This window comes from Lycium barbarum, chromosome 9 (assembly GCF_019175385.1).
Source record: "Lycium barbarum isolate Lr01 chromosome 9, ASM1917538v2, whole genome shotgun sequence".
Classification (NCBI taxonomy): domain Eukaryota; kingdom Viridiplantae; phylum Streptophyta; class Magnoliopsida; order Solanales; family Solanaceae; genus Lycium; species Lycium barbarum.
In genome coordinates this window covers 50,694,478-50,766,566 of record NC_083345.1, presented here as the reverse complement: position 1 = coordinate 50,766,566, position 72,089 = coordinate 50,694,478, and the positions used below count along the sequence as shown (strand labels likewise).

General features: G+C 39.3%; 1 protein-coding gene across 1 annotated transcript; it reads right to left on the bottom strand.

The window, feature by feature from the left end:
- Window positions 1-39,782: 39,782 nt before the first annotated feature.
- LOC132608698 (uncharacterized) lies at window positions 39,783-48,467 on the bottom strand. The gene is made up of 2 exons (XM_060322440.1): window positions 48,075-48,467; window positions 39,783-40,272 (listed from the first exon to the last, which is right to left on the bottom strand). Exons 1-2 carry the CDS (start codon window positions 48,377-48,379, stop codon window positions 40,068-40,070), a joined length of 510 nt encoding a protein of 169 aa, XP_060178423.1. The 5' UTR covers window positions 48,380-48,467; the 3' UTR covers window positions 39,783-40,067.
- Window positions 48,468-72,089: the final 23,622 nt, after the last annotated feature.

Sequence of the window (72,089 nt, the reverse complement as noted above, 5' to 3'; positions counted from 1 at the left end):
CCAAACCTTCTTGGAAGGACTTCCAGAATTTAGCTGTAAATTGTGCTCCTCTATCTGTGATAATAGATATCGGGACACCATGAAGTTGCACGATCTCTTTAAGATATAACCTTGCATAATCTTCTGCCGCATATATGGTTGTGACTGGAAGAAAATGAGCTGATTTCGTCAGTCTGTCCACGATCACCCATATAGAGTCATACTTGTGCTGAGAACAAGGAAACCCTACAATGAAACTCATGTGCAATCCTCCTGGCTTTTGATGCTTAATTTTCACTTGTTGACAATTTGGACATTGAGCTACAAATTCGGCTATGTCTTTCTTCATTCCATCCCACCAATACATTAGCTTAAGATCATGATACATCTTTGTCGCTCCTGGGTGAATGGAATACCGAGAGTAGTGAGATTTTTCTAGAATACGATGACGTAGCCCTGCAACATTTGGAACACATAGCCTGTCTCGGTATCTAAGAACTCCATCTGTAGAAACTTCAAATGGCGACTTCTCTTTCTCAGGAAATGTACCTCTATAGTGACTTAACTGAGGGTCTTCATATTGGCGCTCTCTCAACTCCATATCTAAGGACGAAATAGCTGGGTTATGAATACCAATTCTTGCATTGCCCGAATCAATTAGATGAACTCCTAGGCGGGCTAGCTGGTGAAGCTCACGAATTAATTCTTTCTTCCCCGGAGAGACCTCACATAGACTTCCCATTGATTTGCGGCTAAGTGCATCAGCTACTACATTCGCCTTCCCGGGGTGGTATAAAATACACACATCATAATCTTTTAATAGTTCTAACCACTGCTTCTGTCGAAGATTTAACTCCTTCTGTTTGAAAATATATTGGAGACTCTTGTGGTCTGTATAAATATAAACATGAACGTCATACAAATAGTGTCTCCACATCTTCAAAGCATGAATAACCGCTGCTAGTTCAAGATCATGGGTCGGGTAATTCTTTTCATGTTTTCGCAACTGTCTTGAAGCATAGGCAACGACTTTACCGTGTTGCATCAACACACAGCCTAACCCGAAGCCGGAGGCATCACAATATACCATATAACAATCTGGTCCTTCTGGAAGTGTCAGGACAGGGGCTAAAGTTAATCTATCTTTTAACTCCTGGAAACTGCGTTCACAAGCATCGGTCCACTGGAATTTTGTCGATTTCTGAGTTAGCTTCGTTAATGGTGCTGAAATAGAAGAGAATCCTTCCAGAAATCTCCTATAATAGCCTTCTAATCCCAAGAAGCCACGGACCTCTGTAGGTGTTTTGAGCCTTGCCCATGTCTTTACAGCCTCTATTTTCTGAGTATCAATTTGAATGTCGTCAGCTGAAATGATATGGCCCAAAAAAGTTACAGAATTCAGCCAGAACTCACATATCGAAATTTAGCATACAACTCATGAGTCCGAAGAATCCCAAGGGCAATACGCAAATGGTCTGCATGCTCGTCTTCGGTCAGAGAGTATACTAGAATATCATTAATGAACAGGATCACAAACAGATCTAAGAGAGGCCTGAATACGTTCACCAGATTCATAAACACCGTCGGGGCATTAGTTAACCCACACGACATCACCCGAAATTCATAATGGCCATATCTTGTTCTGAAAGCTTTTTTGGGAATATCCTCTTCTCTAACTCTCACTTGGTGATGCCCCGATCTTAGATAAATTTTGGAAAACCATTTGGCACCCTGTAATAGGTCAAATAAATCATCGATTCTTTGGAACAGATATTTATTCTTTATCGTCACTTTGTTCAGCTGCCTATAATCAATGCACATCCGTAGGGAACCATCTTTCTTACTCACAAATAGGACAGGTGCTCCCCCCGGTGATGAACTGGGCCTGATAAATCCTTTCTCAAGTAAATCTTTCAATTGCGCCTTCAGCTCTTTCAACTCTACAGGGGTCATTCGGTAAGGAGGAATAGATAGGCTTGGTGTCTGGAAGTTTATCTAGAAATACATCCGAAAATTCATTTACTATCGAGACGGATTGAAAAGTCGGCGGCTTTGCTTCTGTATCATGAACTCGAACTAGGTGATAAATATAGCCTTTAGCTATCATCTTTCTTGACTTAAGGTAGGAAATAAACCTACCTCTTGGAGACATCGTATTACCTTCCCATTCAAGCACGGATTCTTCCGAGAATTAGAATCAAACTATTTTGGTTCTGCAATCATCATTAGCATAGCAAGAAGACAACCAATCCATGCCCATAATCACATCGAAATCTAACGTTTCCAGCTCAATCAGATCGACTTTAGTCTGACGATCACATACCACAATCACACAATTTTTATACACATACCTAGCTATTACTGGATCGCCAATCGGAGTAGACACCTCAAAAGGTTTAATTGGCTTGGGTTTCACCCCAATACGGTCAGCAATATAAGGAGTAATATAAGACAACGTAGAACCCGGGTCAATCAATGCATAAATGTATTGAGAGAATATGGATAGTATACCTGTAACCACATCCGGGGAGGACTCAAAATCCTGTCGTCCGGCTAAAGCATAAATACGGGGCTGGATACCACCTGAACTGGATGCTCCCCCTATGCCTCTACTACAGCCAGCTAGAATCTGGGGAGTCTGCCCTATTAGGTGCACAAACGAGCAAGAACCAGCTACTCATCCTGTGGGCTGAGCCCCAACTCTGCCACCCATCGATGGACAATCGCGCATCATATGCCCAGCCTGACCACAGGCATAGCAAGCATCTGAACCTCGCTGACACTGACCGGAGTGTAATTTACCACACTGGCTATATCGCGGCACCAGTGGTCTCCGCTGGCTAGTGAGACAAAAAGGGGAGTTTCCCTCGACTAAGCAGTTTCCACTTCAAAACTGAGAACCTGAGACTCTCGAACTCTAACCCAGACCAGAATAAATAGGGAGGTCAAATCTCCTACCCGCGAATCAAGGAGGTGCACTCGTCACGGACTGGCCTGAATATCTAGAATACTGCTGCCACTGACCCCCTCTATACTCACTACTAACACCGGCAGATCTAGCCCTCTTGCTCTGTCCTCTATCAATATCACGCTCACCCCTTTGCTGCTATTGCTGCTCTTCTAAATTCTGGGCGTGAGCCTGAATACGGGAAATGTCCATCCTCTCCTGTAGTGAAGCTGTCAAACTGTCACGACCCAGCTAGGGGCCGTGACGGGTACCCGGGGCTAGCCGCCGAGCACCACTCGTTCTACTATTCACCTTACTCATTTAATGCTCTTTTATTACATTTATACACAAATTGTAGGAAATCATATTTCATAGGAAAACATAAGTGCTTTTATATACATATGCCTCTCGGCCATCAAAATAATATATACATATAATAGCATCTCGTGAGACCATCTAACCCACACTGCACATTTACGAGCCTCTACTGGAGTGCTACACATAAGGATGGGACAAGACCCTGTCATGCCCAAAAATACATATACATGACTATACACAAAAGAAACATCATAAGCACCTCCGAACAAAGGAGTGCTTTCAATCGGATGACAACTACTACGGGTCTGGGTCGAGCTCTCCTCGCTGTCTACCTGTGGGCATGAACACAGAGTCCAAAGAAAATGGACGTCAGTACGAACATTGTACTGAGTATGAGAGGCATAAACAAAGAAGTAAGACAATGACATAAAGGAAACATCGATATGGAACATCTGTATCTGACTGTCAAGTATAAAGAAAATAATGCATGCTGGCTTACTCATAATCATCATCATGTCATGTATGCATAAATATATAAGCTGCCCGTCCATATAGGATCGGTGTGATAATCATAACATTAGCCTGCGTCCAGGCCTCCCACGTCCGGGGTACCATCTCCTGCCGCCCACTAGTGGTGTCTGCCCATGCCATTTGGCCATGGTGTGTAGTATAGCTGCCCGCCTTAGCGGTGACTTCCCGGCAAAATAGGCGCGGTGTTATATCATCATCATCATACATGCTCATCATAATATGCTTATCGTAACATACTTATCATAATTCATACATAAGGCTTATGAACAACTTTACTTTATCGGGGTGACGTAAGGTCGTGATCCCCCGATTTCATTATGGAGCATTCTTTGACATTCTACCACACCTTGAAGGAACTAACATATAAGGTTAGTGTGAGCAATAAATAAAATCATATCATTTTAGGGCTCATAACATGTCTCTTATCTTATATAATCATCGACATAGGCTTTTAGCTTTCTGGAATATAGGAACTCATGAAGAGGAAGGAAAATCATGCAGAAGATTCATGCCATTAGAAATAAAGGACTAGCCTCACATACCTTTGACGTTTAACTAAGCTATCACTTTCTTGTTCTCCTTCGATATCACGTTTCTACCTTCAAGAGAGAATTCGCACTAACGTTAGTTAATTCAACTATAAGAACGCGCTACTATTTCTAGGGGAAATTGGGCAATACTACCTTGGTTTATACTACCTTTCCCATATTCTATATCAAATCCCACACGCTCACAACAACATTCACAATATCGCAATCAACAATCATCATTTATATACATTAACCGCAATCCACCATTTCTCTTCAATTTCTCCACATTTATGGTTATAGCTTACTATCGCGTTTCCTTATATATAATACTTATTTCATGGTCTAAATGTCATTTATAACATATTCATAATCACAACACTCCAACATTCATAATTCAACCCAATTACCATCCAACTATGACATTATTCACTCATGAATGACCCATTTCCTATGTCTTGTTACAATTTAAGTATCTTAACCTTCCAATACCTTAAACAACATGGTTTAGTTATGAAACTTACCTTATATGATGGTTGAACAAGCCTTGAATGGAATTACTCCTCTAGCATCAAAACCCTACTTCACTTCCTTTGGGTTTTCTTGAGAGAGATGAACTTTAGCTAGGTTTCATACACTTTGTCTCATGGATTTGGTGTTATTGAGCATAGATTTCCTTTGATTTTCTTGTAAAGGAAGAGTGGGGAATATTCTAGAGGTTTCTAGAGAGAAGTATCGTGGAAATGAAATGAATTTAATGAGCTTGGGTCTCCTTTTAATGACTTAAAATATGATCCGGAATGAATAGTAGTTGAAGTGCACAGTGGTCGTAAACCCAGTTTACGGGCCGTATACTAGTTTACGGGCCATATTTCGTGGTTGTATTTAAGCATAACAAAACCAGAAAGGTTGCTGGGGATCATGGTGATTTACGATCGTGGTTTACGGGCCGTATTTCAATTTACGGTCCGTATTCCAAGTCGTATTTAACCATTTGAACATTTAGTAGAAAGTTGAAGTTTTGTAAGTTGGAATACGACATGGTAGTTTACGGGCTGTATAACACTTTACGGTCCGTATTTCATTTTACGATTGACTGGGCCGAAGTGCAAATCTGTGACTTTTCACCTTTTCAGGACCCGTAGGTAGTCGTTGTGGAGCATAACCTATCTCTTATTTCAATTACCTTTGAAATCTTACTCAGGGTCGTCAAACGTCGTTCCCTTCTTATTAAAACACCATATACTCGTATTCTTCGTTAGTCTATTCGTTGTATGTTCACGAGGAAATTTTCGAGGGGTAACACTCTTCGCCCCTTTTGGAACATTCGTCCTCGAATGTTAAACACTCGGGATTCTACGAAACATTTTGCTAAAGCTTCCCTTGTAATACGACACTACCATCCTGTCACAACAACACATAATATTATTGCCTCACAGGGCCATAACATAATAAAACTCTAAGAAAAACTTACGAAAGCTCCCGAAAGTAAGGGATTTAATATCTGAGTAATGATGGAAATAGGGGTGTTTAGATACTCTAATTATTACACTTCATTTATTGCATACTTACCTTATATTGTTGGCGTGCCATCTTGAATCTCTTTTGGGGGTTGGAATAAATGCGGGTACTTGGACTTCATACTCTCTTCCGCTTCCCAAGTCATTTCTTCCCGATTATTGTTTCGCCATAAGACCTTGATTGATACTACCTCTTTGTTTCGAAGTCTTCGCACTTATCTGTCTAGAATAGCAATAGGCACTTCTTCATAGGTTAGCTTTTCTGTTACTTACACATCATTTATTGGGACAATCTTCGTGGGATCTCCAACACACTTGCGGAGCATCGAAACGTGGAAGACTGGATGGACTGATTCAAGCTCCAAAGGCAAGTCCAATTCATAGGCGACATGACCCACCTTGCGGATAATTTTATAGGGTCCAATGTATCTAGGACTTAGCTTCCCTTTCTTGCCAAATCTCATCACCCCTTTCATTGGCGATACTTTCAAAAATACCCAATCATCAGCCTGGAATTCCAAGTCTCGTCGGCGATTGTCTGCATAAGACTTTTGGTGACTTTGGGCTGTCAACAATCGATCCCAGATCACCTTAACTTTTTCCACCACTTGCTGAATCAATTCGGGGCCTACTAGTTGTACTTCTCCTATTTCGAACCATCCAATTGGAGATCTACATTTCCTTCCATATAGAGCTTCATACGGAGCCATTTGAATACTAGAATGGTAACTATTGCTATATGCAAACTCAATTAAGGGTAAATGATCATCCCAACTTCCACCAAAATCCAGCACACACGCTCGTAGCATATCTTCCAAGGTCTGAATAGTACGCTCGGCTTGTCCATCGGTCTGCGGATGAAATGTCGTGGTAAGCTTCACTTGAGTGCCTAGACCTTCTTGGAAGGACTTCCAAAACTTGGCTATAAACTGTGCTCCTCTATCTGTAATAATAGATAATGGAATACCATGAAGTCGCACAATTTCCTTGAGATATAACCTCTCATAATCTTCAGCTGAGTACGTAGTCCTAACTGGGAGAAAATGGGCTGCTTTCGTCAATCTATCCACAATCACCCATATAGAATCATACTTGCCGCGGGAACGAGGTAATCCCACGATGAAATCCATGTTAATTGTTTCCCATTTCCAAGTAGGGACTTCCATTGCTTGCAATAAGCCTCCTGGCTTTTGATGCTCAATCTTTACCTGTTAGCAATTTGGACACTGTGCTACAAATTCCGCTATATCTCTCTTCGTGCCATCCCACCAATACATCATCTTGAGATCATGATACATTTTGGTTGCACCTGGGTGAATAGAATACCGAGAACAATGTGCTTCTTCTAGAATTCGTCGGTGCAATTCTGCTTCATTCGGCACACATAATCTGCCTCGGTATCTAAGAATTCCATCCATAGAAACTTCAAATGAAGACTTCTCTTTTCCATGAGACGTGTCTCTGTAATGACACAATTGAGGATCTTTATATTGATGCTCTTTCACTTCTACGTTCAGGGATGAAGTTGTGGGATCATTGACACTAATCCCCCACATTACCCAAATCAATTACACGTACCCCAAGATTAGCTAGTTGGCGGAGCTCATGAACTATCTCTTTCTTTTCCGAAAGGACTTCGCATAAACTGCCCATTGATCGGCGGCTAAGCGCATCGGCTACTACATTCGCTTTTCTGGGGTGGTATAAAATGTTCACATCGTAATCTTTTAACAATTCTAACCACCGCCTCTGCCGCAGGTTCAACTCCTTCTGCTTGAAAATGTACTGAAGACTTTTGTGATATGTATAGATATCAACATGCACCCCATACAAATAATGCCTCCATATTTTTAAGGCGTGAATAACCGCGGCCAATTCGAGATCACGAGTTGGATAATTCTTTTCATGTTTCTGGAATTGTCTCGAAACATATGCAATAACTTTTCCATGCTGCATCAATACGCATCCTAATCCAACACCGGAAGCGTCACAATATACCACATAGCCATCTGACCCTTCTGGAAGTGTTAGGATCGGAGCTGAGGTCAATCTGCCTTTCAACTCTTGAAAACTATGCTCACAAGCATCATTCCACTGGAATTTGGCTGACTTCTGGGTTAGCTTCGTCAATGGGGCTGAAATAGATGAGAAGCCCTCTACAAATCTTCTATAATAACCTGCCAAACCCAGAAAACTACGGACTTCTGTAAGCGTCGTAGGCCTTGGCCAAGTCTTCACAGCTTCAATTTTTTGAGTGTCAACTCGAATGCCATCATCTGAAATAACATGGCCCAGAAATGACACAGAATTCAGCCAAAACTCGCACTTTAAAATTTTTGCATACAATTCTCGGGCTCGAAGGATGCCGAGAACAATTCGCAAATGATCTGCATGTTCTGATTCTGCGCGAGAGTATACCAACCTTTCATCAATAAATACTATCATAAATAAGTCTAAGAGAGGTCTGAATACATTGTTCATCAAATTCATAAACACGGCCGGAGCATTAGTCAACCTAAACGACATCACTCGGAATTCATAGTGGTCGTATCTCGTTCTGAAGGCCGTTTTGGGAATATCCGCTTCTCTAACTCTCACTTGATGGTAACCTGACCTCAAATCTACTTTAGAAAACCACTTGGCACCTTGCAATTGATCGAATAAGTCATCAATCCTTGGGAGAGGATATTTGTTCTTTATCGTCACTTTGTTCAATTTCCTATAGTTCATGCACATTCATAGAGATCCGTCTTTCTTTCTCACAAAAAAGACCGGTGCTCCCCACGGCGACGAACTGGGTCTAATAAACCCCTTTTCAAGCAAATCTTTCAACTACCTTTAGCTCCTTCAATTCCGCCGGAGCCATTCGATAAGGAGAAATATAAATAGGCTTGGTGTCCGGCAACACATCAATGGCGAAGTCAATCTCTCTTTCCGGAGGAAGACCTGGAAGTTCGTCTGGAAAACACATATGGGAATTCATTCACGACCGGAACTGATTGGAAAGTTGGCGGCTTTGACTCGGTGTTATGAACCCGAACTAAATGATATATATAACCCTTGGCTATCATCTTCCTTGCCTTAAGGTAGGAAATAAACCTACCTTTTGGAGACGCTGTATTACCCTTCCATACAAGCACGGGCTCTCCCGGAAATTGGAATCGAACTACTTTCAATCGGCAATCAACATTAGCATAGCACGAGGCCAACCAATTCATGCCCATAATTACATCGAAATCTAACATTTCCAACTCAATCAAATAAGCTTTGGTCTGGCGATCACATATCACAACTACACAATTTTTATACACTTGTCTTGCTATTACGGGATCACCAACCGGAGTAGACACCTCAAAAGGTTTGATTGGCTCAGGTTTCACCCCAATACAACCAGCAACATATGGAGTAATATAAGAAAGAGTAGAACCCGGATCTATCAGTGCATATACATCACGGGAGAATATAGACAATGTACCTATAACCACATCCGGCGAGGACTCAAGATCCTGCGGTCTGGCTAAAGCATATACACGGGGAATCTGCCCTACCGGGAGCACTGAGTGGCACCTGAAGTAGATGTTGCCCCTCTACCTCTGCCTCGGCCTGGTGACATCTGGGGAATCTGCCCTACCGGGAGCACTGAGGAAGAACTAGCCGTTGAACCTGTAGACTGAACTCCAACTCTGCCACTCGTCGACGGGCAATCTCTCATCATGCGCCCCACCTGGCCACAAGCATAGCAAGCATCCGAACCCTGGCGACATTGTCCGGAATGTAATCTACCGCACTGGCTGCATCGCGGTACGGGGGGTCTCCTCTGACTATAATCTTCCCCGAACTGGGAATCTGAGGCCCTTGAACTCTGTCCCTATCCTGGATGGAAGGAGCGATCAAATCTCCTACCTGTAAATCGAGGGGGTGCACTGGTCACCGACTGGCCTGAGTACCTAGAATATGTCTGCCTTGATCCCCCTCTGTAATCACTGCCTGCTCCCATCGATCTGGCTCTCTTCTTTTGTCTTCTATCACTATCACGGTAACTTCTCTGTGGCTGTTGTCGGCCCTCTAAATTCTGAGCATGAGCCTGTATTCAGGAAATATCCATCCCATCTTGCAAGGACGCCGTCAAACAATCTCTGAATAAATGTGGCCCTAGGCCACTTACAAATCTATGCACCTGATCTCCCATGTCGGCCACCATAGCCGGGGCATATCTAGCCAAAGAATTAAGTTGCATACTATACTCCCGGGCACTTATATTTCCTTGCCTCAAATTTAGAAATCTATCCGCTCTAGCTCGGCAGACCTCGGGTGGCAAATAGTGACTAATGAAAGCATCCATGAATTTTTTCCAAACCGGAGGAGGCAAATTCTCTCCTCTTGATAATACCCAGTTATTATACCATAAAACAGCCACATCCCGGAGTCTATAAGATGCCAACTCCACGGATTCAGTTTCAGAGGCATGGACAATCTTCAATGTCCTCAACACCTCATCTATGAAACCTTGCGGGTCTTCATCCGGTTTTGACCCGAAGAACTCCAGAGGATTTAGACTCATAAAATCACGGGCTTTGGTACTTGCTGCCCGATTACTTGAACTTTCATTTTGTTGTTGTACCTACGCGGCGACCAATTGTGTCAATAAATGGATGGCCTCAGTCATTTGTTGACCCGAAGCAACCGGTGGAGGAATTGGACCTGGAGCTCCTCTTTGTTCTTCCACATTAGGCGGGGTAGAAGAAGTATTAGACAAGGCCTCATTATGTGATTCGCCTTCTTCTATATTCATCGGAGGCTCTCTTTCTACCCGCCTCTTTGCCATAGTCTTGCCCTTCTCGGCAGCTATAGCTTTTTCCTTTGGTGGCATTCTGAAATCACAACACACTATTAGGGGGGGGGGGGGGGGGCTATAATCTTATGCATGGCTCTATCGCACGATCTTATAGAAGAAAGATGGTCATTTTTTCTAAATACCCTGTAGCCTCTTGTTTATTGATGTGGCGCGCAAAACACCATAAACAAGACTCTACTAGACAAGGCTCGTAGACACTTCCTAGGACTGAACCGCTCTGATACCACTTTTGTCACGACCCAGCTAGGGGCCGTGACGGGTACCCGGGGCTAGCCGCCGAGCACCACTCGTTCTACTACTCATCTTACTCATTTAATGCTCTTTTATTACATTTATACACAAATTGTAGGAAATCATATTTCATAGGAAAACATAAGTGCTTTTATATACATATGCCTCTCGGCCATCAAAATAATATATACATATAATAGCATCTCGTGAGACCATCTAACCCACACTGCGCATCTACGAGCCTCTACTGGAGTGCTACACATAAAGATGGGACAAGACCCCGTCATGCCCAAAAATACATATACATGACTATACACAAAAGAAACATCATAAGCACCTCCGAACAAAGGAGTGCTCTCAATCGGCTGACAGCTACTATGGGTCTGGGTCGAGCTCTCCTCGCTGTCTACCTGTGGGAATGAACACAGCGTCCAAAGAAAACGGACGTCAGTACGAACATTGTACTGAGTATGAGAGGCATAAACAAAGAAGTAAGACAATGACATAAAGGAAACATCGATATGGAACATCTGTATCTGACTATCAAGTATAAAGAAAATAATGCATGCTGGCTTACTCATAATCATCATCATGTCATGTATGCATAAATATATAAGCTGCCCGTCCATATAGGATCGGTGTGATAATCATAACATTAGCCTGCGTCAAGGCCTCCCGCGTCCGGGGTACCATCTCATGCCGCCCACTAGTGGTGTCTGCCCATGCCATTTGGCCATGGTGTGTAGTATAGCTGCCCGCCTTAGCGGTGACTGCCCGGCCAAATAGGCGTGGTGTTATATCATCATCATCATACATGCTCATCATAATATGCTTATCGTAACATACTTATCATAATACATGCATAAGGCTTATGAACAACTTTACTTTATCGGGCCGTATTTCAATTTACGGTCCGTATTCCAAGTCATATTTAACCATTTGATCATTTAGCAGAAAGTTAAAGTTTTGTAAGTTCGAATACGACATGGCAGTTTACAGGCCGTATATCACTTTACGGTCCGTATTTCATTTTACGATCGACTGGGCCGAAGTGCAAATCTATGACTTTTCACATTCTCAGGACCCGTAGGTAGTCGTTGTGGAGCATAACCTATCTCTTATTGCAATTACCTTTGAAATCTTACTCAGGGTTGTCAAACATCGTTCCCTTCTTATTAAAACACCATATACTCGTATTCTTCGTTAGTTTATTCGTTGTACGTTCACGAGGAAATTTCCGTGGTGTAACACAAACAATCCTTGAACAAATGTGACCCCAGGCCACTCACAAATCTATGTACTCTATCTCCCATGTCAGCCACCATAGTCGGAGCATATCTAGCCAATGAATTAAAGTGAAGGTTGTACTCCCGGGCACTCATATTCCCTTGCTTTAGATTCAAAAATCTGTCAGCTCGGGCCCTTCGAACCTCGGGTGGCAAATAGTGGTGGATGAAAGCATCTACGAATTGTTGCCAAACTGGGAGGTGCATTTTCCTTTCTCGATGATATCCAGTTATTATACCAAAGAACCGCCACATCACGGAGCCTATAAGATGCCAACTCTACGGATTTAGTATCAGAGGCATGGCTAATTCTCAACGTTCTCAGCATCTCATCATTAAAACCTTATAGGTCTTCATCCGTCTTTGACCCGAAATATTCTGGAGGATTTAAACTCATGAAATAACGGGCCCTTGCACTAGTCGCCCTATCACTAGACCCGTACTCTGCCGCTGAGCCTGGGCGGCAACTAACTTAGTCAATAGCTGAATAGCTTCGGTCATCTGTTGACCCGAAGCACCCGGTGGAGGAACTGGAGGCATAGGAGCCGGAGCTGAAGCCCCTCCTTGTTCTTCTAGAATAGGCGGAGTGTGAGAGGTATTGGATGGAGCCTCATTATGAGATTCACCCTCTTCTACATTCATTGGTGGCTCCCTTTCCATCCGTCTTTCTATCATAGCCTTTCCTTTTTGGGCGGCTGTGGCTTTTCTCTTTACCGGTATCGCTGAAATCATAACACACAATTAGGGAAAAGGAAAATCTTATAACTTGACTTCATCGCACGATCTAGTAAAAAGAAAGATGGTCATTTTTCCTAAATGCCACGTAGCCTCTTGTTTATAAGTGTGGCGCGTTTCACACCCATAAACAACACTCTACTGGACACGGTTCGCAGACACACCCTAGGACAAAACTGCTCTGATACCACTTTTGACTCGACTCGACTAGGGGGCCATGACGGGCACTCGGAGCTGACTACCGAGCACCACTCATAATGCTAACCATCATACCCAACCTGAACACATATACTCTCCAAGGCGATACATAAATATACATAAGCCCTCACAGCTGCAAAAATGATATACATGATTATACACTGATGTATCCATGAGACAACTAGTACCCCGCACATACGTATCTACGAGCCTCTACTAGAGTACTGAGACATAAGGACGGGACAGGACCCCATCTTGCCTAAATATATACACAAATTAATATATAAAAAATAGCACCTCCCGAATAGTGGAGTGCTCCTGTAAATCTGCTAAGTAGCTCCTAGAAATCTATGCCACCTCCCTGTCTACCTGTGGGCATGAACACAGCGTCCAAAAAGAAAGGACGTCAGTACGAACAATGTACTGAGTATGTAAGGCATGAACAATAATAACATATCAAAGATATAAGGAAGCATCAAGTGGGGAAGCAACCTGTAATAGAATGTCACTCAAGACGGAATAATGCATGCTAACTTACATCATAAATAACATCATATCAAGTATGCATATATAAGCTACCCGACCATATAGGTACGGTGTGATCATCATTAACCCGCGTCCAGGCCTCCCGCGTCCGGAGTAACCATCTCCTGCCGCTCATTAGTGTTGTCTGTCCATGCCATCTAGACATGGTGTATATGCCGCCCACCTTAGCAGTGTCTGCCCGGCCATATAGGCACGGTGTAATATCATTATTATACACTTATCATAAAGCATGCATAAAAACTCAAAGACAAGCTATAGCACTATCGAGGTGACGTAAGGTCGAGAACCTCCCGATTCCGTTATGGAGTAGTCACCTTAAAGGAACTAGCATTATAAGGTGAGTTTAGCAACAATGAATAACATCATGGAATCATTAGCTTCATAGAAATATCATATCATAAGCCTTGGAATCTTTAGAGTTAGACTCATCATCATTTCCATATTCGCAACGCATCTCTTATCTTTATTTCACGGGAAGCTCTTAATAATCATAGACTCATAGTTTCCGGAATATAAGAGAGTCATGGAAAAATGAAGGAAGTCATGCCTTAGAGAAGAAGGGACTAGCCTTACATACCTTTTTGCCTTTCTAACTTTCCCACTAAACGCTCCCTTCCAAGTTCGTAATTCTACATTCAAGGGAATTCGTACTAAGATTAGATAATCGAAAATACACTTGAAGCTAAGCTAAAGTGAATGAAAATTGGGAAGCACTTCCTCGGTTTCTATAACATCCTCCACTCCCTAACATCAACAACACACCCACAATATCATAGTCAATAAATTCCGTTAAGTTAGTCATTATTCAATTCCCAAAGTTCCCTCTCAAAGTCATTCATAACGATAGCCGTAATACAACACCACATTCATCCTCATATAATTCTTCTCCAATATTCTTAATACCATTTATAACAAGATTATACTCATGACATATCAAGAACTATAATTCAAGTCAAGTTACTATTCAAGAGTTTCACTATTTTCATATTTGAGATTCATATTCCACTTTCCTCCCCAATCCAAGTCTTTCAACCACTCAATACTCTTAATAGCATGAAAAGAACATAAAACTCACCTTTGATTGTGAAGGAATGGTTTTTGGATGGAAATGCTTCACTTGGAGAAAACCCTAGCTTCAATTCCAAAGAGATTTATAGCTTCCATCAACTCTAGTTAGCATTCATGCACTTGATTCTATTAGTTTTGGGATTTGATCTTTGGTTTCCCTTGAATTTATGTTAGTGAAATGTATGGAACCTTCTAGAGCTATTGAGAGAAGTGTAGAACTTGGAAAATAAAAAATTAGAAGTGGGAACATATTTTTGTACTTGGAAAATACTAAGGGACCCTTATACGGTCCGTATAATATTATACGGTCTGCATAAGTGACTGTATAACTCCATCAGTGATGGAACTTCACTATAACGGTTATACGGACCATTATAGAAACCGTATAATATTTTACGGACCGTATAAATGGTCGTATAATCCACCTTCTCTCCGAACTTGTTTTCGTCGTTTCGTTTGATCTCCAATCCTTATGGAACCTTCTTAGCACTTGTTTAGCACTTCATTAACAATCTAAGGAGCTTTATAACTCTTCCTCAACACATCATTAAGTCCACATTAGTTCGGTATTTTACAAAACCTTCCAAAACACGACTTATACGATACATTCTTCAACGAACTTTCTTCTCTTGCCACGAATGCCTTTGGAGTCTTAATTAGAATCGTTAATTACCACTTCTTACTTGTAGGGACATTATATCCATCTTACCCTACCTTAGTCTATCTACCATGTGATGACATGAAATTTTCCGAGGTGTAACAATACGTATGGCTTAATTACGCTATGTCTCTCTTTTAAAAACATTATTTTGGATGTATGTCTTCTTTTCAAAAGTTCTTAATTGAATAGATCTGTGAACTTCTCATACTTTAAAAAAACACTAATTCATGTTTTGATTATGGTTGGTGTGCATGAGGGGACAAGCCCACATTAAACCTTGATTGTATGATCCTTTATATACGTATATGAAATGACGATCGTGTTCTTCTATAAGAGATCATCAATAAGGATGGCTAAGGGTTGGTAATAATGTTTTCATATTGAACTATGACATTGAAATCTTGGTTAAAGAAGTGCAAAGACTTTCAAGACGTTCTTTGAAATGATTTATCTTTCCAATACGGCATAATGAACTTTAATGCTAATTGATGGCGTGAAAATTTTGAGACAAATTGTGAATCAGCTTCCATGCTATGAACTTTATTGTTGTGTTTGGCCTAGCTACTCGGGAGTAAGGGTAGTCACTATGGATCCTAGTGTGATAATTACCTAGCCATTCGGGAGGAAGAGTGGCCACTACCGGGTTCACTACCCGGAGTGCGATTTATGCCTAGCTATTCGGGAGGAAGGATAGCCACCAAGAATTACATATTCCGATGTGGTGCGCTGGGATTTTGGAACCTCTACGGTCATCCCTTCGATGTGATTGATTCTTAGCCTGAATTGGCATGTGTGATATTCTTATTCATTCATGGAACTATTGTTGACAATCATGATCAATTTGAAAGGCATACTTGAAAGTTGTAACTTGACAAGAGGCTTCTTAATCGGTTTTGATAATGCTTACTGAGACACACAAGTTGAATAACTGTCTTTACATTGATTTTATATGGTTTTTAGAATTGATTTCTTTACGTAATATTGTACTCTATTTTCGTATTACTTGTTGTCCCTGAGGCACTTACTGAGTACGAAGTACTCATGCATACCATTGTTATTTTTTTTTTGTATGTTAGGTAACGAAGAAGAGCAGATTCTTGATACTTCAGGCACTTAGGAAGGACTTGCTGTTGTTGCTTACTTGGAGAGCCCACATGTTCATTCGTGGGATACCCTCATTATATCTGTTCATTATTTGAGCATTTTAGCAGACTGCGTCCCGATGTGTTAGACAATTATTCTTTATCTTAGAAGCTCCATAGTATACATTCTTGTGGGTAGTTGTCGAGTTGTTTAACTCTTGGGAATGTGATACGTTTGACTGAGTTTTATAATATTAAAGACTTCCGCTAATTTAATTCATACCTCATGATTCGTTTGAACTTATTCTTATAAACTGTTGGAGGTGAATATTGAACCTGGCAGGTTCAAGTGTTATCGTTGCATCTTTTAGGTTCTTCCGATGTTGTTCATGATGTCGGATGTCGGTCACATCTAGGGTGGGTTTTGGGGTGTGACAAGCTTGGTATCAGATCCTAGGCTTAAATACATCCTAGTATTATTGTTGGTGTCTGTGGAGCTGTGTCAAGTGGAGTTTTCCTTGTGCAACCTGATCATCCGTATGACCGAGAAACATCCAGGACATTTATAGGCATTCCTATTCTTCTTGATTCTAGATTATGTTGTAGAGCTTGAAGTCCTTTTAGGATCATTTTAATTCACTCATTAATTTGTGCCTTACAGAAATGGCTCTAACGCGATCCAAAAATAGCAACCGAGGACAGCCCGTGAGAGCTAACTGAAATCTCGAGGGCGTGAATGATGGCAACGGGAATAACGTTGCAAATAAAGCACCACCTTAAGCCCCGCCTGCTCCTGCTGTTCCTGTTGCGGGTGTGCCTGAGATTGGTACAATGCAAACTGTTATTAAAATATTGACTGTGTTGGTTACGGCTCAGCAACAGCGTGGAGGTGTGGAACCTCATGGTGGAGGCAGACTTAAGCAATTCCTCGACCTAAAGTCACAAGAGTTCTTCGGGTCATGAGAAGTGGATGACCCCCAGCACTTTTTAGATGAGACTTTCAAGGCATTGAGGGCAATGGATGCCCATGATTTAGAAGCTGTGAAGCTTGATTTTTATCAGTTGAAGGATATTGCTTACGCGTGGTTTGAGATATGGGAGTCTGAGAGGGGTGATGCTGCTTTAGCTCCGACATGGGCTGAATTCGAAGAGGCGTTCATGGAAAGGTTTTGTCTGATGAGGAGAGATTTGCTATGGCTATAAAATTTAAAAAGCTGAAACAGGGTAAAAAGTCGGTTTGTGAGTATAGTTTGGAGTTCACCCGTCTGTCAAAGTATGCTTTATACATGAATCCGACTAAAAAGCATAGGTTGACTCATTTTGTGAAAGGCTTGGTACCACGTATCAAGTCTGCATGTGCTACTGCTGCTATGTCTCCTACTTGCACTTTCTCATCTCTGGTTGGGTTTGCTGAACAACAAGAGAGTTTAAAAAATGAGGAGAGGGTGGATCGAGATCAGAACAAAAAGGCCCGATCGGCGGGTAGTTTTAGTGGTAATAGCTATAAGGAAGGGAAGAGTAAAGGGTATTCTGCACCTGCTCAATCTGGCGCATATTCAAATGTCAGTGTGCCTTTTAGTAGGCAAGGTCAAAAGAATAATAACGCAAGCAAGTTCTCCCAAGGTAGTAGTCGGTTTGCTGTATGGGAAGATCGTAGCTGTCATCACTGTGGTATTAGGGGGCATCTTAAGAGGGAATGCAGAAAGTGGCTACGTGAGATGGCTGCTACGTCTAACTAAAAGAATGATTCGCCTGCTTCTGCTTCTGCTAAAACTCCGGCTGCTAGTAATGCTAACAATATCAATCAGAATGCTCGTAATAATGGCAAAGGAAAGGAAGTTGCTAACACTTCTGGTGGAGAGACAGCTTGACTTTTTGGGCTGACGCGTAGGGAGGCAGCTGAAGCTTCTGACGCTGTGGTTACAGGTATCCTTACTATCTGTTCTCATGATGCTTATTCATTGATTGATCCGAGTTCAAATTTATCCTTTGTGACCCCTTATTTTTCTCTTGATATGGGTATGAAACCCGAACCTTTGTTGGAACCTTTTGTTGTTGATACACCTTTTGATGTTCCTGCTATTACTTCTAGAGTGTATAGAAATTTTCTTGTTGTGATTAAGGGACATAAGACCGTGGCTGGTTTGTATGAACTTGATATGGTGGATTTTGATGTGATTATGGGGATGGGGTACGTATGTTATGCTAATGTGGATTGTCGCCATAAGTTAGTTCGTTTCGCTTTTCCAGATGAGCCTTTTATTGTATGGAAGGGTGAAATTGCTAAGCCAAAGGGTAGATTTATTTCCTATCTTAAGGCTCATAAAATGATTACTAAGGGGTGTATTTACCATTTGGTTGTTGTTAATGATACAAAAGTTGTAGTACCCGAATTCGCTTCTGTTCCCATAGTTAGCGATTATCCCAAAGTGTTTTCCGAAGATCTTCCTGGTGTTCCTCCTGATAGAGTTATTGATTTTGGGATTGATGTTATTCCCGACACCTAACCTATTTCTATTCCACCTTATCGTATGGCTCCAGCGGAGCTAAGGGAATTAAAGGATCAATTGAAGGACTTGTTGGATAAGGGTTTCATCCGACCAAGTTCCTCACCTTGGCGTGCTCCGGTATTTTTTGTTAGGAAGAAAGATGGTTCCCTTATAATGTGTGTTGATTACCGTTAACTTAATAAGGTGACCATCAAGAATAAGTATCCCTTGCCTAGGATAGATGATCTGTTCGACCAACTTCAGGGTGCTAAGTTCTTTTCAAAGATTGACCTGAGGTCTGGTATCACCAATTGAAGATAAAGGAGAAGGATATCCCGAAAACCGCGTTCCGTACTCATTATGGGCACTTTGAGTTTCTAGTCATGTCTTTTGGGTTGACTAATACGCCTGTTGCATTCATGGATTTGATGAATCGTGTGTTTAAGCCTTATGTGGACCATTTCATTACTGTGTTTATTGATGATATTTTGGTGTATTCTAAAAGTCGTGAGGATCATGCTAATCATTTGAGAATAACTTTGACAACACTTAAGGAGAACGAGCTTTATGCAAAATTCTCTAAGTGTGAATTCTGGCTTGAGTCTGTGGCTTTCTTGGGTCATGTGGTGACTGGTGACGACATTAAAGTAGACCCTCAGAAAATTTCAGCGGTTAAGGATTGGCTTAGACTAACTAGTACGACTGAAATTCGTAGTTTCTTGGGTTTGGCAAATTATTACAGAAAGTTTGTGGAAGGTATTTCTAGCCTCTCCATTGACTAAATTGACACAGAAGACTGCTAAGTTTCAGTGGTCCAAAGCTTGTGAAAAGAGTTTCCAAGAGCTTAAGACAACGTTGACTTCGGCTCCTATTTTGACTTTACCTTCTGGGTCTGGTGGATATGTGGTGTACTGTGATGCTTCCAGAATTTTCTTGGGTTGTGTACTAATGGAGAACAGTAAGGTGATTGCTTATGCTTCGCGACAGTTGAAGAAGCATGAGAAGAACTATCTGACTCATGACTTGGAGTTAGCTGCCGTGGTATTTGCCTTGAAAATTTGGCGCCATTAGTTGTATGGTGAGCATTGCGATGTTTTTACTGACCATAAAAGCTTACAATACATCTTTAAGCAGTGAGAGTTGAATCTTAAACAGAAGAGGTGGTTGGAGTTGTTAAAATATTATGACTTGAATATTTTGTATCATCCAGGTAAGGCTAATGTGGTTGCTGACGCATCTATGGGCACGTTGGCTTATTTGCGCGTTCATGACATGCCCATCGAGAAGGAAATTCTAAGACTTGCTAGTCTTGGGGTCAAACTTGATAAAAGTAAAGAGGGGGAGTTGGTGGGAATCACACCATCACGGTCTGACATTGTGGAAAGGATTTAATCCAAGCAATATGATGATGAACTTTTTGCAAAGCTGAGAGATGGAGTGGAAAGGGGTGAGTACACTTCATTTACTATTGGGACTGGCGATAGTGTTCTGCGGTTGCAAGGACGATTGTGCGTTCCTGATGTTGATGGTCTTCGACAATAATTAATGATGGAAGCTCATAGTTCCAAGTATTCGGTTCATCCGGGATCCACCAAGATGTATAAGGATTTGAAGCAACACTATTGGTGGAAGAGCATAAAGGTAGATATTTCTAACTTTGTGGCTAAGTGTTTGAACTGCCAACAGGTGAAGGCTGAACATCAAAGGCCAAGAAGCCTGGCTCAGAATATCGAGATTCCACAGTGGAAGTGGGAGGAGATCAATATGGGTTTCGTTGTGGGTCTACCCCGCACAAAGGCCAAGTTTGATTCGATTTGAGTGATAGTGGATAGACTCACAAAGTCTGCCCATTTTCACCCTGTGAAGAAGTCATATACCGCGGTGAAGTACGCCAAGATATATCTAAAGGAGATATTTAGATTGCATGGGATTCCGACATCCAACATATCTGACAGAGGTACGCAATTCACTACTCATTTTTGGACATCCTTTCAGGAAGGTTTGGGAACTAGAGTGAAATTACGCACTGCCTTTCATCCTCAAACTGACGGGCAGGCAGAGAGAACTATTCAGATATTGAAAGATATGCTGCGAGCCTATACTATAGATTTCGGAGGAAATTGGAATGAACATCTACCTCTTGTGGAATTCGCGTATAACAACAGCTACCAAGCGAGTATTTAAATGGCTCCTTATGAGGCTCTTTATGAGAGACGTTGTCGATCTCCAATTGGTTGGTTTGAACCAACTAAGGTAGAATTGTTGGGTCCTGAATCAGTTCATGAAGCAATTGAGAAAGTTGATCTTATTGTACATCGACTCAAGACAGCTCAAAATAGACAGAAGTCTTATACGGATATGACACGACGTGAGCTAGTTTTTTCTGTCGGTGACAAGGTATTCTTGAAAGTGTCGCCGATGAAGGGAGTAATGCGGTTTGGTAAAAAGGAAAAACTTAGTCCTCGCTTCATTAGCCCTTATGAGATTGTTAGGAAAATTAGGGCGGTGGCTTATGAATTGGAGTTGCCATCCGATATGGCCATGGTGCATCCGGTGTTTCACATTTCGATATTAAGGCTGTACAAACCCCATACTTCCCATGTGTTGAACACTGAAGAGATTTAAATTAATGAAGGGTTATCCTACAAAGAAAACCCGGTTCTGATTCTAGATCGTCAAGTTAGAAGGTTGAGGACGAAGGATGTGGTGTCGGTCAAAGTGGTGTGGAGGAACCATAATACTAAGGAAGCTACTTGGGAAGAGGAGAAGGACATGAAGAAAAGATATCCTCACTTGTTCCCTAATGCAGGTATGAGATGAAGCTTCTAGCTACTCTTACACGAATCGTTTGCGTTGTTTGAAACAACTTATGTTTTTAGTGAATCCTTGGTGGGCTGCGATTCTTATTCGAGGATGAATGAACTTGGGGGGGGGGATAATGTAACACTCCGTAAATCTGAGTTAAGTGTGAAAGTGTCTTGGAGAATCGGACTCCACTGTTTTTGGTTAATGTAAAATACGGCCAAAGAATACGGCCCTTATTCCCTGGGCGTATTTCACCACCTTCCTAGGTGGCTCACGGTTTTGCTATCATAAAATACAGCTAGAGAATACGGCCCGTATTTTGAAATACGGTCCGTATTTTTGGGCGTATTTCACCCGGTCCCTAGACTGCTCACTGTTTTGTTAACATTAAATACGGCCATAGAATACGGCCCGTATTTTGAAATACGGCCCGTATTTCTAGGCGTATTTCGCCCGCCACTAGCTGTGTCTATATATAGCAGGTTCAGTTAATTTTATAACTTATTCACATTCTCATAAACCCTAAGGACGAAAATCTTTTCTCCAAGTCTCCAAACATTAAGGTAAGAACATTTTTAACATTATTAATCAATCCTAGCATTAAACCCGTGATTCTTAACATGATTCTTAAATGAAAAACCTAGGGTTTGCGAAGTAACCCTTCTCAAAGTAACTCAACCTAGGGTTTTGGCTATTCCTCACTATGAAGGTGAATTGTTAGGATACGTAAGGCTTAATTAAGGTATGTCTCTTTTTTAAAAACATTATTTTAGATGTATGTCTTCTTTTCAAAAGTTCTAACTTGAATAGAGCGATAAACTTCTCATACTTTAAAAAACCCTAATTCATGTTTTGATTGTGGTTGGTGTGCGTGAGGGGACAATCCCACATTATACCTTGATTGTATGATCCTCTATATACGTATATGAAATCACGATCGTTTTCTTCTATAAGAGATGGTTAATAAGTATGGCTAAGGGTTGGTAATAATGTTTTCATATTGAACTATGACATTGAAATCTTGGTTAAAGAAGTGTAAACGTTTTCAAGACGTTCTTTGAAATGATTTATCTTTACGATATGGCATAATGAACTTTCATGCTAATTGATGGCGTGACTATTTTGAGACAAATTGTGAATCGTCTTCCATGCTATGAACTTTATTATTGTGTTTGGCCTAGCTACTCGGTAGGAAAGGTAGTCACTATGGATCCTAGTGTGGTAATTGCCTAGCCATTCGGGAGAAGAGTTGCCACTACCGGGTTTGCTACCCGGAGTGCGGTTTATACCTAGCTATTCGGGAGGAAGGATAGTCATCGAGAATTACATATTCCGGTGTGGTGCACTGGGATTTGGGAACCTCTACGGTCATCCATTCGATGTGATTGATTCTTGGCCTGTATTAGCATGTGTGATATTCTTATTCATTCATGGAACTGTTGTTGACAATCATGATCAATTTGAAAGGCATATTTGAAAGTTGTAACTTGATAAGAGGCTTCTTAATCGGTTTTGATAATGCTTACTGAGACACACAAGTTGAATAACTAGTTATAATTTATTTCATCTGGTTTTCAGAATTGATTTCTTTACATATTACTGTACTCTATTTTCGTATTACTTGTTATCCCCGAGGCACTCACTGAGTACGAAGTACTGAAGCATACCATTGTTATTTTTTATGGTATGTTAGGTAACGGCGAAGAGCAGGTTCTTGATACTTCAGGCGTTTAGGAAGGAGTTGTTGTTGCTGCTGACTTGGTGAGCCCACATGTTCATTCATGGGACACCCTCATTATATTTGTTCATTATTTTACTGTTTTAGCGGGCTATGTCCCGATGTGTTAGACAATCATTCTTTATCTTAGAAGCTCCATAGTATACATTCCTATGGGTAGTTGTCGAGTTGTTTAACTCTTGGGCATGTGATACATTTGATTGAGTTTTATAATATTAAAGACTTCCGCTAATTTAATTCATACCTCATGATTCGTTTAAATTTATTCTTATAAACTGTTGGAGGTGAATATTGAACCTGGCGGGTTCAAGTGTTATCATTGCATCTTTTAGGTTCTTCCAATGTTGTTCATGACGTCGGATGCCAGTCACGTCTAGGGTGGGTTTAGGGGCGTGACAATATTTGGTTCTTCACTTCCTTTCAGCTCCTCCTCTTCAACATTGCCCAAAATGTCAAAGTTATTATGTGTATCCACCATGGTTTCATCTTTTTGATTACTGTGTTCCCCTACTTCCCCTATGATTAGTCTACCAGAATCTCTTATGTACTTATTCTACCTTCTCTGTATCCATTCTTGTCTTGCTTGAACATTTCCAACCACTTTTCCACTTGTTAACATCTTCCTTTGATTGGTTGTTGTACCGACTTCCTCCATGGTTTCTTTTCTCATTTCTTCTTCTTCTCAAGTTCTGGATGTAACGCCCTACATTCCTTGTCATCATGTCCTTGCAATTTACAATGTTTGCAGTATTTAGAGAGAGAATCATATTTAATTTTAACCCATTTTGATTGCACTTTTCCAATAATTTCATCTATCTTTGGTATGTTTATTCTTTGAGGATGTTCTGCCAACATATCTAACTCCACTTTTACCTTTACACAACTTGGTCTTGTCTTATTTGTAGTGGCTAGATCTACTGTCAATGGTTTGCCCACTGCTGATGCCATTCAGAAGACTGCTTCTCTAGCGAAGAAATTTGGAGGCAACTCTGGAAAGCTTATCCATGCTACGGCAACTGATGTTTCTTCATCTGGCTTGAACCAAAGGTTCCAAATCAAAGGTCTCATTTGATAATATCTAGAGTGTACTTTGATGTAATATGCCGGAGTAGATATCATTTTTACATAGTCCTCCAATAATGGCAATCTAATGAGAATGTGCCTATCTTCAATCAATCCAATTTCACATGTACCTTTAATAAAATATTGATCTGGGATGGCTGGTCTCAACTCCTCTAAGTCAATGATGTCATATCAAAACTTACCCAACACTGCATATTGTAAGTTCTCCATGATTAACTATAACTTACCCAACATTGCATATTGTAAGTTCTCCATGATTAACTGCTTGACCTTCGTTGAATTCCATGTTACATGTGGTTCCCCGTTAATGAAAACCATCTGTTTCTGCGGTATTTCTGGTTTCAAAAGGTTTGCATATGTCATCCCATTAGGTAAAACATTAGGAATTAGGGCAGGGTTTTTGGATGTTGAAGCTTCACTTATGTTATGGTTAGGCAAAACTATAGTTTTAGGCATATCTGTAGGATCGTTAGGTTGTGTAAGAGTTCGTGGTTATTGTTTATGCAGTAAAAGGGGTGGAGCAGTCCCCGGAGGTGGTTGCCCACCAGTAGGTTTGTCCCTTTGGCCGGTGTGATGGCTTTTGACGGCTAGGGTTTTTCAATTTTCTAGAGAGTGTTTTATTGTTGAATGATGTTTATTCAAAAAAAAAATACAAAGGCTTCAATTGTCATTTTACTTGGCATGTTACATAATCTTAAGAAAAATTTACTGGACATAACTACCTCTAAGACTTATTTATTAATAATAGCTACCTTTTATTTTATTTATTTTTAGTAGCTTAAATTAATTTCAAAATTACCAGTTGTAACTGGTCTACAAACCGTCTGTATTTCCCCTAAACTTACGGCCCATGCTTCCCAATAAATCCCAATCTCTTCTCTTTTCGAATTAATTTCTCTCCCATCTTCAATATTTTCAACCGTATTATACGCCCATTATCTATCATCATTATTAGCACAATTCCATCTTCCTTAATCGTTACCCACAAGTATAGATAACGAATTTTGCTAATTTATTAGAATTTTTTTATTTTCTTTGTTGTATTTCTCTATATTTATTCTTATATTTCATTGTTTTCTTTGTTTCTTTTCATTCCTTTTTTTCTGTTTTCAGCCATTGTTAGAGTGTTCAAAACAAGATCTAATTCTCCATTTTAATGGCGGAAAGAGCTACTCCAAGCAGGAATACTCGAGGTAGTCCTGATGTTTATGATGGTCCTAGTTTCTCTTTGGGATTTTCACAACAACAACTTGCAATTGCAGGAGAATCTGCCAAAATTGTTGTTGAGAGAAGAAGTAAGAAGATTCATGACCCATCAAGGATGTGTCAACTTCAATGAACTGAAGTTGCAAAACCGAGCAAGCGAAAAGATGATGTACCAGTCAAAAAAGGTTCTAAAGTTGCTCAACAAAACAAGAGAAAAGTAACCAAGCCTTCTTCTAACGTTAAGGGTAAAAAGGTTGTCAAAGATGTAGATCTGGAAGAGGATGAACAGGTATTGATGAATTTTTTTCAATTTTGTTGTTTTGTATTTCACTATATTTCTGTATATTTCAACATATTTTTGTATGCAATTCAGTATATTTCTGTGTATTTAATAAAATGTCTATGTGCATCAACTGTAGTTTATATCATATATAACATAATTGTGGTAGCTGTGTTTGTAGTTAACTGTATTTCATTATATTTCTATATATTTCACAAGTACGTATGTTTACTATTCTGTCTATTTTATTGTACTTATATATTTTAAAAGTTGTGTTAGTTGTCTTATGCAATTTTTTTGTGTGTATATTTTTGTTGTATATATATGTGTTAATTTTGGTGTTTGTGTCTATGTTTTATACAATTGTTTTTGTCTTAACTTAGTGTTGCATTTTTATTTTAGGAAACTAAATTCTATGTTAAGAGTCATCCTGAAGAGGCTCCATCGATGCAACGGTACACGAATATCGAGGTGTTCAAAGATCTCAGAAGTAAGCTAACTGTTCCACAGTTAGAGATCTTTTCGAAGACAATATTTGGAAAATTCCTCGGAATGCAGCACTTGGAGGTTCAAGCATAGATTTTTAGGTGATTCATGGTAAGAGTGCTCAAGGAGAGCACTTCTGATTGCTTTACAATTGATATAAATGGTACCGTATTGCGATTTACCATGAGAGAATTAGCCCTTATGAGCGGGCTAAATTGTGTAGCCGATGAAGGTCAATTTACATATGATGAGGAAAAATCTAATAGGATTATGGATGATTATTTTGGTGGAACCAGGAATAGAGTAAAAAGATTGGATTGATTGGTTGCTTTAAGAATAAGTGTTGGGAAGATAATGATGAGGACGCTGTTCAGTTTGCAATTCTGTTTTTATAAATACATCCATCTTTTGCGGTCAGCGTAGGAAAACGATTATACCAAGGGTTCATTTTGAAGTGGTTGAGGATGGAAGGTATGTAGATTATCCATGGGGCAAAGAATCTTTTACCGAGTTGATTAGAAGCATCAGCAAGAAGTATTCCGCCACAACACAGTATTATAGGATCCATGGGATGCCACTGGCTATGCAAGTTTGGCTTTATGAGTGTTGTTCAAGAGTTCCATCGTATCTCGCTCTTAAATCCGGAAATTCCATTCCAAGAATGTTGAATTGGAGGTCCATTGACAGTCAGCCAAAATACAATATTTTGATGGAAGGCATTTTTAGAGACGGCAAACAGTCGGTAATATTCGAACACTCTAACTTATTTATATATTTTTCATAGCATTTTATTTTTCTATTATGTCGTACTGATTTTATCTGTACTCCACTGATCTACTTTTCGTATTTTGTGCTTTCTGGTGGTTTTTTTTTTCTGATTTTTTGTGTTTCATTATATATTCTGTGTATTTCCTTTATCACAATGTAACTATTTTGGGTTGTACATTTCATAATATTTCCCTGTATTTCATTATTCATAATGTAAGTGTGACTAGTTTTATAACACACTAATTAAATATTTATTTGTTTCTTCCACAAAGTTGTACATTTGCAAATACAATCCACACTAGCAGTGAGTTGGAGAGCCTCCAATTGCCCGATATTGTTGTCTGTCGAGATACAGTAGACAAAAATGTCTTAGTTGATGCCCATGAAGGTACCCAAGTCACACATATGCCAGTGGATGAGTATGATGATTTCAGTACTACTCCCCCCCCCCCCCCCCCCCCACCTTTCTAAGGGTAAACAACAACAACGGATGAATCAGACAGATTCTCCACCTTCAAAGAGACGCAGACAACTTCCTGCAACAGCTTCCACATCAAAGAAACAACAAATCCACATCGAACCACAGACAACTTTGAAGAATATTCACAAGGGTCAAAAGGTTGTTCAAAAGCCTATTTTACAGAAGTCTGCTTCACCAAAGTTAAATGAACAAATGAATCGACCACAAAACACCCCAGTCCTACGTGATGTCCCTACTTCCTCTATGAAATATGAACTGCAATTACTAAGGAAATATTTTAAGTTTTCAAGGAATCAGTAAGTGATTTTGGTTACGAAACAAAAATCTGTTGGTGTATTTAATTTACTTTTTGCTAACAAATTGACGTACTGTTTTTGTTTAAATATTAGGTCGTTGGTGAGTTCACAAGTATTGGCACTGAGTTCACCAATCTTCGAACTTTCATGGATGATAACTTCAAGAAGCTATTTGAAGCAATCAAGGGAAACAATTCTGTGGACAAGGTAAATGTGTGAAATAGGAATTGAACAAACATTTTAGACCCTTATCGCGGAATACAATTAATATTAATTCATTTTTTTCATGTGAAGGCGGCCGATAGTGAGGCGCAGGTACATCAAACTGATGCTGGGTACAATTATCGCCTGAAGAAAACTTACGTCATGATTCTACCATTCAAACATCTCCGCTGAAACATGATGATGAGTCAAATAAGGTAAAATGAGTTTATGACATGAAATCCATCTTTTAAAGTTATGTTACTGTGCATTGTATGCACAAAAAAGTATATGGTTGCCATGTTCCAGTCTATAATTTTAAAGTTGTGTTTTTTTCTCGATATTTTCTATTTTACAAACTTTTGTATTTTCTGGTGTTTTGTTTATATTTCACTGATAAACTTCTCTGTTTTTTTGTATGTCACTGTATTTCTATGTATTTCTACCCAACAAAATCAGTCTAAACCTGACATGCTCAGTTAATATTTTTAGATTTCTGTGTATTTAGTAATTTTCCAACCTTATATTTTATGTTATGATTTTGTTTTAAATTTTGATTTTTTCTTATTCCAAAGGGTGTTGCACCAATGTTACATGAGGAAGTTTCAGATATTGTAGTGACCGGCGGAAATTTAAGTGTAGATACACGTAAAGCTTCAACTGAAGAGATTAATCGGGCGGATGAAGGATCTTTCAACTCAACAGAGGTAAATTTTACATTCAATCTTATAGATCTTTCAAGATACTGCTATATTTAACATATATTAAATCTCTCTTTTTTTAGGGAATGGTCACAGAGATGCTTGTTGAGTTGCCTCTAGAAACCCATGAACCAGAAGCAGGTGCGGGAATACAAGCCGGGGACATCACTGATCATTCAAATTTAGATACCCCACCCAGGTTCAATGACAACATTACTAAGTCACAATGGTTGATCCCTCACGAAATGTTACCAAGCCAAATAGGTTCTACAGGATTCTCTGTGTTTCATCAAACGGGTCATAAAGGATTTGTTATGCCAGTAATGTCTGCTGACAAAGGAATACAAGAGGCAGTGATTAATGCGGAAGTTGTAATTGCTCAACCAGATGTTATTCCAACTAGGATAGTGAAACCTAGTAAATACTTCAGTTCACCTTACATGACCAATTACGGCTCTGCAGAAGCTTCTGTTCAAGACCCACACCTTCTATTTTTAAAAAGAAGTATCCATTTGTTGAAGATCCAATCAATGGCCCGCGAAATACTTCGCTTATTCAACAATACCGGAATTGGCTCAAACAGGATCTGCTTCTAAGGCATGATAAAATGTAAGTTTGAACGTATTTACCTTTTTGATTTACATATTCATTCAGCAAAGTAAACTATTTACGTTGAAATAACTTATTGTTGATATTTAGAAAGGGTAAGGAAAGTTGTTACAAAAAGAATAAGCAAGCTTTGGATCCAGATGACATCAACTTTGGCTTCAATTTTGGTGTGTTACATGTTGATGACAAAAACTGGTTCTATCTCTTATCGATGAATGGCCAGTCTTTGAATGATGAGGTGATAGATTTCCCATTTCCTTTTATTCCTTAATTCTACAATTTTCTATCTATCTGTTTTTTAAAGCATATTTCTCTATATTCCTTTTATGTATTTCTCTGTATTTCCCCGTATTTCTTCATTCCAACAGCATATATCTCTGTAACAGTTTTTAGTTTTTCTATCACACAAGGTCCGTATGAAATTTAATTTATTGATATGCATTTAACTTATTTCATTTTTTTACCAGCATATTGATGTCATTTTTTACTACTTGCAAAAGAAAGGCAAGTACGACAAGGATAACAGTTTCAAATTCACAACTGTTAACTGTATGTTCTTCTCCAAAATTGACGAAATTCATCGTGCATATTCTAATCCAGAGGGGACCAGTAGTGTTGCCAGTTCGGAGAACGAAATATGCGAGTACATTAACGGGCACAGGATGCTGGCTAATGTGCCATGGCATACAGTTAATTGTGTATTCATCCCTGTCAACATCAAAGAGGGAAATCACTAGATCTTAATTGTAGTGCCATTCACTGACAGGTATTCCTACTTTTTTTTATTCATTAAACAACCTGTTAACCGAGCTAATGTACTATTATTTTACGTGCAGGTGTATATACATCTACAACTCATACCGAGCTGCTGGTCATGATGATGTTGTTAGAAGAGAAATACACAAGATAGCTACCCTATTGCCACATCATCTACATTTTTCTGGGTTTTACGAGAAAAAAAGGCATCGATTGGATTAACCACCCATCATACAAGGGCAAACAACAGACTGATGACTTTGATGTCATGTATGTGAACGACTTGCCACAACAAGCCTCTGGCAGAATGTACGTATTTCTCAATCATAGTTCCATTTGTTTTTTAAATTCTCAACCAATAATCATTTTTTTTCATTTTTCAGGGATTTTTGTGTGTATGTTGCCACATTTGCTGAATACTGTTGTTCTGGACGAGGCGTTCCATCTGAAATTGATGCAGAATCACTATGTAATAGATACAGGGCGTTACTATGGGAATACAGATGGCAAAAGGCTGATTTGAATGCCTTCAGTGACAATGAACTGCCGTCAAGACCAATTAGGCCTGCCATAGATTAAACGCAGTTGACACAGTAGTTGTTAATTGGTCCATTAGGTTTTAATGTTGAATCGTTATTCACATTATTGTTTTGCTGACTAATTTGTACATCTTGCTATGTTGTTCTGTTAAGAATTGACAAATTGCAGTGTTTTTTCATCAATGACTTAACTAATTTCTATCACGACTATTTTTTGCTTAAGCCTCCCATATTTATAGTTATTGTTTAATGAAAACAACTTCTGGTGTATTTCAATGTATTCCAATATATATACCCACTCTGCAAATTGACAAATTATTCCAGTTGAACTGGAATACTTCTGGTGTATTTCAATGTATCCCAATTGACAAATTGCAGTGTTTTTTCATCAATGACTTAACTAATTTCTATCACGACTATTTTTTGCTTAAGCCTCCCATATTTATATTTATTGTTTAATGAAAACAGCTTCTGGTGTATTTCAATGTATTCCAATGTATATACCCACTCTGCATTTATGTATTTCTAATTTTATGAAACAGTTTCTGATATATTTCATTGTATTTCTGTGTATATAGGCCTAATGCAACTTCATATTTCTTAAACATTTCACTCATATTTCATTGTATTGTTCTATGTTAAATCGAATTGTATGCACTATTATTATTAGAATAAAGGACAAAAAATGCAGAATACAACGATTAACCAAAAATTTCTTTATTTATGATTTTTGGGGATAAGTATTTTAAAAAAAAAATACAAACTAAACATCTACTTCTTACGTGGCTCATTAGAACAAGAACGCATATTGTGACCAAGACGTCCACAAGTACTACAAGCATTCCTACGTTTACCAATCATCGTCTCCATTAATGGTTTATCTTGCTTCTTCTTTGGCCTTCCTGGGTGTCATGACCCAACCCCGTGGGCCGTGACTAGTGCCCGAGATGGACACCCATACACGCTTACTTACCAAATCAACATATCAATGACTTATCCATATCCAACATATATTAATTATTACAGATATTAAGGGTAGATGTTGCCTTAAGCGGTCGCATATATCCAACACATCATACAGGAGCCACCAGGGCTGTCGTAGAACATATCGTCCAAAGCATATACATAAGTATATATACATACAAGCCGTTAAGGCTGTCATAGCAAATAGGACCGCTTAGACGCAAATCACAGACATAACCGAACAATAACGACCCATGACCCACATATATGTCTACAGGCCTCTAACAAACACAACAGAGTCATATGACGGGACAGGGCCCCGCCGTACCCCTGAATATACACATACATATATATAACGGAAGAGTCTGTACCAAAATATAGGCTCCAGATCAAGGGAGCACTCCAAGGCAGCAGAACAGATAACCTAAGCTGTCGGGTCACTCACACGAACGTTTGTACCTGCGGGCATGAAACGCAACCCCCGAAGAAGAGGGGGTCAGTACGGAATATGTACTGAGTATGTAAGGCATGAAATACAACTGGAAAGATCATAACTGAAATAGAGATTCCAGGAGTCAAGTATCATAATAAGGAAACCACTGTACCTGTGTAGTACGGAACAGAATCAAACATTTTCATATCGCATACCGTACCCGGCCCATTATGGGACTCGGTGAATGAAATCATGTCATTATGTCATCATGAATACATGTATACATATACCGTACCCGGCCCTCTAGTGAGGGACTCAGTGAACAAAGTCATGCATGTCAACATTATATATCATATATATATACCGTACCCGGCCCTCTAGTGAGGGGCTCGGTAAGTGAAGTCATATCATCATATCAGTATGCCATCATATCACCATGCATATACATATATACATACCGTACCCGGCCCTCTAGTGAGGGACTCGGTGAATCAAATCATCATACGCCCTCCTGGCTACCATAACATGTCATCATCTGATCACATCATCATATGCATGTACCGAACCCGGCCCTCTATTGAGGGACTCGGTGAACAATGCAGTGGAGTGCGCACGATAACATACCCGACCCAGGACTCGGTGAATAGACATATTGAGGCTTGCACGAACAGATTTGTGAGGAACTATATGCATATAAATCAAGACTCGATGAATAAGTATACTTACCGACATCTGAGGGCTCAGAAACAATTTTCGGGTCAATCCGACTTAGTATGAGAAAGTTATGAGTGTTTGAAGTACAGAACCTTCTACGAACGTTTCAGAAGTTTTTTTTGGAAAATCGAAGCAACAATCATATCAAGTATCGTTCGGATATCGTATGGACCAAATCAAATATAGCTTTTAGAATCATATGTACATATCAAAGTGTATCAAAGACTTAACGGAATAATCAGATGTGTTATCATTTGAAATTCAAGACATAAGCCATATCACTTATCTCTCGAATGCCAATTCGGAAACATATCAAGTAGATCTTCGGACAACATAGATACACATCAAAATCATATGAAACAGCTTATGGAAATCAAGGATATTAGCCATCCTAGTGGCTCTATGAATAGGAATTTCTTTGCAATCATACATATACGTCATTTGTTCGTTCTATAGAGATCATGCCAAAAGAAAGAAAGTTAAGCCTTACAAACCTTGCCCGCTTTCTACGCTAGTCCGAACTTAAGTCTTTGACTTCGCAAGATCTACAACAATATTCATACATACCAAACATTAGCCATAAACACTTAGGAGTCCAATTCTAAACCAACACTTTATCTACAGAAATTTCGGCAGCATTTCCCCTGTAAATGCAACATCCCCGAGAATTCAACTCGGCCAAAATATCAACAACAATACCAACTGTTATTCTAACAATATCCACAATCGATTCAAAACGCATACTAACATTAGTAACTTCTTCCTACAAACTTCAACGGCGTCTCATTTATGTTCAATTCATATTTGCTCACACATTCAAGTACTAATCCGAAGCCATTCAAACAATATTCAAGAATGTTTCAACCAATCCGCACAATATTCAAAATAATCTAACCATTATTCCACTCTACCCGAAAGCTTCCAATTGCAACAAGAACAAGAACAACACATTCTCTTCCTTCAATTTCATGAACTACACCAACAATTCACACACTAACAACATTGTTTTCCATAAATACAAGAAGACTATATTCAAATCACATTAACTTCTAAAACAACTCTCCAACCATCACAACTTCACTAGAATCATCAAACTTTCATTATCAACATAGCATCCACAACGACAACAACCAAAACACTAGACAAAATAAGTGATTCATTATTCTTACACACACACACACATACACGGCCACACACACTACATATACACGGCCACCACACAACTTCCATATTTTCATGAATTTCATTCATTTCTACATACTACAACATACACAACCATCCATAACATATAAAAGAAGATTGAATCTTACCTTTTTCCCTTAACTTTTCATTTGGCTAGAATTTGTAGCTTGCAAGAATAAATGTTCTACTTGCTCCAATGACCACTTCACCTTGCTAGGGATCTTCCAATTAGTAGAAAATAATTTTTGAACAATTTTTCCCAAGGTTCTTCTTCCACCAAGTATGGCCGAATGGCCCCTTGTTTCTTTCTCTTCTCCAAATTTCTTGAATCTTCTATGAATATGACTAATAAGTCTCCTTTTTGGACTTATTTATCTTGCTCCCATATGGGCCTTGGCTCATTTATTTTTGGACGGCCAAATGGCCCTTTAAGTTCAAGCCCACTTTTTTTTTTTGTTTTGTAATTCATGAAACATTATTCTCCAAATTCCAAATTTGCCCTTAGCCTTCCTCCATATTTCTATGAGTCATCTTGCGAATTTCCCTTTTTACCCCTAACCTTTCTTAATATTTCCACTTCAAAACATTCATGAACAACTTGTGTGCTACACAGAATCAAAATATAACCTTGTCCTTAACTTCCCGCGATTATCTTGAATTATCCGAATGTACAAAATGCGGGATATAACACTGGGGGTCTCTTGTATCTTGGTGGAAAAACAACTTCATCGCATATGTGTTTGGGAATATTCCACTCACTCTCGTCAGGCAGAGGATCCATCGGCACATCATACGTCTTAATCACTGTCTTTGGTTTGAATAGGTCTGAGCAATATTCATCAGGCATAAGACTTTTACTCTTCAATACAGCCTATGCATGTGGACATGGTACCTCGTCCATTTGGAACATCCGACAACTGCATGTTTTCTTTTTAAGATCAATTATGAAACGCCTTGCCTCATCATTTACAGTATACACATATTTAGTTGATGGTTCAACCTAATCAACAAGAAATGTGTCAGACCATAATACATTGAATATTAACAACGATAAATAATATGAAATACATGGAAATATACAATCCAAACAGAATTACTTAAGTACCTTCTAAAATATACTGAAATATATTGAAATATATGTAGGCAGACTTCAACAAAATAAACAGTAACATACCGTCATACGTAGAGATTTACATTCGTTTATTGACAATAATTGTTGGAATGCTTTTCCAAGTGTTGTGAATGTGTATGTACCGTTCCTCCTATTAGTGCAATTCCATCTCCCAAACATCTTCCTCACTTCTTCAAGAAAATAGAAAACAGGCAACTCTCTTGCTGCTACCAATTTTCCATTAATACATTTGGATATATTTGAGGTCATTCTCCATCCTCTGTTAACGGGTGAATACAGTGGAGCCCACTTTTCCCTTCCAGCATCCTCCAAGTACTCTTTTACCCGAAAATCAACCTTCTCAATCTTCTCCATCAGCTTATCAAAATCAGCCTGTGTGTATGCTTTTGCAAGTGCATAGAATACAGGACTCAATACTTCATCATTCGACTTGTATTTCTTGGTCACATTTTTCCATAAATGCCATATGCATGCCAAATGTGGCACAGTTGGATATACTCTAGACACCGCCTTAATGATCCTCTCATGTCTGTCTGATACAACACACATGTTATCCCTATTCCCATAAGCTTGTTTGAACTGCTCAAAGAACCACGTCCAAGACTTATCGTTCTCTGAATCTATCACACCATATGCCAATGGTAGAATATTACCTGCACAAATATGTTTTTTGTATTTATAGTGAAATATAGCATAAATCATATTGGAAATACACTGGAACTACAATGAAATACAACGAAATATACCATGAAGTAGAAAAAAATGTATTTAAACATGTTGGCACCTACCTGCGCCATCCAACGTGCTGGCTAATACGAATGTCCCGTTATATGTATTTTTAAGGTGGGAACCATCTACTACAACTATTGGTCTACAACAGTAGAAGCCTTTTATGAACGCTTTAAGTGCTACAAAAAAATACAAGAACTCATTTTTTTGTGATTTGTGCATTCTCACATGTGATCCAGGGTATGTTTTATCCAATATGTACACATATCCTAGTAACTTCTTGTATGATTCTGTTGGTTCCCCTCTTAATTCATTCATTGCCTTTTCTCTAGCCCTCTAGGCTGTCATATAAGAAACATCAACGCCATACTCATTTTTTATGTCATCTACTATATCACTAGGTGTATATTGCCTCTTGTGATTTGCTATTTTTGGCTTAACAACTGACGCCCCAATCAACCAAATTGTTGCTTGCCTTTGGGAATACATTTTGTCCTTCAATGGACACGTATGTTCGTTATGAAAAGATCTCACTCTGAACATTTCAGAGTTTGCAATACTTGAAGCTCTGAATTTCCAATGACAATCAGTTGAACAGCATACCAGAGTGTAACTACATAAATCAATACAAAAAAAGAACAGTCAGATTGAAGTTTCAAACACATACACGATCCTAAATACATTGCCTTTATATACTGAAATGGTTACATAATGGAATTAAATCATACAAACATCACATATTTCAATGTATTTAATCCAATCCAACTGAAATATAATGTCACTACAACAGTTTATGTCACAGTATTTCAATGTTTTTCATAGTATATTTATGTATTTCATAGTTTTTCGGACTAACATACCTTATGGCATTCGACCTCTCTGTCCTGAAATTAAATCTTTTGTGAATTGCAAAATTTTCCATAACATTCTCCAGAGTATCCTTATCTTTGTAGATTTGATCAACAAAAACATTCTTTTGTTCCTTGTTCGAAATTATCAAGTTATCGTTGTTTTCAAATAAAACAACAGCCTTAGCACAATCCAACGCATCCATGGAATTTGAATCAACTACATCTATAGCATGTATATAATCATTAAATTCAAGTTGAAACATATCGTCTCCAACTGCAGAATCGTCGGACACAAAATTCTCAAAATCATTATCAGTTATGCTAACGCACAACGGATATGCTTCAAATCCCTTGTTTTCTCTCTTAAGCTCAACATACACCCTTACTCCCATATCGTTGTGTATTTCCATTGGCATATTGTCTCCTTCAACAGCATATTTTATTGATATCGTTTTCCTGCTAATATCAACACCTAACTGAATTGCTATAATTTCAACCAAATCACCGTATGAACAATAACCTTTGAAGACAACTGCGTCTAGTTTGTAATTAACAAAGCAATTCTGTTCATTCCAAAAACCAGAGTGTCTGATCACTGTTGTTATGCTTGACATGTTTCGTTTTGATAATTCAACAAAAATAGAAGAACAGTGACTGCATTGGGAAAAAAAATCGTCGTTCCAAACACAGAAAATTTAATCAAAAAACAATCTCAAATAAATCATTGAAAAATTGAAACATACCTTTGTAGAATCTGAAATACAAATCTGATCTTCACTAAAATTCCATATATACACTCGTTGGTATCTTATTGAGTGTATTTCAACTTGCTTTGAAGAATTCGAATGTAGAAAACAGAGCTCAAAGATATTCTTCTGTATTTGAAAGTTTTTAGATCTTTCGTATTTTTTGAATTCAAAAGTTTTGATTGTGATAAAAGTGGAGAGAGATACGTAAGCTGTTATGGAAGATCAGTCGTTACGCGTGATTAATGGGAAGATTTAAATTGAATCCCTGAATTTTAAAAAAAAAAAAAATTCCATAAATAGAGCCTAATTTTACTCATCAGTGTCGTACGTTTCCTGTATTTCACTATATTTCAAAAAAATGAAATACACGCGTTTTATGAGAAAAACCAACTACGCTTAGTAAATAACAATTTTATATCTATTTCTTGTTACAAGTTACTAAAAGGTAGCTATTTATGTAAGTTTCACAAATCTTAATGGCTTTGGGTTTGGATAGCGTGAGTTTAGGCCTTTAGAATAAAGTGGCATCCGAATCTCTAGGATGTATAATCCATATTTGTGGTCTTTAAATTTTGCCCTTCGGCTAAAATTCATAGGTTCCGGGTTCGAACCCCCGCTGGATCAAAAAATTTTAAAAAAATTGCAAAGCAGAGTTTAAATTTCGCTATGCCCCCTCCGGCAGACTTTTAGTTATGTTTAACTAAAAGTCTGTCGGAGGGGGCAGACTTTGCCTTGAAGCATATATATGTATTTTTTTTTAACTTTTCAAGGTAAACTTTTAGTAATGCCTTAACTAAAAGTGTGCCCCATAAAACATAACTAAAAGTATGCCCCATAAGGCGTAAGTTTTCCTTAAGGCATAACTAAAAGTTTGCCTTATAAGGCAAAGTTTAAATTTTGCTATGCCCCTCCGGCAGACTTTTAGTTATGTTTAACTAAAAGTCTGCCGGAGGAGGCAGACTTCGCCTTGAAGCATATATATGTATTTTTTTTTAACTTTTCAAGGTAAACTCTTAGTAATGCCTTAACTAAAAGTGTACCCCATAAAACATAACTAAAAGTATGCCCCATAAGGCGTAAGTTTTCCTTAAGGCATAACTAAAAGTTTGCCTTATAAGGCAAAATTTAAATTTTGCTATGCCCCCTCCGGCAGACTTTTAGTTAAACATAACTAAAAGTCGGCCGGAGCGGGCAGACTTTGCCTTGAGGCATATATATATATATATATATATATATATATATATATATATATATACTTTTCAAGGTAAACTTTTAGTTATGCCTTAACTAAAAAGTGTGCCCCAAAGACATAACTAAAAATATGCCCATAAGGCGGAACTTTTCCTTAAGGCATAACTTAAACTTTGTCTTATAAGGCAAAGTCTATGCCTTAAGAAAAGTTCTTACCTTATGGAGCATAATTTTGTTATGCCCAAACTAAAATTCTGCCCCATAAGGCATAACTAAACTATGTCTAGGAAAAATTCTGCCTTATGGGGCAGACTTTTAGTTATGCCGGATCCGGCATAACTTTAGCTTTTCCTTAAAGATTGTATGTTGGATCCGACATACACTCCCCAGTCCTATCTTGCGAAATTATTTTTTTATTTTATGCCTGAGCGGGGGTTCGAACCCAGAACTTCATGTATTCGCCCACCTTTCCAAGCAAAGGGCAAAACTTAAAGACCACAAATACGAGGGGCAAAATTTAAAGACCACAAATTTGAGGACCAAAATTTAAAGACCACCCCAAAAGAAGGGCAATCCGCGCAAAAAAATGTATACATACCTTACTAGGCTGGCTGGAACAAAATGAAGCCCACTCTTATATCCAAGTTTATATAGTCCTCGAAAGATAGTCCAAGTAATAGAAAAAACAAGAAGTAAAGACTAGTAAAAGTAAATGAACGAGCTTATAGAACTACTTCATTACGCCTTGATATTTCGCGGTACACATAAACTATAAATTGGAAGTGAATATAAGGATGGAGGCTTACACTGGTGGCCTCGTTTGGATGGACCGTCATCCGAGGGGAAGGTTTTCCTCTTCGTGCTCGTGAGTGTGTGCTGGGTGCAATATGGACCAAAAAGATGGTAGGAAGGTGAGTTACTAGCCAAATGTTCTTTTATTATGGCATACAGATAACTAGTACACAAACCTCAATGATATCCGAACTCCTAACAGTGAAATGTAGAAATGACAACAGCATAACCCTAATCTGGTGAAGGGAGAAATCCTAATACATATGCAGTCTAAGATATCGGGTATCTAATGTTATGCGTATACTGTATAACATCAGAGCCATCTAATTATCATCCCCAAATGACAAATTAAAACATTCTGCATTTGATACATAATTTGTTATAAGAAGGATCTGGTGACCAAACTCATTTACTCAAATTTATAATGCTTGTCCACTTCTTCAGAAACATCCCAAGTGCAGCTCATTCCTTTGGGGAACTCAACCAAGTCGCCTGCGCCTATCTCAACAGCCTGATTAGACCCATCAGGGTAAACCTTCACCTTTCCTTTCAGCAAGTAACATGTTTCTTTGGCAGAATATGTCCATGGAAATTTGCTTGGAGGGCAGCCCCACCTATTTCACAAGAACGTCTCCACTTAGGAACAACAAAAAGAAATTATAGGGTGGGAGTAAACAAACATGTAAAAAAACAGTGATTAAGCACATGCCGACCTATTGAAGATTCTTGATGCCATAATGTGCGACGTATCAACTAGGAAACAACTCCAGGACCGAAGGAGTAACAGAAGATAAACCACCCCTTTAAACATGGCGCATCAGATTATCAGAGTGAACAGCTAGTGAAGGTTAAATAAGTACCCCCATTTTAACATGGTGCAAACTGTTTTAAAGCATTGAAACATACCTTCTCTAGGTAAAATTCGCTTCCTAGGCAAGTAACTAATGCAGTAATAAAAGGTTCAGGCTTTGCACTTATGATAACCCCATTCTTACAATTTGGATGGTTAACACAATCTTAATGGGATCGTGCTGTTAAGGTTTGTGATCATGATGTTCTAGGCATGGATCTGAATAACAAACTATTATGCTTAGTTACTGCAGAAAGCTGCTGTATTATCTCCTCCCCCCTTTTGTTTATCTTTCCGTTGTTTATTTCTCGTCTATGCTAATTGAGTTTAATCCTATGAGAGGAGGGAAAGATTTTCTATTTCACATGGCTAACAATTTTGTATATCTAGAAAGATCAGAAAACTGGAAGTAGACAAGCGAAAGATGCTGCCCAGGTTTGAATCCCAAATACTTTGATATGGAATTCATTAAAAACCGACATAAGGTTCTCTCTCCTCTGCTCTGCCAACGGTAAGATCTGCTCCCTCCCTCCTTCCCTCTCTCCCCCCCAACCCGCCACCCCGTCCAATGACCATACCTCATCACTGTTCAGGTGACGCCGATCACTTTTCCGACTAGATTTACTTTTCTTCGCTCTTCCCTTTTCTTCTTCTCCTCTTCTTCTTCTCTTCTCCTTTTACCCCCTTTTTTTATCTGCTTCTGGCGCTGCCAGAACACCACTGCGCTATCGCCGGTGACTTTTTCCGGCACCATTTTCTGGCCAGCCCTCTCTTTCTCTCTCCTTTTTTTCTTTTTTTCTTTTCTTGTTCTTTTTTTCTTTTTCCCCCCTCTTCTCTTCTCCCTTTTAGGTCTTTGTGAACATTATTCCGACAGTGAACAGTACTCGGACGTTAAACAGTGTTTTCCGGCGGCGACCAGGTTCAGTTCAACTGGAGTTGGTACCTCCGGTTGCCATATCCATTATTTGTCCATACACTTGTAGTTACATTTTACTGACTTTAGACCTTTGAATAATTTATTAGTTCATACTCGTTTTCGTGGCTTTGGTTAGTGATGGTAGACTAGGGTCATGTTCGCGTTCGGGGACGGGGGCGAGGGTTAGGAGGGGTAAGTGGGTTAAAGGAGCGTCTAGGTTGAGAGTAGGTTCTTGGAACATTGGGACGTTAACGGGCAAGTCCATAGAGCTAGTTAAGATTCTTAAGAAGACGAAGATTAATATAGCTTGTGTCCAAGAGACCAAATGGGTAGGTCCTAAAGCTAAGGAGATAGACGGGTATAAGCTGTGGTTCTCTGGTAGGTCGAAGTATAGAAATGGGGTGGGCATTTTAGTAGATAGTGAATTAAGGGATCAAGTGGTAGAGGTTAGGAGAGCCACTGATAGGATGATGTCGATTAAGGTGGTCGTTGAAGGGCTCATTTTGAACATTATTAGTGCATATGCGCCGCAAACGGCTTAGGCGAGGAGGAGAAGAGGCGCTTTTGGGAGGATTTGGACGAGTTAGTGGGAGGCATACCGCCTACTGAGAAGCTATTCATGGGAGGTGATTTCAATGGGCACATCGGGCCTATTTCGGGAGGTTATGATGATGTGCATGGAGGCTTTGGCTTCGGGGACAGGAATGGAGGAGGAGTCTCACTTTTGGATTTTGCAAGAGCTTTTGAGTTGGTGATAGCCAGTTCGAGTTTCCCAAAGAAGGAGGAGCCTTTGGTAACCTTCTGTATTTCGGTGGCTAAGACTCAGATAGACTTTTTACTCCTTAGGAAGGATGATAAAGGTCTGTGCAAATACTGTAAGGTCATTCCGAGCGACTATCTTACAACCCGACATAAGCTCTTGGTGATGGATTTAGGGATCAAGATGACGAGGAAGAAGAGGGTCGTGGATGACCGACCTAGGATCAGATGGGGGAGTTTGACCACGACTAGTGCCCTGGAGATGGGAGAGAAATTGAAGGATATGAGGGCCTGGGATAGTAGTGGGGATGCGACCAGTATGTGGGATAGGACGGCTAGTTGCATTAGGGTGGTAGCAAGGGCAGTGTTTGGGGTCTCGACAGGTAGTCGTGGTCAGCATCGAGGGGACTGGTGGTGGAATGGAGAAACTCAAGGAAAGGTGGAAGCAAAGAAGGTGGCGTATGCGAAGTTGATAGAAAGCAAGGATGAGGTGGAGAAGTGGACGAATAGGGAACTTTATAAGATGACGAGGAAGGAGGCGAAGTTGGCGGTTTCGACGGCAAAAACGGCAGCTTTTGAACGCCTTTATGCTGAACTAGAAGAGAAAGGAAGGGATCAGAAATTGTTCAGGCTAGCCAAGGCGAGGGAAAGAAAGGAACGTGATGTGGATCAAGTGAAGTGCATCAAGGACGAGCATGGCAAAGTATTGGTAGAGGAGACTCTCATTAGACGGACAGAGACATTGTGTTGGGAGATTTAGAACATACAGGAAGGCGCCACGATTTTGGGTATTGCAGGAGTATTAAGATTGAGGAGGTTAAGGGTGCTGATCGTAGGATGCGCAGGCGAAGAACGACCGGACCTGACGAGATTCCTGGAGAATTTTGGAAGAGCGCGGGCCCGACAGGTTTGGAGTGGCTGACTAGGTTATTTAATGTCATCTTTAAGACGGCAATGATGCCCGAAGAATGGAGGTCGAGTGTTATGATCCCTCTATACAAGAACAAGGGAGACATCCAGAGTTGCAACAACTATAGAGGTATCAAGCTGCTAAGCCATACTATGAAAGTGTGGGAAAGGGTGGTGGAGATAAGGGTGAGGAGAGGTGTGTCTATTTTAGAGAACCAGTTCGGATTCATGTCGGGATGCTCAACTACAGAAGCTATCCATCTTGTGAGGAGACTGGTGGAGCAGTATAGGGAGAGGAAGAGGGACTTACACATGGTATTCATCGACCTAGAAAAGGATTACGACAAAGTTCCAAGAGAGATCCTATGGAGATGCTTGGAGGCTAAAGGTGTACCTGTGGCGTACATTAGGGTGATCAAGGACATGTATGAGGGAGCCAAAACCAGGGTAAGGACAGTAGGAGGAGACTCAGAGCACTTTCCAGTTGTGATGGGGTTGTATCAAGGATCAACTCTTAGTCCGTTTTTATTTTCCTTGGTGATGGATGGATTGACGCGGCAAATTCAAGGTGAGGTGCCATGGTGTATGCTTTTCGCGGATGACATAGTCTTGATCGACAAGACTCGTAGCGGAGTTAACGCTAAGCTGGAGGGTTGGAGACATACTCTGGAGTCTAAAGGGTTTAAGCTGAGTAGGACCAAGACAGAATACTTAGAGTGTAAGTTCAGTGAAGCACCTCAGGAGGCTGGCTTGGAAGTGAGGCTTGGTACCCAGGCCATCCAGAAGAAAAGTAGTTTCAAGTATCTTGGGTCTATTATGCAAGGCAGCGGGGAGATTGACGATGATGTCACACATCGTATTGGGGCGGAGTGGATGAAATGGAGGTTTTCTTCCGGAGTGCTATGTGACAAGAAGGTGCCACCACAACTCAAGAGCAAGTTCTACAAAGTGGTAGTTAGACCGACTATGTTGTATGTGGCGGAGTGTTGGCCAGTTAAGATCTCTCACGTTCAAAAGATGAAAGTTACCGAGATGAGAATGTTGAGATGGATGTGTGGCCACACCAGGAGTGACAGGATTAGGAATGAGGATATTCGGGACAAGGTGAGAATGGCCTCGGTGGAAGACAAGATGCGAGAAGCGAGATTGAGATGGTTTGGGCATGTGAAGAGGAGAGAGACAGATGCCCCAGTGCGGAGGTGTGAGAGGTTGGCCATGGATGGTTTCAGATGAGGTAGGGGTAGGCCGAAGAAGTATTGGGGAGACGTAATTAGACACGACATGGCGCAGTTACAGCTTACCGAGGACATGACCTTAGATAGGAGGGTTTGGAGGACCCAAATTAGGGTAGAAGGCTAGTAGATAGTCTCGTTATCCTTTCTTATTAGTAGTCGCATTATCGCAGTATAATTTCTTGTGCTCTGATTTCTGCTATTATCTGTTATTTCCTGTGCTTTGATTATCCTATGTTATCTGTGTCTCTTGCGTTATTTCATTTCCATATCGCTTTGAATCTCTTAGCATTATCTGACCTCTTTTTATGCTTTTTATTGAGCCAAGGGTCTTTCGGAAACAGCCGTCCTACCTTGGTAGGAGTAAGGTCTGCATACACTCTACCCTCCCCAGACCCCATGTTGTGGGATTTCACTGGGTTGTTGTTGTTGTTGTATGGAATTCATTAATGTCAATAAGACTTTGGGTGGACCAACAACGTGATATCCACAATTTATATAAAACAGTTCTCACCGCTTCAAGAATTTAGCGGAGCTGCAGCAGGTAAAATGCCAAAAGTGTGTTATGATGAGGAAATATACTTCGAAAAATCTATTGCACCTAACTTCACACATCAAAAAGAAAACAAGGCAAAGCTTCTCTAGGTATTTAACGACACTCAGGCTAGAGAGGCCAAAATATGATATAAGACTTGGAGCTAAAAAGAAATGTATTCCTTTCTGTTAGGATAAAAAACTAAAATTGAGTAGACAACATTTCATATGATTAAAACATCCTCAAATATGTCCACAAAATCCACCGTCATCTAATACCGTACTTTTAACTTAAAATATGGCACCTTCCTTGAGCTTATGCAGCTTGCCGAACCTGAATTTTCGTTTCTACAACATTCGCTACTTATATTTTTTTTCTTCCTACAATGTTGATGATTAAGGTGTCACTTCATCCACCCTTGAGTTCTTAGAAGTGGAGAGACAACAGAAATTTACAAACTTACTAAAGATGAAATGAAGGAGAAAAGAAGTCAAATAAATGTGTGTGTTTCATGGGGTCATCAATCGGGTAAAGTGTTTCTGAGAAAAGATGAGGAATTAAAGGCTGGATAATGGTTGGTTATTTGAACAAGATGAATACGGAGGCTCTCTGAGTTCATTGGCGTGAAGATAAGGAGTGTTGCAGTGTCAAGTTTGTAGAAATTATGGATGGCGTGATTTCTAAGATAGCAGCAACAACCATCGAGATAGCTTCTTCTTTCTCTAAAATAACCCTGGTGAGATGGAACAGCAATGTATCCCTATTTCCTTGCCACTGTGGACATGATGAGATGATCTAATGACCCTACAGCTAAGAGATGACATGAGAAGTTGATTATTTTTCCAATCAGAGGTTTTTTTATTTATTCTGATATCCATCAGATAAATGGAAGCTCAGACTTTTGAAATGGACAGTAGGTGGAAGCCCCGACACTCAATTAGAGAAAACCACAACACCATTGGTGCTCTCCCTACACGTATATTGGAGCAAGAGCGGCGCTAATTTGAAGGGTTGACTGACTCACTCACTGGGACTGGCCTAGAATAGTTTGGAGGGGAGGTTACCCCAATTCTTTTCTTATCTTCCACTTATTTGATGGGCTGCTTAAGGGATTATCTATAACTCTACACAACTTATCAGTTGACGTAACCCTTTTAGTATGAATAGTTTATCCCTGACTAAAAGACAAGGTTATTCTCTACTTATTTCTAACTAAAAAATATAAATAAATAAAAAATTATCATAATTAAATTGTAATCTTTTGTTAAAAAAATTTCCCCATCATAGAGAACTTGACTCTGATGAGTGAGACTGTTGGTCCAACTGCAAAAGATCTGAATTATGGAATAGAACTCATCCTCGTTGGTCGCATCAAGGGATGATCCTTCCGTTGAATAAGTTTTTTGCTGCAAACTACCAGCTACAAGCAGACTGAATTACTCTTGTATAACCATTTCCGACTTCCCAAGAAATATCAAGTTTCCTTATTGTGGTTTCAATTTGAATAATGAAGAGATGTGGATTGAAAATATTGGGTTGTTTTTAGAAGGTAAGTGATGAGTATTTTCAGAGAATGGGTGTTATAAGTGTAGCAAAGAAATGAAATGGAATTCCAGCTCTAAGACCAAGATTTACGCAACACCACAAGGGACAAGGGAGAGAAAGGGAGAAAAATAGAGCGAGAAAGAAGATCCGGAGAGAAGAGAAAGATAGAAGCAGGGATTGATGCACAACATGATCTGCAGGTTCGGTTGAACCCAATAGCTTTAACTTAAACTCCACGTATATGTTAAAAAATTTACTAAATAGATACAAATATTAAATTCTGAACCCAGCAACTCAATTGGTCAATGAGTTGTAGCATCCCGAACCCATAAACTTTAAATCTTGTATCCCTCTCTGGATAGAACAGTTAAATCAATTCATAGAGTATCTTTCATCAAGTATTTTCCCAAACAAAGTAATAAATGATCCTCTTTATAAAGTATGCAAGACTAAACAAGCTAGACATCAGTGATAATAAAATCTTTATCTCTAGTTAAAAAGATAAGGGCAGATAAAGCCGTTATATCTGATTAAAAGATAATATTATCAGTAGTAAGAAATGAAACGTCATCTCAAACTAAAAAAGTTGTTTACTTTATGTCTAACCAAAAACATAAAGATAATAACACTGCAGTTTCTTATTGAGCTCATGAGGCAATTCTGGTGGATTTTTGGTGGATCTTTCATGGGGTAGTCTGTATCGCGGTTATACTAATGCATCCTGAATAAAAGCATTTTCAGTAGTTTTTTTTAGTCACAAATACTTTTACCAATCAAAAATAACCAAATGAATTAACAAGAGAGTGAAATTCTCAATTGTCAGTCGACTAAGTATGAATAGAATGCCTCTCAATACTGTTCAATACTAATAAATACAGCTACTTAACCATAAGGTTGGTTCACAAACAGGAAAATCATTGTCAGTGGGATTATATGGCTGAGATCGTTAGGGGCTGATGACAACTTAGTTTAGCTTAATCAACAGGATCTGCTCTTTATCAAAACTTTAAGTGAGGCGATGAAATTGGACAAACTTTTGGGCGTGTTGGTACGGAGGAAAACATAATGTTTTATAATTTTCCCATGTTTTTGGAAAACACCTTCCTTAGAAAAACAAGTTCTTTAAATATTAGGAAAATGACTTTACATTGATTGAGTCCTTCCCATCCTCCAACATACCTCATCTTCGCCCCCACCCCCATAGCCCCCATACCCACCACCCTATACCCCTACCAATCCTCCCACCTTGCATAGTATTTTTCTAGATTATATACGAATGCTTTTAAGATATTCTTTCTGTCCCAATGTACGTGGTACCTTTTGGATTTCGAGATTCAATTTTTTTCATACATCTTTAAATATTTTGAATTGCCAATTTTTTTAAAGATTGGTAATGTTATATTTTGAATTGTCAATTATTGTGACTTATTATGCTTTTTACATAGTTTACAGATATGTCGTTCAGTTTTGCCCCGAAAGAATTTTGCCAATTCTCAAATACGGTATATAGAAAGCGAACAGTTAAACAAGAATAACTATTAGACACCAATCTTTGTAGGCAGCAAAAAAGGGTTACTGAGCAGTCCTTATGTTGGGAATTTGAGCACAAGAAATACAAAGAGAAAGAAATAGCAAAACCAAAAACATGTATGAGAGAAAAAAAGGCATACTTGGGCCAAGATCTGACACCGAGGTCAGTGAGTTTAGATTCAGGAGGATTGTTAATGACTTTGACTCCAGCTATCTCAGTTGCCATGCTGCTGCTTGATTCCTTTTCACTTGCTCCTCTTATTCTTAATAGTCCCCTCTTTGTGGTTGATAATAATGGTGTTGTGTTGTTGCTCAATTTGTGGTGTAATGGTTTATTAAAATATGAGCTGCTTATTACGGAGTATCTATTAGGATTAGGATTAGGATTATTAGCATTACTGATGAAGATGCCACTGCTTAGAATAGTACTCCCCGCACAAGCCATGCTACTATTATTCAATTTCTCAATTAGACGCGCACACACCCACTGCTTGCTTAGTAATCATTTCTTTACTACATTAGCTTCCACTTGTATCTTATCATTATTGTTTGGCTGACAGGAAAAATGTGGACAAAATTTCGTTACTTTTTTATTTTTATTTTTTTGGATTGTATGCGCACATTTAAACTGGGTTAATTACACTAACACCCCTATAATATGATTTAGTATCAAATTCACCCCTGTATTTTAGAATCAAACACTTACATTTTCTACTAGCGTAACTAAATACATTAAAATATAATTATTAAAAAATAAATTAAATATACGGAAAAGGGCCTAAAATACCCTCGAACTATTGAAAATGAAGCAAAAATACCCTTCATCCACCTTTCAGCCCCCAAATACCCTTACCATCCACCTATTGGGTCTAAAATACCCCTATTGCTAACAGAATATTCTGGTCAAACACGTGGCATTTTTTTATTGGTTGGCTTATAAAATTAATTAAACTAATTGACCAGATAACCCAAGTGCCCCCCACCCCCCGACCCGACCCCCCCCCCCCCCCCCCCCCCCGTGAATTGTTTTTTTTTTTTGAAAAAAAAGTAGACATTTGTTTTGCACCCCACCCTACCCCGCACCCGCACCCCTACCCCCCCCCCCCCCCCCTCGACGCAAAAAAAATTAATATTTTTGAAAAAAAAAGTTTTTGACGTTTTTTTTTGGGTTTTTTTAGCTGGGAGGGAAGGGGGGCGTAGGGTGCGGGGTTTGGGGGGTGGGGGGAGGGGGAGGGTGCGGGGTGGAAAAAAAAGTCAACTTTTTTTTTCAGCTGGGAGGGGGGGAGGTGTAGGGTGCGGGGTGGGGTGCAAAACAAATATTGTTACGCTTCTCAACTTCCTAGTAAAAAGCACAAGTACTGTGAAATGTCTTGATAAATTAAAATGTCTAATGTAATTGAGTTACCAAAAAAAAAAAATATCTCACCCTAAAAAACATGGTATATTTTCAACCAAAAATCTAAAAGGCACAAGTGTAGACTACAATTTTTGCACCCCACCCGCACCCTACACCTCCCCCACCCCCCAAAAATCTAAAAGGCACGAGTTGGCTTTTTTTCCACCCCGCACCCTCCCCCTACGCCCCCCTCCCCTCCCAGCTAAAAAAACCCAAAAACAACGTCAAAACATTTTTTTTTCAAAAATATTAATTTTTTTTTCGTCGGGGGGGGGGGGGGGGGGGTAGGGGTGCTGGGTGGGGTGCAAAAAAAAAAAATTCACCGGGGGGGGGGGGGGTAGGGGGGTGGGGGGGCACTTGGGTTATCTGGTCAATTAGTTTAATTAATTTTATAAGCCAACCAATAAAAAAATGTCACGTGTTTGACCAGAATATTCTGTTAGCAATAGGGGTATTTTAGACCCAATAGGTGGATGGTAAGGGTATTTGGGGGCTGAAAGGTGGATGGAGGGTATTTTTGCTCCATTTTCAATAGTTCGAGGGTATTTTAGGCTCTTTTCCGTTAAATATATTCCCCATGGTACTTGATTCCTTTTAAGTTGCTGCACGTGTTGTCAGTCCCCTCTCGGTGCTAGCAGTAGATAATAATGGTACTGTTGTGTTACTGAATTTGTGGTGTAAAGGCTTATTGAAATATGAGCTGCTTATTATGTACTACTTATTTGTTAGGATTAGCATTACTCATGAAGATGCTAGTGCTTAGAGTAGTACTCCCTACACAAGCCATGCTATTATTCAATTTGTCAATTAGAGGCGCGCGCACACACACTGCTTTCTTACTAGTCATTTCTTACTACATTTGCTTCCACTTGTACCTTATCATTTTGTGGGACCATATTGTTTGGTTCACGGGAAAAATGTGAACGAAATTTCGTGAATTACTTTTTTCCTTTGTTTTTTTTTTTTTGTTTTTTTTTTTTGTTTGCATTGGACGCACAAATTTAAGATTGAAATTAAAAGAACAGAGAAGAGTGACATGTTTTAATATTTAATTTTGAAACAAAGAATGTTAAAATCATATGATAATTCATAATCAATTAATTGATGCATCGTCCATAGAAGTTGTGTTCCACAGCTTCCTAAAGCCAAGTATTCAACTTCAGTAATTGATAGCGCCACAGATGTTTGCTTTTTGCTATGCTAAAAAATGAGAGATTCTCCCAAAATTTGACATGTTCCACTAGTACCTTTTGGTCTATCTTGTCACCTACAAAATCAGCGTCTGAATATCCAATTAAATCAAAATTGTCAGAGTGAGGATACTAGAGACCAAGTTCTTGAGTCCCAATGAGATAAAGAATGATCCTTTTACTACTGTAAGATGTGATTCCTTAGGATCTTACTGGAATCTAGCGCATGTGCATACACTAAACATGATGTTTGGTTGACTAGCAGCGTGGTATAGAAGTGACCCAATCATTCCACTATAAGTTTTCTCATCTACATCCTTTCCGGGAGCATTTGTCTCAAGACAGGTTGAGGGACTCATTAGTGTACCAAAAGCTTTAGCTTTCTCCATTCCAAATTTCTTGATGAGCTCTTTAGTGTACTCTATTTGACTTATGAATGTGCCATTAATCGACTGCCTTATTTGCAATCCTAAGGAAAATGTCAGTTCGCCCATCATACTCATTTCAAATTCTTCTTTCATAAGATCAGCAAAATTCTTGCACGGGAGAGGGTCAGAACTTCCAAATATAATATGATCAACATAAATTTGAACAATTAATATGCTACTGGATGACTTTTGAATGAAAGGAGTGGTGCCAATTTTTCCTCTTTGAAAATTGTTTTCAAGTAAGAAGGAGCTAAGTCGGTCATACCAGGCCTTGGGAGCTTGTTTGAGTCCATATAGTGCTTTTGATATCTTAAAAACTTAGTCAGGGCATGAGGGATTTTTAAAACTTGGGGGTTGTTGGACAAAACTTCCGCCTTAAAGAATCCATTTAAAAAGGCATTTTTTACATTCATTTGAAATAATTTGAATAGTTTAAAGGATGCATATGCTAAAAGAATACGAATGGATTCTAATCTTGCTACCGGAGCAAACTTTTCATCGTAGTCAATACCTTGTTGCGAGTATCCTTAGACAACTAGTCTAGCTTTGTTTCTAACGACTTGCTCAGATTCATTTAATTTGTTCTGAAAGACCCATTGTGTTCCTATTAAAGAGGCATTTTTTAGTCTTTGAACAAGTTTCCATACATGGTTTCTCTCAAATTCCTCAAGTTCCTTTTGCATGGCCTTGATCCAGGATTCATCTCTCAATGTTTAATCAGGCTCAAGTTGTGAAGTGAGAGTGAATGAGGATTGTTGTTTGAGTGAGGCTCTGGTTTGCATGTTTGCCTTTGGGTTTCCCAGAATGCATCGTTTGGGAAACTTGCCTCATTTTTCCATTCTCTTGGGATATTCGATGGCTGATACTGAGAGATTTCTTCAGGGTTTGTACATTTAGGAGTTGGCTAAGTCTCACTTTTCTAAGTAGTTACCACTTCTGGTTGTGAGTCTTCATTAGTTGACTTGGTCAAATCAAGCTCTCTCCTATATCATCATTAACAAAGCTTGTGTCTTGGACACTATGGTTAGTATCACTGAATACAACATGAATAGATTCTTCAATAGTCATAGTTCTTTTGGTATATACTTGATATGATCTACTAAATGAAGCATATCCTATAAAAATACCTTTATCTCTGCGATGATCGACTTTTCCCAAATTATCCTTACCAATGTAATGAATGAAGCACTTACATCCCAAATTATCCTTACAATATACTCACAGAATCGTCTGAAATCAACCTACAAGAAATATTTTCTATAAACTTTTCTTTTCTACTGCACTGTCATAGTTGGAATATTTACGAAATCACAATTGTCACTGGCCATAAGAAACTACACATCTATTGTTCAGTGTTAGCTAATCTTTAGTCCTTGTGTAGTATTGGGTGAAAATTGATGCAACTCAAGAATTCCAAAAACTCGCACTCGAGTGGTTTATTCGGCATCCGCTCCCGCTCAAGAAGATCAGGTTTCTCTAGCTTACGAAATGTATTATCCTGCAAGTCTCAAGAGTTAGTTAGCAATCGAGGTTTTTGTAACCATATTGAGGTTTTTGTATCCTTTTCCTCAAGATTCTTTTTTATCCTCTGTTAATCATTGCAGTGCTTCATTGCTTTCCTTATCATCTTCTTCACTCTCATGGGTTGCGATTTTGAAAGAAACCACCTTCTTCTTTTCTTCTTTAGGATATCTGTTAATCATTGCAGTGCTTTATTGCTTTCCATATTTCCATACTCGGGTCTCTCTCACAACTGATCCCTGAAATAAAGAATTTATTTTGCTGGAATTCTCTGATTCGAATAAACCATACCTCTGAATGCGATCGATAGGCCCCACAAACATTTCCCAAAACAGCACAAACCTTTAGATATAGACACAACCATAGCCCACTCTGAACTAGGAAGATATTTTGATTCCGCTAACCTTTCTTTCACCCTTCTAAAGCCGTTCTTCGCACCACGATTTCTTAGAAACACATAAACACAACCTTGAAACCATGGTTTACTCATGCCAGAAAAGAATTCTTGCTCTATCGGAGCAACTCTAAGCAATTTAATCGGGGGGGGGGGGGGGGGGGGGGGGATTGTGATCCCCTTTTAATTATTAATCAACTACCAGTTATGATAGTCGATTATCGTGCAAGTCTCAAGAATTAGTTAGCAAGAAAATTTTAAATTGGTAAACAAGAAATAAAAAGTAAATGACATAGGTGATTTTTATCTAGACCGGATCACCGGTGTGGTGCCTAATCTAGTCCTCTTGAGTTACAAGGGTTTTCTTAGAGCCTTGAGTGAATGTAGGTTACAGTGATGGTTCCTTAGTTGAACTACGTTGCTTTGTCTCCACTGGATAAATTCCAGTCTCTTGGTCACAACCTAAACTTGTATTTATACATATCCTCTCCTTTTCTTTTTCTATCACTAGTAAACTCAAAATGATTACAGTGCTTTGGTAAGATAAAAGAGTGAATAAAATGTTGCTCAAGTGAAGTTGTACAATGTCTTCACTCTTGATGCTCTTCTTTTTATAGTGGCAGTTGTTGGGCTATTCCTTTTGATCATATGTTGAACTGGATGAAATTGTGGAAATCTATCTTTCCTTTGATTGATATTCCAAAGGCTTGCTCTAAGGTCACTGTCACGACCCAACTAGGGCCGCGATAGGTACCCGATATTGTCTTACCGAGCACCTCTTATCTATCGTTTTACCTTTACTACTGAGTGGGCCATATGAACTATACCGTTATTCCTTTACTTAACACTATTATTACTAGCATAATTATAAACAGGTGTTAATAAACTTTGTTAACATATTACACAACCACAAGGACGAATAAGGGTGCAAAGCATCTAACTGTACATATCTGTCTACGAGCCTCTAAACAAAATACATATATTAACAAGGAGGGCCGGGTGCTGCCATGCCCGAATATGTACACAAAAGTAGTACCAATGAACTGAAGCTCCGGAACAACTGGAGCGCTCTCAATGTACCGCGGGTGGAGCTCCTAGGAACCGAACTCGTCTACCTGTTTACCTGCGTGGCATGAAACGTGGCGTCCACAAGAAGGGACATCAGTACGAGTAATGTACCGAGTATGTAAGGCATGAAAAGCAGCATAATAAGGTACATAAAGTATGAATAACAATGTCATGGGATCATAGAGCATGTAGTGAGACAAGAGAGTAACCTGTACATATGAATGCCTTCTTGGCCGGATGTCATGCATGCTTATCTTTCCTTTGAAAACATTTCTTTTTCATATACATAGAAAATAGAACATGTCATAGCGCCGAACAACGCCGGCTCGCCCACATATGTCCCGCGTCCGGGATGATAAATCACGCCAGCTGACCAGGTGGCAATGCGTCTATAGCGCAACATATCTCCCTTTCCCCATATCCCCCATATACATATACATATATCATATAGTAAGCATGCATGAGAGCCCAAAGAAAATCATGTATCCATCGGAGTGACGTAAGGTCGGTAACCTCCGATTACATTATGGGATAACTGTTACATCCGACATTTTTGTTCATTCGGAAAATTCAAGATAAAATGACTTGTGATGAATAAGGCCACAATTGGACCTTACTTGGCATGAATGTGTAAGTTATGAATACCTTGGTGTGGAATTACGAAAGGAGGCCAAGGGCCAAAATTGGAATTTTGGAAAACTTGGTCCATGAATTACCATTTTTAGCCAACAATTTGGGCTCAAAAAAAAAATAATAAGATAAGGCCCAATTGGGAAGGCCCAACCGGCCACTTCACTTTAGCCCAAGTCCATGGTGAATAATTAATCACCATGTGACATTATATATGTGATCTTATCTTAAGAAGGTTCAAGAAAAAAATCAAAAGAAATCAAGAGCAAAAGAGGAGAGCATTTCGGGTTTTGGAGAGAAAAAGAAAGAAAAGAAAGAAAAATTTTTGGAGCCAATCCTTTGGTTTAAAGAGTTCATCTCTTGAGAGATTATTGCTAAGCACAAGATTCTCTACAAGTTGGTATAAATATTGGGGCAAAAAAACAATTTTTATCTCCAAGTGAAGGGCTTGAAGAAAGGTGAGAATTTCATGATTTTGTTGTGTTATAAATGGTATATGTATGTTGTAGTATGTGTGAATGAATGAAAAACATGGAAATTTTGTGTGTTGGAACTAGGGGTGTGTTGGCCGAATATGTACATGAAATTGCATGATTTTAATGGCTTGAATTCTTGTTGTAATCTAGTTGTAATATGATGGGAATTATATTAGAAAGGAAAGTGGAATGAATTAGTAAAAAAAATTGGAAGTGTGGGAGGTGGTCGTGTGGTGCTAGGTTTGATATGAAATATGAATTTGATTTTTGGTTGTATGCTAATTGAGTTAAGGTGAATTGAATCTTGTTAGCATGTTAATTGTGTTGTTATGGAAGATTGGTTATTAAGTTGTTGAAGGAAATTATTGAACTTTGTTATGATTTGTGTATAAGTGAAAATGAAAGTGTTAAGAGGCAAATTATGCTTATGACAATGAACTTGGAATATAAAAATGTGTTGATGAGTTTGCATGTTGAAAGTTAGGAAGGGATTGGAAAAGTAGTGACTTGATGGAAAGTTGAATGTTTGTGAATTTTATGAATATCTTGTGAATATTATGTGAACATGTTATGGATTCCTCCGATGTGTGTCGTAATGATTTTGATGGATAATGGATATGAAAATAATAAGTTTTGGTTGGAAATGTAAGCTTGAAACGAAAGATGATTCGTCGTGTCGAAGGGTGGCTAATAATGCCATAGCGTATGATTTAGTGTTTATTGATGTTTGTTGTTGTTTGGATGTCTCCTCTGGGTTGTTGTGTTGCTAAGTTGAGCCGAGCTAAGTCTCGGGGATGTCGTATATACAGAGGAAATGCTGCCGAAATTTCGGTAGGCAATTATGTGTAAAGTTAGAGTATTGAAAGAATGAAACTAACCAAATGGTAAACTTGACCATTTCCAGATTTTGGACGAAATTTGGATTGACGCCGAGCGAGCATAAGGCGCCATCGAGGTATGTGAAGCACTTCTCTACGTTCCTAGGCATGTTCTGGATGTGGTAGGCTCGACCGCGAGCCTTAAGTCCGACTCCGTTCCCCGGAATTCGAGACGGAAAACCGCTCCAATTCCTTCAATTCAATTGAACCTATTTTCTTACAAATTGTCCTTAAAGTGAGATTTTGCACAAAAATTTCCCCAAACGGAGTCGGAACACTTCCGAATGAGTATGGGTGACCTCATAAGGTCAATTATCAATAATTTACGTATGTAGTCTCGGGTGGGTCCGAGGTGGGCCCACAAGGCCCGATACTCCCGGTACGATTTTAAAATACATCTGTTTTGGTCCGATGTTCTCCAAAAACTTCTGAACTATTGTTTTATGTATATTATGGCTATTTTTGTGTAATTTATACAATATGATTTCTGAACAGTTGAGAATCCCATTCTGATAATAATCTGTCGTGCCTTCCCAACTAGGATATAGGCGCGTACTATGCATACTATCTGGATATTCTGATTTTGGCTCGCCGTTTGGCACCCTTCAATTTGATCGAGTCTGTATGTTGAGTCTGTAGGTAGGTGGTTTCTCATTTATCGATTCGTGTCTGTCTCAATGCATTCTTTCACTGCGACCCGGGCCAGGTTCTGTTATCGTGCATAATTCTCTGCATTGTTCACCGCGTCCCTCGGCGTACGGGCCGGGATCTGTATGTCTGTATGATCTGTGTATGGGGATGGCGGCCAGGATGGCATATGATCTGATTTGATTCTGTCTGTCCACCGCGTCCCGTACTAAGAGGGCCGGGTTCTGTTACCGCGCCCCCAGACAGGGCCGGGATCTGTATGAATATATGCGTGTGCCATCTGTATTTATAAAGCACACGCCTTTGTATGATTTTGTATGACTCTGTGCTACTCTGCATGCATAATTCTGTCCGTCATACTACTGTCTGTCCGTCTGTGTTACGACTATTTCTGTATGTCCGTATGGCTTCTGCTTCTGTATGTCCGTATGGATTCAGATTCTGCTCGTCTGTCCGTATTATGATTCCGTCTGTCTGTCCGAACTATAATTCTGTTCATTTGTGTGTAACACGATTCTATATGTCTGTCTGGATCATAACTCTGTCCGTTAGTTTGACTTATGATTTTGCCCGTTATATTTCTGTGACTCTAGTTCGGACTATGTTTATATCTGTTACGTTTCTGCTTTACATACTCGGTACATTTTCCGTACTGACCCCCGTCCTTCAGGGGCTGCGCTACATGCCCGCAGGTACAGACGCACCAGGTGATACGCCGCCCGCGTAGGTTTCCGACTCTACTTTTTGAAGAGCTCCTTTAACCCGGAGCATATCTTTTGGTATATATTTTCTGTCTTCTGTGTACTCCGTATGTGTGTATATTCTGGGTACGGCGGGGCCCTGTCCCGCCATATGATTTTGTATGTCTGTAGAGGCCTGTAGATAGATGTGTGGGTTACGGGTTTCGTCTGTATGTTAGCCTTATCGGCTTACTTGTAAATGTCTGTATGTTCAGGTATATATGTATATATACGTATGGTTGCGCGCGTGCCGTATTTGTATCGACCTATTTCCGTACTTCTGTTTTGAAACGAAAAAAAAAAAAAATTGTATGATTCGAATTCGATCAGATAGGTACGTATGGGTATCCAGTTAGGGTACCAGTCGCGGCCCACGGGGTTTGGGTCGTGACAATAACCATGGCCGCTTTGTCTCGCCTTGAAGGAACTAGTACAATAAGGCGAGACTATAAATGAAAAATAGTTTCAAGAGAAAACATATAATAAGATCATAAACCTCATAAGGCGTCAACTTATATTCTTGAAGTCTTTAGAAAGTAGAGTCATATTTAAGGAATAAAGTTGAGGATCAAGAACTAACTCTATATTCTCATATTCATATTGAATCCATAACTTGAGATTTTCAACCATGAAACCATATTTATCATAATCATCATAGACATGTTCTCATCTTTAACAACATCGTCTTCATTACAAAAACATGTCCGTCGTCATAATCATAAAACCTTACAAAATCATAAACCATTGTTTTGGAAGAATATGGACATTTTTGGAAATTATTTACGGGTTATCAGGGATAGAATCATGCTTTAGAATTCTAAACATCTAACTTTTAAAAACAAGGAAAATATGGAAACAGTTATAAAGCCATAGCGCAGGAATCATGCCTTTGAAAGAAAGGGACGAGCCTTAACATACTTTGTCCACTTCCCTAGTCAACCCAACTTAACTCTTGGCCTTCCCAAAATCTATAACAATGTTAATGAATACAAACATTAGCTATAGATATCCAAGAATCTCATTCTAAACTAACACTTTGTCTACCGAAATTTCGGCAGCATTTCCCCTGTAAATACACCATCCCCGAGAATCTAACTCGACCAATTTTATCAACAACAATCCGAGAATTCAACTCGGCCAAACTATCAATAACAATACCAACAATCATACTAACAATTTCAACAATCAATCCAAAATATATTCTACATCAACAATACTTGCCACACAATTCATCGGCACTTTATGTGTATTCAATTCAATCACATATAATCCGACTAACACCAATGACCCCACATTTAAGTGTTAATCCGAAATCTTTCTAACATGATTCAAGAATACTTCAAACCATTCATATGACATTCAAAACAACCCGATTAACCTACTACTTCCCCCGAGACCTTCCAACTTCTATAAGAACAATAGCAACCTAATTCCTTCTTTCAAATTCAATTACAACAACCCAATAATTTACATTCTAACAACATTACACCAACAACATCACACTAACAACATCATCTCCCATAAATGCAAGAACATTATATTCATTAACTTCTAAAACAAGTTTCCCAACTACTACAACTTCACTAAGATCATTAAACATTCATTATCAACATGGAATCCATGACAACAACAACCAAAATACTAAGTAAAATTGATCCCTTATTTCCATACAATACACACGGCCAAACACCATATATACACGGCCACAACATACATCCCTATTTTCATGATTTTCATCCACTTTCACATACTACAACATACATAATTACCCATAACATATAAGAAAAGGATTAAACCTTACCTTTTTCCTTGATTCTTCACTTGGCTAGAATTTTGCAACTTGTATAAATATATGTTTTTCTTGCTCCAATAACCACTTCACTTTGCTAAGGACCCTTCAATTAGTTGTTTGGCTAGAAGAGAATAATTTTTGATGAAATTTTTTCCAAGGTTCTTACTTTGTTGTGGTATGGCCGAATGGCCCCTTATCTTTTCTCCCTCTCTTTGTTCTTCAAAGTTCTTGAAATTTCTAGGAATATAATGAATAAGATGACTTATTTATTTTATACCCATGTGGGCTTTGGCCCATTTGTTGACCGGCCACCATGGCCTTTTTACGTAAGCCCAATTGTTTTTTGTTTTGTTTTACACTTCATGAAAATTTATTTTTTTCAAATTCCAAATTTGCCCTTCGCCTTCCTCCATGTTTCTACGAGTCATATTTCAAATTTCCCTTTTTGCCCCTAGCATTTCTTAATATTTCCACTTCAAAATTTTCAGACACAACTTGTGTGCTGAACCAAAAATCAAAATATAACCTCGTCCTTAACTTCCCGCGAATATCCTAAATTATCCGAACGTACAAAATGCGGGATATAACATCCTCCCCCCCCCTTTAGAACATTCATCCTCGAATGTTGGATTGGCCTGATGGTGTATTATAATATTTCGGGGAGGTCTCCTTTATAGTTGTCTCGCACGTCACTTAACATATCTGTTTTAGAAGCTTAGATTGCCTGTAGACCATGGGCCGATTAACTTAGTTCCGTCAACTCCGAACCAACCGATTTGTGACTTGTACTTCTTGCTATACAAAGCCTCATAGGGTGCCGTCTCGGTTGTCCTTTTTATATTTGTTGACCTCTCCAAGTACCTTCCATATTTTCCCCCTATCTCTGCCTCATATTACACCCGTTGCCAATTTATTTCTACGCCCTTTCGTAACCTTCACGATATGCCAACATACTCCGAACCCTGGCCTTGAGTTAATAAGTCCCCTTTTATGGAGCTCGAATCGTCATAGTTCATTTTAAGTCTAGCATGTTCTCCCCCCCCCCCCCCCCTTTATTAATAGGGTCTATACACGCTTATGCCCTTTAAGTACCCATCGCCTTCCGCGACCTTCTTATAATTGTAGTTCCTTCATTGCGGAGTCTGTCACGTCTATCTCCTTGCTAACTATGTTCCCGTGTATTACTGTGTTAGGAATTTCTAGCCTTAACTAGTGGTGGATCCAATATCAATTTTTACCCTGTAACTTCTGTACTTATGTCTTTCACTCTGCCTCTCGAATTCCGTTCGGTTAGTATCTTCTATATATCGCTACACTAGTTGCTGGGATTCTACAGTCACAAATGAGATGTTACATGCATATATATATTTACTACTATTTTACTTACAAACATTTCCAAACGCTATTCGAACTTACTTTGATCTCAGAGCTGTGTTGCGCGTTCTTCCTTTTCACCAGTCTAGTCCGTCTCAGCCTACGCGACCTCTATAAGGTTTCTAACCACTCCACATACTCTAATTTTCTTTAGGTTGCCCTAATTTCACGTTCGTCTCCTATACCTACATTTATGAAATTTTTAGTACACTTCTCAGGGGGTCACCCATCCTGAAATTGCTCTCACTCTAGCACGCTTAACCTAGAAACTTTAATGCATTTTGGTGTCTTAATGCTAGTATTTTTGCCTCCACTCCCCCGCACTACCTTTATCACGTAATCTGGGGCAAGTTGGGGTCTTGACAATTTCCGAAACACTCTCGTAACGCATCTTTCCCTTTTAATTACTGTTTTAGCCTTCGCAATCCCCAGCATTCATCTTTTACCTATGTGTACGACTACTTTTCATCCTGAATTTCCAAATTCCCAATACGTTCAGAAATACAAAGAGCAGTATATGATAAAGTAGAATCTAGATCAATTAACACATACATATCATAGGAAAATGCTGATAGTGTACCTGTAGCCGCGTCTAGGGAAGGTTCAGGATCCTGTCGTCCTGCCAATGCATATATACGGTGCGGAGGACCGGCTGAACTGGGTGCCCCTCCTCCTCTGCCTCGGCCACGGCCTGCTGGAGCCTGGGAAGTCTGTCCAGGAGGGCGCACGGTCGATGATGAACCAATTGCTGATCCGGCGGGATGAGCTCTGTCTCCCTCATTCCTTAGTGGGCAATCACGCATCAAATGGTCAGTCCGACCACAGGCAAACCATGCACCTGTATCTAGGTAACACTGTCCAGAGTGTGGCCTGCCACACCGAGCACATCGTAGTGGGGGTTGCCCCGTCTTGTTAAAATCAACTCTATACTGGGACCCTGAAGCTCTGGCACTCTTATCTGGTCCTGAATAGGTAGGGCGATCAAATCTGCCACTCGCAAATCGAGGAGGTACGCTGGCCGCTGGTTGGCCTGAATGCCTGGATTGCTGCTGTGCTTGTCCCCCTCTATACTCACTTCTAGTCTCGAAAGGTCTGGCCCTTTTTCTGGAACCCCTATCCGAATAACGCTCACCTCTCTGTAGCTGGTGTTGTTCCTCCAGGTTTTGGGCGTGGGCCTGGATACGAGCAATAGTCATTCTATCCTGGAGTGAAGCCGTCAAGCACTCCTTAACTAAATGTGGTCCCAACCCACTCACGAACCGATGTACATGATCTCCCATATCAGCCACCATGGCTGGGGCATACCTGACCAAAGAGTTAAAACGGAGACTATATTCCCGGATGCTCATATTTCCCTGTTTGAGATTCAAAAACATATCGGCTCAAGCCCGCCGAATCTCCGGTGGTAAATAATGTCGTAGGAATGCTTCAGTGAACTCTTGCCAAACCGGGGGAGGTGCATTTGCTCCCCTTGAAGATATCCAATTATTATACCACTGAACCGCTACATCCCACAATCTGTATGAAGCCAACTCTACTGACTCTGTATCTGAAGCATGTATTACCCTCAGTGTCCTCAGCATCTCGTCTATAAAACTTTGCGGGTCTTCCTCTGGTTTCGATCCATAAAACTCCGGATGTTTCAGGGTGATAAAATCACGGGCTCTTACACTCACTACCGTGTCCCTCTGGTCAGCATCTTGCCGTTGAGCTTGTGCAGCAACTAACTGGGTCAGCAACTGAATAGCCTCTGTTATCTGCTGGCCCGAAGCTGCTGGCGGTGGAACTGGAGGTACTGGGGCAAGAGCTGGAGCTCTTTCCTGCTCTACTGATACAGGGGAAGCAGGAGAAATCTGGGAGGAGCCTCGTTGTGAGACTTGCCTTCTTCTACTTCCACCGGTGGCTCCTGTTCAACTCATCTTCCAGCCACCGTCTTGCCTTTCTGGGCCACCGCAGCTTTCCCCTTCACCGGCATCACTGAAACCATAACACAGGATTAAGAAAAGAACATGGAAACCTGGTAACATAGCTCTATCGCACGATCTAGAGTACAAAGAAGGTCAGATTTCCTAAATGCCTTGCAGCCCCCTGTTTATAAGTGTGGCGCGCTACACACCCATAAACAGGACTCTACTGGACACGGCTCGCAAAACAATCCCTAGGACGAACTGCTCTGATACCACTTTTGTCACGACCCAACTAGGGCCGCGACAGGTACCCGATACTGTCTTACCGAGCACCTCTTATCTATCATTTTACCTTTACTATTGAGTGGGCCATATGACCTATACCGTTATTCCTTTACTTAACACTATCATTACTGGCATAATTATAAACAGGTGTTAATAAACTTTGTTAACATATTACACAACCACAAGGATGAATAAGGGTGCAAAGCATCTAACTCTACATATCTGTCTACGAGCCTCTAAACAAAATACATATATTAACAAGGAGGGCCGGGTGCTGCCGTGCCCGAATATGTACACAAAAGTAGTACCAATGAACTGAAGCTCTGGAACAACTGGAGCGCTCTCAATGTACCGCGGGTGGAGCTCCTAGGAACCGAACTCGTCTACCTGTTTACCTGCGTGGCATGAAACGCAGCGTCCACAAGAAGGGACGTCAATACGAGTAATGTACCGAGTATGTAAGGCATGAAAAGCAGCATAATAAGGAACATAAAGTATGAATAACAATGTCATGGGATCATAAAGCATATAGTGAGTTAAGAGAGTAACCTGTACATATGAATGCCTTCTTGGCCGAATGCCATGCATGCTTATCTTTCTTTTGAAAACATTTCTTTTTCACATACATAGAAAATAGAACATGTTATAGCGCCGAACAACGCCGGCTCGCCCACATATGTCCCGCATCCGGGCATCCCGCGTCCGGGATGATAAATCACGCCAGCTGACTAGGTGGCAATGCGTCTATAGCGCAACATATCTCCCTTTCCCCATATCCCCCATATACATATACATATATCATATAGTAAGCATGCATGAGAGCCCAAAGAAAATCATGTATCCATCGGAGTGACGTAAGGTCGGTAACCTCCGATTACATTATGGGATAACCATGGCCGCTTTGTCTCGCCTTGAAGGAACTAGTACAATAAGGCGAGACTATAAATGAAAAATAGTTTCAAGAGAAAACATATAATAAGATCATAAACCTCATAAGGCGTCAACTTATATTCTTGAAGTCTTTAGAAAGTAGAGTCATATTTAAGGAATAAAGTTGAGGATCAAGAACTAACTCTATATTCTCATATTCATATTGAATCCATAACTTGAGATTTTCAACCATGAAACCATATTTATCATAATCATCATAGACATGTTCTCATCTTTAACAACATCGTCTTCATTACAAAAACATGCCCGTCGTCATAATCATAAAACCTTACAAAATCATAAACCATTGTTTTGGAAGAATATGGACATTTTTGGAAAATATTTACGGGTTATCAGGGATAGAATCATGCTTTAGAATTCTAAACATCTAACTTTTAAAAACAAGGAAAATATGGAAACAGTTATAAAGCCATAGCGCAGGAATCATGCCTTTGAAAGAAAGGGACGAGCCTTAACATACTTTGTCCACTTCCCTAGTCAACCCAACTTAACTCTTGGCCTTCCCAAAATCTATAACAATGTTAATGAATACAAACATTAGCTATAGATATCCAAGAATCTCATTCTAAACTAACACTTTGTCTACCGAAATTTCGGCAGCATTTCCCCTGTAAATACACCATCCCCGAGAATCTAACTCGACCAATTTTATCAACAACAATCCGAGAATTCAACTCGGCCAAACTATCAATAACAATACCAACAATCATACTAACAATTTCAACAATCAATCCAAAATATATTCTACATCAACAATACTTGCCACACAATTCATCGGCACTTTATGTGTATTCAATTCAATCACATATAATCCGACTAACACCAATGACCCCACATTTAAGTGTTAATCCGAAATCTTTCTAACATGATTCAAGAATACTTCAAACCATTCATATGACATTCAAAACAACCCGATTAACCTACTACTTCCCCCGAGACCTTCCAACTTCTATAAGAACAATAGCAACCTAATTCCTTCTTTCAAATTCAATTACAACAACCCAATAATTTACATTCTAACAACATTACACCAACAACATCACACTAACAACATCATCTCCCATAAATGCAAGAACATTATATTCATTAACTTCTAAAACAAGTTTCCCAACTACTACAACTTCACTAAGATCATTAAACATTCATTATCAACATGGAATCCATGACAACAACAACCAAAATACTAAGTAAAATTGATCCCTTATTTCCATACAATACACACGGCCAAACACCATATATACACGGCCACAACATACATCCCTATTTTCATGATTTTCATCCACTTTCACATACTACAACATACATAATTACCCATAACATATAAGAAAAGGATTAAACCTTACCTTTTTCCTTGATTCTTCACTTTGCTAGAATTTTGCAACTTGTATAAATATATGTTTTTCTTGCTCCAATTACCACTTCACTTTGCTAAGGACCCTTCAATTAGTTGTTTGGCTAGAAGAGAATAATTTTTGATGAAATTTTTTCCAAGGTTCTTACTTTGTTGGGGTATGGCCGAATGGCCCCTTATCTTTTCTCCCTCTCTTTGTTCTTCAAAGTTCTTGAAATTTCTAGGAATATAATGAATAAGATGACTTATTTATTTTATACCCATGTGGGCTTTGGCCCATTTGTTGACCGGCCACCATGGCCTTTTTACGTAAGCCCAATTTTTTTGTTTGTTTTGTTTTACACTTCATGAAAATTTATTTATTTTAAATTCCAAATTTTCCCTTCGCCTTCCTCCATGTTAGTCATATTGCAAATTTCACTTTTTCCCCTAGCATTTCTTAATATTTCCACTTCAAAATTTTCAGACACAACTTGTGTGCTGAACCAAAAATCAAAATATAACCTCGTCCTTAACTTCCCGCGAATATCCTAAATTATCCGAACGTACAAAATGCGGGATATAACAGTCACCCAAGGGATTTTCCCTCAATTAAGAATCTGTGTGATCCTTTATTGACAATCTATGACTCCTCTTTGATATTTGATTGATATCTTGATGAGGTTCCTTCTTGACACTTAATTTATGTTTTGATGCAACTTCTTGATTGATATCTCGATGAGGCTCCTTGTTGATACTTGATTGATATCCTGATGATGTTTCATTTTTCGTCTGGTACACTTGATTTATTTTCTTCTCTTCTGATACGTTGATTAATGCCTTTTCTTTTGTTGATACGAGGTCTCTTCCTGATATTTAGTGTGTGGTACTAGGAGTCTTGATCTCATAAAACTTCTTGATTTGCTTTCTGTTTTGGTCTTCTGGGACGGCTAGCTCCTTCTGTAGTATAGGGGATGCTGCGATGTTGATTTGTTTTCCTTTGCTTAGGCACTGAAGTGTCGCTCTCTTTTTCTTGTAGGGCCTTGTTGTCATTTGATCTTCAGTGTGTCTTTTCCTGCAAATTACTTGGGGTTAATGATTTCATTATTAAAACAGATTAATAGAGAGAACAATCTCCTCCTTTTTTGATAATGATAACTAAAAGAAAATTTGACAAGTTACTTCCCTGATTTTTGCAGTAGTGCTGAGACTTCTTTGAGTGAGGCAAAAAAATCTCCCCCAATTTTGATGCTCCACCTGTCTTGGTGTTCTCTAGTTCTTGTGCCTTTCTGTTACATCCCATACTTTTTGTTATACCCCGTATTTTATACGTCGAATTATTCGTTAGCTAATCGACATAAGTTAAGGACGAGGTTATTTTTGAGATTGTGACAAAGGCTTTTAATCCCCGATTTTAATTTTAATGAGTGCACGATTGCTTGTAAATTTAATTGGTGTAGAAATATTATTGGAGATTAGGGATTATCTAACCATGATTATATTATTAAGCGGGGATTAATGATTAATTAAGTTAATTATACTTTGAGTGGTCCCCACCCGATCCCTTTAAAAAAATAGAATTGGTGACTCACTGTGATGGACACGTGTCCATCATTGGGGCTGCCTATATAAGGCACTGTGATGACTAGTAATTCATTTTCTTCTTCACAAAGCTCAATTGGAGCAAGGAAATTAGCAACCATGGCTGCCACTGCTCACGGCCAGCCATGGTAATTTTTTTTTTTTTTGTTTTCCTTGATTTAATTCCAAGGTGATTTACAAGTCCAAGAAGGTGATAGAAACATTGATATTGAATTGAGGAAGAAGAAATTGTGAAATTGGAGCAAACAAGTGTAGAAATTCCTCCGAGTAAATTAAGGTAAGATTTTCTTATTTTGTGGTATAATTGTATTGATGGTGTTGTAGAGGAAGGATTAAAATTGGATTGGGTGAGATTGGAAGTAAGAAATTGTTTCATGTTGTTATATGAAATTGTGGATTGAAAGGATTAAAAGTACGATTTATGTTCATATGTTGTTATTTGTGTTGTGGTCTTGTTGTTGTTGATGTGGATTCTAAATTTGGAAAAAGGAAGTGTATAACGTATCGTGTACAAAGCGTGTGTTGGTTTGTTCGGTGTTTAACCTTGAAACGCTAACGAATTGGATTGAAAAAGGGTTAGGAAGGGTTGTTGGATTGTTAAAGTTGTTTATGGGCTGAATTGTAAGGGTTTTATATGCATATCTCTATTATTGTTATTTTTGGTATTTCTGTGATAACAGGACGTTAATTGGAAGTTCGGGTTAGGCGAGTATATAGTGGAGATGCTGCCCGATTTTCGTTAAGTCCTTACTAATGAAAATCCTAATTAATAAAGTATGAATTAAAAGATGAATCCTATAAGCGATTGGTTACAGATTTATAAGCTATGAGGTATAGTTTACTAACGATAGCGTTATTTTCATATTAAATAGGCTAATGGGCGACGAAGCGAACGTGATTACGAATAACCTTTAACAGGTGTGTAAAGTTATCATTTCTTTCTTTTTGGCATGATCCTTATCATATGAACGAACACAGTGAGCAAGCAAGTTCCAAAGACTCTGTTTTTAGAGAGTGTAGAGATATTTGTATCGTTGGCCTTCTATGTTTTATGTCCATAACTCCCAGAGACTTTTCATATTAGCTTCTTATGTCACCAGAGGGGTTCAGAGTATCCTTTTCTGAGTTTTACATGCATTTGTATATATTATATTATATATGGATCGAGCCGTACGTTCCTCGGCACTAACATATTATATTATATATGGATCGGGCCGTACGTTCCTCGGCACTAACACGTTATATTTTTGGATCGGGCCGTACGTTCCTCAGCACTAACATATTATATTATATATGGATCGGGCCGTACGTTCTTCGTCACTAACATGTTATATTTATGGATCGGGTCGTACGTTCCTCGGCACTAACATATTATATTTATGGATCGGGCTGTACGTTCCTCGGTATTAACATATTATACATATGGATCGGGTCGTACGTTCCTCGGCGCTATTATATTATATATGGATCGGGCTGTACGTTCCATAACACTATCAGTTATATTATAATCTATGCCTATCATACGCCGTAGAGTCAGTTTCTGTCATATAGAGTTACGAAGATATTCTTAGATGTTAGCCACAGATGCATTCTATTATTGAGGCTGGTTGTCATGATTCATCTGTACTTGATGTTCTTATGCTTTATATACTCAGTACATACTCTGTACTGACCCCCTTTCTTCGGGGGGCTGCGTTTCATGCCCGTAGGTACAGACGCTAGGTTCGGTGATCCCCCAGCTTAGGATTTCCAGTCAGCTGCCTTGGAGAGCTCTGTTTTTCCGGAGCCTAGAGTTTTGGTACAAATCTTCTGATGTATTTATATATGGTTGTCCAGGGGTACGACGGGGCCCTGTCCCGTCATATTTCACTGTTAGTACTCTTAGAGGTCTGTAGACATGTGTGTGGGTTGTATATAGATTATGATCAGCTGTGTCTATATAATTGTTGTGGATGTTTCTGTTGGTTTTGGCAGCCTTGCCGGCTTGCATATATTATCGATACGTAGTGGCAGCCTTGTCGGCTTGCGTAGTATATTGACATGTGGTGGCAGCCTTGTCGGCTTGCGTATTATAATGATATATAGTGGCAGCCTCGTCGGCTTGCGTATTTGATTTCGTTGTGATTGGTTGAGACTCCGCAGGGGGCAAATTATCTTGATATGTGACGTTGAGGACTTTTGGGTCTATGTCGATTCCTATGTTGTCTATAGTGTCAATCTGATTAGGTCTAACAGGTATACATATGGGTGTCCAGCTCGGGCACTAGTCATGGCCCACAGGGCTGGGTCGTGACAAAAGTGGTATCAGAGCAGTTCATCCTCGGAGTGTCTACAGACCGTGTCTAGTAGAGTCTTGTTTATCGGTGTGTTGTGCACCACATCTATAAACAGGAAGCTACAGGACATTTAGGATGTTACCTTTCTTTCATATCAAAGATCGTGCGATAGAGCTCAACCATAGGAAATGAAATCCCTTTCACTAACCCTTGATTTCAGCTGAAGAACGGCATCGACAGAAGAAAGTGACTGACGATATTGAAAGTTACAAAGTACGCAGGTAAGCAACGATGCGAAAGATGCATGTCGGATAAGGTAAGAATATTGAAGTATGATTGACATGTAAAGTTGAAGAATGAAAGGGGAGGTAGATAGGAAGGTATAACAGGGCAGATCGTTAAAGGATCAGGTACATCTCGAGGTGCGATATGTGAGGTAAGTTTCGACACCTTTATACTATTTACTTGAAATTGCCCTATGTGGCTATGATACGATATGATATATTCGTATATATGTTAGCCCTGTGAGGCATTGTTGGTATTTCCTACGTGCAGGTTTTGGGATAGTAAGAAGTACAGAGGAAACTCTGCTCAAATTTTCCGAGAAATAAAAAAGAGAGAATGAGATATAGGTTCCTAATATGTCTTGAAAGTCGATACCGATAGGGTAAATTTATTATGTTGGATTAAAGCTTTAAGAGATACCCTCCATGTCATCCGTAAAAGGCACCATTCTTACATGGGAAATTTTATTTCGAAGAAGAATATATATGAGCAGCAAAGTTTGCAATTCATTTGAACGGAACAAAATACTTTCCAGCCACATTTTGCCTTAGGAAAAAGCTCATATGGAAGGGCAAAAACGTCCAGCAATTAAGTTTCACTTCATTGGAAGAGTACAAAGCATACTGCAAATAGTTTATGAACTAAATGATTCGTTCACGACTCAAGAATAAATCTGGAGGTAAACCATGTGAATCAAGCACTAGAAGTCCTGTGGTGCTTGTCGAATTCTAGTTCTTCTTCTGGTGGTGGTTGGAGAATGCCTCATGGTGACATTTTATTAGTTATTAATAATCTAATTGGAGATGGAATTTGTGGAAGGTAAACTCAAACTTGTGGGCTGTCTAGGATCATGTGTTTCGTATGTTGTTGATGAAATGTTAGAATAATTCGGAAGGGCTTGTAATACTAAGGGATGATTTAGAAAAAGGTGGAAAATCTTAACAAAACATTTTATTGAGGTATCGAGTGAACTGATAAGTAGGGATAAATTACGATGAGTTTACAGTTAAAAGGAGTAATAGTATGATTGAGATAAAAGTACGGAGGAGGAAGAATTACGACAAATTATGAAGGTATTGATAAGACATCTTGTGAGATATTAAGGATAAGATTGATCAGAAAGGGTGAAGGGTTAAATACGCCTACTCCACAGAGTGCAATTAAAATTGTTACACCTCGGAAATTTTTCCGTACTTTTGTGATGAGTAGAACAACGAAAGGATTGGGTGCATGATGTTTTGTTAAGTCAGGAATGGCAAATTATGAATTTTTGGAAATAAGGAAGTGGCGGAGAATTTTCAGCTCAGTGGTTGTAAAGGGCACTATACGGCCCGTAAAGTGATTTACGGACCGTATAGTGCAATCGTCCTCCAGCTGACCAAAAAATTTCAAGTTCTGTCAAGGTGTTGAAATGGCTAAAAACGACTTGGAGGATGGCCCGTAAACTGGTTTACGGACCGTAAACCTCGGTCGTAAACTGCCATGTCCCTTAGCCAAACTTTCTGTTTTTGAAATGCTTAAAAACAATCGCGGAGGACGGACCGTAAACTGTGGTTTATGACCACTGTTCATCCTGACAATTTTTCATTAAAGATCAGTTTTGTGATTATTAAAAGGAACTTAGGCTTCATTTCATTTCATTTTCCTTCCATACAACTCAAGAATGCTCTAGAACTCTCCAAATATCTCCTCCATATGAATTCAAGAGAATCAAAGGGAACATCAAGATCAACACCACTAAATTCATGAAAATAAGTGTAAGAACACATCAAAGGGTCATCTAAGTTAAGAAATCCTTAAAAGGGTGGAACTAGGGTTTCGGCTAAGTGAAGTATTTCAACTCAAGGCCAGCTCAATCATCATTTAAGGTATGTTTCATGACTATACCACGTGATTCAAGGTATTGGAAGACTTAGATACTTAAAATGTAGAAGAACATAGGAATGGGTCATTATTGAGTGAATAGTGACATAAATGAATGATAGTGGAATTGGATCATGAATGTTGAAGTGTTGTGAGTACAAATAAGATATAAATGATGTTTATAACGTGAAACAAGTAGTATATGCACGAAAGCACTAAGGTGAGCTATAGGGGGAAATATGGGAAAATTGGAGGAAAATGGTGGATTTTGCTAATGGTGCATAAATGATGATTTTGATTGCTATATTGCGAATAGCATTGTGAATGTTGGGGGTAGATATAGAACATGGGAAAAGTAGTATAAACGAAGGAAGTACTGCCCAAATTTTCCTAGAACTAGCGATCCGTTCTTGTAGTTAATTAACTAATGAAGTACGAATTCTCTCATGAAGGTGACGACGTGGTATCGAAGGAGAATAAGTGGACAAAACTTAGCTAAACGGCAAGGTATTTGAGGCTAGTCCTTTCTTTCCAATGGCATGAATCTTATAGTCCGAATTACTATCTTTCCATGAGCTCTTACATTCCAAAAAGTTAAATGCCTATATGAGATAAGTTATACGATATGATGATGCTTGGATGATGATGATGTTAGTCCTTGCCTACACTCACCTTATGTACTAGTACTTTCAAGGTGAGGCAGAATATCCGTAATTGCTCCATAAAGTAATCGGGGGGTCACGACCTTACGTCACCCCGATAGAGTAAAGTTGTGCTCAAACCTTACACATGTGCTATGATAAGATAAGTATTTTACAATGAGTACATTATTATGATTATTTTATGATAAGCATGGCATGAGCATTGCATACTGGGTCTAGTTGGCCGGGCAGACACCGCTTCGGCGGGCGGCGATACGGATACACCACGACCTTCGGGCGTGGGTAGACACCACTAGTGGGCAGCATGAGATGGTACCCCGGACGCGGGCTTATATTATTGATTATCACACCGTTCCGACATGGGCGGGTAGCTTGCATATGATGCATACACGTTACGATGATAAGTATGAGTAAGACAGCATGCATTATTCCATTTATGATTATCGGTCTGATCCATAT

Bases quoted from the DNA above. Each gene is read 5' to 3' on its own strand.
- LOC132608698 (XM_060322440.1), bottom strand. From the start codon at position 48,379: ATGGCTTGTGCGGGGAGTACTATTCTAAGCAGTGGCATCTTCATCAGT. The intron at 40,273-48,074 runs GTATGCCTTTTT...CTTGTGAAATAG, and splicing joins GGTGTCAGATCTTGGCCCAA to GTGGGGCTGCCCTCCAAGCA.